The sequence below is a fragment of the Protopterus annectens genome, chromosome 1.part0 (assembly GCF_019279795.1).
Source record: "Protopterus annectens isolate FY-2018-M chromosome 1.part0, PAN1.0, whole genome shotgun sequence".
NCBI classification, from domain to species: Eukaryota; Metazoa; Chordata; order Ceratodontiformes; family Protopteridae; genus Protopterus; species Protopterus annectens.
In genome coordinates this window covers 1,086,754,765-1,086,826,853 of record NC_056725.1, presented here as the reverse complement: position 1 = coordinate 1,086,826,853, position 72,089 = coordinate 1,086,754,765, and positions in this window count along the sequence as shown.

Genomic DNA, 72,089 nt, shown 5'->3' with positions numbered 1-72,089 from the left:
TCAGTTTTGTGGAGTTTTAAGTTTCTGCCTGTCTTTCCATGCATTCTCTTTATTTTGCATAAGACTTCCACTGTGATTAGTAAGCCAAGGGGCAGCGGAAGATTTTAGCCTTTTCCCATGTAGTGGGAGAAGGTGATTTCAAATGTTTAAAAAAGTTGAAGCGTACCATTCTACTTCTTCATCTAGTGGCAAAGATTTTAGGAGAGCTTGGTCAGCTGATTTTAGAGCAGCTAAAAAATGATTCATGGGTAAGTTTTGAGAGATTGTGAGTATTTTTGTATACTTGCTGGTTGACATGGTGAGTAATATATCTGACAGTATATGTAGGACGGTAATCACTAAGGGTTTCAGGAAGTGCTCCTGATGCAGTGTCGTTACTAGAATCAGAGACCGGAATCCAGTCAACAATGGGACTAGTGTCCACAAATTTGCTATACCGAATAGAAATAATACTCTGTTTCAAGCCATGAAGATTTATGCTAGAAGAAGGATAGTTATGAGTAAAAGAATTCCAGTTGATGATTGCATCACCTGGAATGATTGTTTCATTGGTAATATTGTGTGAAATCCAGTAAAGGATGTCTTCAAGGGTGGATAAATTGTTTTGGAGGGGGTATATAGAACAATTATACAAAGGGATTTGTGGTCATTTAACTGTATGTAGGAGATACGTAGCTCTGTACTATTGAATATGGGCAGATGTTTGGAAAGTTGAGAAACTTCATATGTGTTAGGAGAGAGGATAGCTATGCCTCCAGCTTTTTGCTAAGGTTGTCAGGTCTAACAATGCTGTATCCTGAGGGAAGAATTTCTGAGTCCTTTTTATGAGATTTTAGCCATGTCTTAGTAAGGGCAACACTGTCTGGTACATAATGTGAAACTTGGGCATGCAGTTCAATGATTTTATTACAAATGCTACATATATTTATTGAGGTAAAGCATAGTTCTTTCAAGTTATTAGAAGTAACAGAGGGGATGTGGGTGATGGGGGGGGTAGAAATAGAAGGAGGGCCTGTGGTTAGGGTGTATGTCACCACATGGTTTAATTCTTGAAGAATGTTGGACGGACTAATGTGGTTTTATAAGGTATTTTTTATTTTTTACTTTGTTCTGGGGTATGAGTGAGGAGAAGTAAAAAAAATTGTATTTAAAATAAACAGCTGGTGATCTGCTAAACAGAACTGGAGCTGTTTCTAGTGAAGAATTTTGGAGAGAATGGTTTAAATGGAGCCTTCTGGTAGGTGAGAAAATTTGGTGTGTAAGAGTGATTTGATAGTCTGTGAGGAAAGAAAGTAGCAGAAGAAGTAGAGCAGTAAAGTTAGTGATGAGACAGGGAGGCAATAAGTTATAATCTTGTCATGAGATGGCGATGCAATCAAGTTATTAAGTTATACACAATGATCTATAGAAGTTAGAGTGATGTTGGGGAAAGTTAAAAGTGAAAAGAGTAGTGAGTACTTCGAATAAAAAAGTGCAATAGACAAAGCTGAGAATCTTAATGAGTAGTGAATGAGTTGGTTAAGTGTTGGATAGACAGAATTTGCAATACTGAGTATGAATAAGAATAAGGCGGTCAGTTAGAAAAAGGAGGAGTGGTGTAGTCAGGAGTAAAAATTAATGCGATTTAGTAAGGTTGTTTAAATGAGCTAATGGGTGGGTTGGTGAAGGAAGAGATGAGTTTTTAGATCACAAGGAAAGCTTGAGCAGTAGTGCAAAGGGAAGGAAGCGTGGATATTTACTGGGCAGTCACAGAGTGGAAAGACAATGTCAGTAGTACTGTGGTACATTCTGTAGTAACAGAATAGACACTAACTCAGAGAATGATTAAGTAAGGAAGAGAATATTAATACTATTGTGATGGATGGTATAGGATGGGTGAAGGTGTGGCTAATATATCCAATACTGAGCATTGTTCTGATGTGTAGCTGTGTCTTTAAGTAGGTTTGTGATGTCATTAAAAGGGGGAGGAGAGCAGTGAGATTATATGCATGGGTTTGGGTGGTGGCTGTTGAATTGGTGCTGGAAAGGGAGTGAAGCAGGCCACACCTCTTACTTTAGTGGGAGACGATCAGTCTGGGTCTTCTCATGCCCAGTGCTTGTGCACACCCAGCCTAATAAAGGTAAAACAAATGGCTTCTTGCAGAATTTTTCTGTGGCTATTAAAAGCAGAAACTAAAACCACAGCAATGCAATATCACAAACTAGAAACATTACTGAACATGTGTTTGGTCTACTGGTGGCATGCTTTTGCTGCCTTATTCAAACGGTGTTGCCCTCAGCATATGTATTTAGTAGAGCACTGATCTACATGGACCTTTTTCAGAGTCAGCTCAGAGTCACACAGTTAAGCAATGGAAGCTGAAGGAATCAAACCTTGCACCAATGGGCCAGGAAATAGCTTGTATAACCCTGACACATGCCAAAATACTGTGCGTGTAATGTTACACAATGTTACACTTATAAACCAGTGTTATACTTATAGCAGGATGGGATCTTGCCAGGTCTACAGTCCCCAGTACAGCAGGCAGCAGAGGCAGAGTCACAGAAGGAACCAGCTGTGAGGATTACCATGCCAGACAGAAGAGGGTACAGTATGCTGTGGCACTATCAAAGAGGCAGTTGATTGCACATAGCTTCACACCCACAGTAAACAAGACCTAAGCAGATATACTAAAGTAAAAATAATATATGGCCACACTGTGCATCAGACATAGGCAACCCAAATAACAATGTACAAAGAGCAGGGCACAGTTATCACTATTTGTAGAGGTGGATAAAGGAATACAGGAGTGCATGTTTTTCATAGTGAGGTGCGAGTGTGAGTCTTGAGGAGTATAAAAATAAAAAGGGCTTGTATGTGAACTGTCAGTATTTAGATGATGAGAAGGTCCTGGTTCAGTAGATGTGTGTTACATTCTTGGGGTTGCTGTGGTGTGAGTGTGGGTTTGTAGGGACATAGCCTCAGCAGCCGGTGCAGCACTGTGGTTCAGCCTGCTGGCCCTGTCCAGGGCATACATGACAGAGGGGTCATCGTCCCATGCATGATCCTGGCCATAAGAGCTTTCTGTACTAGGAGTTGCACTGAATGTACTGTGACTGTGGCTAGATGCTGCTGTGCTGCATAACCTCCAGCAACATCTGCAAGGACCTCTGCCAACATAACAACAGCCACAACCACGAGGATGGCCTCTCCTGGGACTAGACACCTCTGCAGTAGATTTTTGCTGTAGAAGTGCCAGCACAGCAGGTGTAGGATTTCAATATCTGTGCCCACATTGCCTAACATCTGTAGACCCAAGGATAGCCCCTCACTTCTGGAAGGTGAACCAGAGAAGACATTGCTCATTCTTGTATATAATTCAGTCTAACCAAGGAATCTTACTTAGTCTAACCAAGGAATCATACATACGAGACGTGCACTCCAGTAAAACAGTCTAACCAAGGAAGCACACATACAAGACATGCACTCCAGTAAGGCAGACTAACCAAGGGATCATACATAAGAAATGTGCACTCCTATAAGGCAGCATGAACACCCTGGATCACCCTCATTATCTTTGCCATGGCTGTGGTGGAATTAGACTGTGCTTCTACGATGGCCCTGCAGATTTGTTGTGTTGCAGCTAATGACACACCAACCATGGGGGTAGGCAGTAACCATGTCTCCAGTGAGCACCATAATCATCCCATGTGCACCTTTCTGCCCATGAGAGCTTGGGGCAGATTCAGAGATCTGTTTACTGGGGACAAGCACACTTCCAGGATAAATAGTGTCACCAGCAACCTGTCCTGCCTCTTATGTTTGTGTAGCCTAGGTATCCGCCAGCACAGAGACTGTGTCCATGGCCTGTGCTGGAGACTTGGTTTTCAAACTCCCCTGACTTTACCAGGTCATCCTCACCATCATTATTAGAGGCTATATGCCCTCCAACATCAGACAGGGGCAGTTCCACAGTGCTGGTGCCAGAAAATAAATCACTTGCAAATACATTAAAGCATAAAATATCATGTATAAGTTTGACCCAGCAACACAACATGACATGCAATTGAGATTTTTGCAACTATAGACATGATAAAAGCTAATGCCCCCACACATACCTTGTGAAGATGGTTGTGACTATGAATCCTCAATGTACCTGTATACAATAAGTCAGACAGATGTAATGAAGTCTAAGACAAAGAGATAAATAGGGCTTGTAGGTATTAATACACTGAAACAGGTCAACATACCTGGTGCACCTATAGTGGATACACTCTGGTGTCTGTCCAGCACTATACTATGGAGATGGTACTGTCTTTAAAGAAGGCCAAGAACTCCCCCATCTCCATAAGAGGTGGTTCACTTGATGGCCTACTATCTGTTGCTCCAAGTTCTTGACCATGGCTCCTGCAAATATGTGTGGCACCATGGATCATTTCTGTGGCCCAGCAGCAGACCATTTCATACCTGTGGTCCTGCCCACCCACTGTATTCACAGCGGTGACAATCTCAGCTGGGCAGAGATATGGCTGGGTCTGTAAGCTGTGTAGATCTCAAACAGCTATAGGCATGGAGATGGAGAGCCTGATGTATTACTTTATTCTCAACACTGGAAAATTTGGGCTGCCAGGTGGCTATCAATTGCCAAGCAGATGCAGTATTTTTTTTTTTGGGGTGCCCTGATTTTTTTCAGGTATAGCCCTGTTGGTATGGGCAGCAGTGGAATTAACAGCCTTGCTCCTGCATGGGCCTGACAAATCATTACAATACTACTGCTACCTCTACAGATGATATAGTATTCTGTATCTTGACCTGACAGTTAATTAACTTTATCTATTCTCTTTAAGCAAATCCCAGGCATCTAGGTTTACTGATAATACATCTCCCAAGAAAACAATCATAAAAGTACGTCTGATCAAGGACACATGACCATTAAACTAGCACTGTTAAAATATTGTGGCTAATCACACAGATTCAAGACATACAACACCAAAATAATATTGAACAGTATCTAAATGTAAGCTCAGAAATGTGTTTCACATCCAGTTTAAAACTCCTGCAGGCTACTAATTGCTGTAAGCTTGCAATCACCCCCTCAATACACTTTGACTAATACATTTCAAAGTACTGACAAACTGACATCCCTTACAGGCAGAGGGTCCAAGAGCAGGTAAAAACAACCATAATGCAAATGAATGGATTTATAAGAAGTAGCACTTACTTTATACAAGCAGATAAAATAGGCTAAAAAAAATTCCTGCAAAAATCACCCTTGGCAGGAATGAAACTCTTAGCTGAATTTTTTTTTTCCCATAACACAAGGCTCTGTGCTTCTTATGGTACTTATATTGTGCAGATCTAACTGGCCAGGCATGATGATAATGTTAAATCAGGTATCAGCTCATTATTGTTTCTGAATCACTCAATTTACTCAACAAGCACACATGATATACATCCTTACAAGTTGGTCTAACACAATATTTCTGTGAGCCCCTACTGTAGTCGCAATATTGAGCCATTGTTAATACACACTTGCAAGGCTACATGCAAGCAATAATGCCTGACAGGGTGTGCGTTAATGTGTAATTAATGCCCACCCAGGGGAGTTATGAGGCCCGACGCTGCAGGTGGAGGGCCTCTACACCCCTGGAAGGTCATTAATTGCACATTAACAGACACCCTGGAGGGAATTATTGTGTTTAGACAATGGGCTCTTTGTAAAATGGTAGTGTTTTACTTGCTAATTAATTTTTTTGCAAACTATATTATTTTTTTTATATATTTTTAATGTAAAATAGTTCCTCTGCCTACTGTTTCAAACTTGCTATAGTGTATAAAACACTTGTAATCTCCAAACGAATAAAAAAAGAATTTCATGGCCGGACTGCAAAACACCGTAATTGGATACTTTATTACTTCTTTAAATGCTTAACAATAGAAATACGTTTTTCGTCCCGTTTAAGTACTGGACTTCCTCAGAAACCCATACAATCTAAAAAATTCTAAGACTGGTTTTTATACATGGTTTCAAAAAAGCACGCCAAGTCTCACAATTGCTTTACTTCTTAAAGACATATACATCCTAAAATAAGAGACCATGTATAAAAAACAGTCTTAGAATTTTTTAGATTGTATGAGTTTCTGAGGAAGTCCCATACTTAAACGGGACGAAAAACGTATTTCTATTGTTAAGCGTTTAAAGAAGTAATAAAGTATCCAATTACGGTGTTTTGCAGTCCGGCCGTGAAATTCTTTTTTCATTGCTATAGTGTATGTTAATGGTGTTGGAGGAAGCATTTTACATTATATATATATATATATATATATATATATATATATATATATATAAAATAATATAGTGCTTAAAAAATAATAAGCAAGTGAAACAGAACAATTTTACATATAGCCCATTCTCTTTCCCATACACACATACACTGTCTCTTGTGCTTTCACACACATACATATACACACACAATCTCTTCTGCTTTCATACAAGCATTCACACACACAAGATCTGTCTCACCCTCTTTCTCAATCTCTAACAGTCTCCAGCTGCTTTCATACATACATTCAGTCTCACTCTCTCTCGAGCTCTCTCACAGGCAATCTCCTCTGATTACATACATGCATTCACTTACACATCACTCTTGCTTTCTCTCTCACTCTCTCCATCTCTCTCTCTCTCATGCACACACACACACACACACACACACACACACACACACACACACACACACACACACACACACACACACACACACACATGTACTCTGTTTGCTTTCATGCACGCATTCATGCGCACATGCAAACAGAAACATAAACAGACTCTTCTGTTTCACTCGACCGATCACGCTCCCTCTCTATTACATTTTCTGTTAGTAATATAGGGACCACAGTCAATGGTTGCATGCTCCAGGAATTTTTTTAAGGTTTTTCCTCTCCTAAAGACTATCTGAGGTCTATTCCTTGCTATACTGGCCATGTCTTTAAAAAGGGAAAAAAATGTTCCAATATTCAAATAAAATATCCTTAATGAGAGATGCCTCATTGCAAAATGGGGTAATGAAGCCCCCCCCCCCGCAAATCCATATTACCATCGGTCTTATTCTTTCTAAATTCATCTCCTTTTCCCTTTTTAAAGACATGGCCAGTATAGCAGGGAATAGACCCCAGATAGTTTTTAGGAGAGGAAAAACCTTAAAAAAAATTCCTGGAGCATGCAACCATTGACTGTGGTCCCCATATTACTAACAAAAAATGGGGAACATACAGATGTGGGAGTTGCCCACAATGTAAGGTGGTGTTGGAAGGGGACCAGATTGAGGTGAATCATTGTGTCATTCGGTCCAAAGCTTGCAGCAGTTGTAATACCACTGGGGTCATTTACCTAGCCAAGTGTTTAAAATGTGAACATTTTTATGTGGGAAAGACAAAGTGAAAGTTTAGAGAATGTTTGTATGAACATGAGTTGGACATAAAGAAAGGAGATATGATAAATGACCTGGCCAAACATATTAATGACAATAGTGATCATTGTTTTGGCTTTTTTGTTCTAGAATGTGTGCAGAAGGATCTTGGGGGGGGGGGGGCATGGGAGGATATATTGGAGGCCAGAGACCTAAGTTGGCAACTTAGACTCAATGTCACTATCCCCCTGGCCTGAATGAAAGTTTGTCTATTACATGTGTTCTAAAATTAAAATCATACATTGTGTAGAGGGGGCTTTTAGATGTCCATAGGTAGTGCAAGTTCATACAATTATATATTTTCAGTAATGTTTATCATATGGTTTGGTTTAAATGCATTTTTTGGCTTTTGATATACTTTTTTATATTGTGGTTTGATATTAGAACATGTATCACATGACACTCCTATATATTTTTATGCTTTGATATATTCATTTGTGTGAATCCAAGTGTTTGACTGGGAAATTTCATTGGATATGTGATTTTGGGCAGAGTATTTATATGTGGCATTTTGTAGTGTATGATGATTCTGATGAAGTTTTTTATGAAAGAGCTAAAACCTTTGTTCATGGTCATTAAATTTTAACTTTGCTTTCTAACATGGTTTGGTTGTTTTTCCTGAACTATACAGCTGCCTTTTTGGGTTATTTTGTGACTTTCAAACATATGCTGTCTATTTTGGCCTACTTAAGTGCTAGACAAATAATGCAGAAGATAGCTCATGACAGGACCATCACGTATCAAACATTTATGCATCATTTTGATAATGAATACAGTTCAGAACAGATGACTCCAGTAACAGAAAATTGCTGTGAGGCATTCCAGCTTATGGTTAAAGGCGGGAGGACTGGTGACAGAAGAACTGAGCACTAAAATGTTGTGCTTGAGGAAGGGGCTAAGGGTAGGACAATGCTCTAAGTAAAGAAAGGTATGTGCCAATATAAGGTCTATGTGCTATGTGTAAGATTTTAGGTTTAATAAGCGCAAAACAGTGTTCTAAATAAAAGGATTTTATCATAAACCTACAAGCCTTAACAGAAGAGTTCTTCAAGACTTCTGTAGTTAGGATGACAGACAGAAGTGGCAAATGAAATGTCATAGTCCATATTACTTTGCATCAGTGCTTCTGGCTTTTCAAGTCAGTAGATGTGCAGTTTTCTGATATATTGCAATCACAAGTGCTTTAAGAATGGTTGGGTGAACTGGTCACCTGCCTCAGGCTTCAACTTGGTGTGGCTCCCAAGTAAACGTTTTACAGCTTACAAGCCATGATTGCTTACATACAGCTTATAAACTGTCTTAACTCTTAAATCTATCTGTTGTTAAAGGCAATTAAAATACTTTAAGATAACAGAATGTTGGCAGGCAGTTTAGAAGCTGTCTGTTAATGGCAATCACAATAACTTACAGACAGCTTCTAAACTGCCTGACAACTTCTTTCTTTTTAAGTAGTTTCTACATGAAGAAAAAGATTTGACAGAATGTTTACATGCCATGTATAATTAACAAAAATCACTTATTAATGTGTGTACACCATCAATCTGTTCTTTAGAAAGATTTAACAGTTTAGAAGCTGTCATTTAGAAATTGTTATTGCTTATGGTTATAGGCAGCAGGAGGTGGGGTATTGAATTGGCATGTTGTCCAAGTCATCAAATTTTCTTGTTGCATATCTGACCAACATACTCTTAACTTCGATAGCCATTGTGTTTACTATGGGCTGTAAAGGTAAGTTAAATTTTAAACAAGAAGGTAAAATATTTAAAATATAGGATAGTACAGAAATCCACCTTGAAGGGAAATTATAGACCAAGTTTTAGGGATAGATAGAAGGGCACTTCAATGTAATAAAGGTGAAGGCTTTGGTTTTCTTGTCGCTAAGAGAATCTTCCATGTAACTAAGCCACCTCTGAATTGCTTTGAGATGGCATTAAAAGATGACCTGTGTTTTCTGGTGATGTATTAGAAACCTGTTTCACCAACTCATCTGAGCAGAAATGGAAACTTATGCTGTAAAGGGCAGTGTTAAAGGCATTTCCAAGAATGGTGGAAACCAACATAGCTAATGTGGACCTGTTTATAGCAACTATTTTAACTTGCTAATATCATAGTAAGAGCCAGGGCTGCATGCCTTACTTTTAAAGGATTGTTTAGTCAGATCATTTTATTTCAATATGTGCAGCAAAAGTTTAGTATTTAAGCAACAAATTCTTGGAGAAGCTGAGTGTGATGGATACTGCCAAAGATCTTTGTAAGGACAATGAAAACTGTCCTAAATTTGCTGTTGTGTATAGCATGAGACATGTGACTAAAGAGTCACACAGTAACCGATAATGTAGTAGTGTCTCTTTTTATTGGGCCATATTGCCCAGACTTTAGGATACTTATGTGTTTAGATAAGACTACAGCGATAAAGCAGCTTTGCTTAGAATTGTATTCAGTGGGAAGGGCAGAATGACTTGGCAGTGGAAGGATAGCAGAACTGGATCAACCTGCTTGGGGAGAGGTTATTGGGAATAAGAGTAATAGGATTCTAAGGTGATAATGAGTAGTGATAGGTGCAATAGATACATAAGAAGCACAATAATGAGCGCTTCACAGAATTTTAGGAACTTTGGTATCAGGTTGTCAGATGTGGTTCCACCACAGTTAGGTAATAGTTTAAATAGTTATTTATTCATTTACTTCCTGGATTACCTAACTCTGGTGATGCCAGATCTGACAATCTGATATCGAAGTTCCTAAAATCCTGTGAAACTCTCATTATTGTGCCATTATTGAGAGAAAGAGATGTAATTTTTGTATATAAGCTTTCATTTGAGTAATGCTGATATTTGTGTAAAATATAAGGGTGTGGAGTGGCAGTGCGAAGTAACCATAGTATAATTCAAATTAAATATATAAAAACTCTCAGATTGCATATAAGAAATTACTTATAGACTATAGGCCTATGCAGTCCCTAGCACTTATTTTTTACCACTAGTAAATTTCTATAGTAGTTGGGCAGTTGGTGCAATGATTAAGGCTGTGAGCTATATTTCCTGTAGTACAAGGTTTGATTCCCACATACCTCATTTGCGTAACATGCGATCCTGAGCAAGTCACTTAAGCAGACAGTGTTTGGCAGCTGCTGGGAGTTTTGTCTAAGCTACTCAGTAATCCCTTGGATTCCAAGTTAATAACTAACTATGATGCATTTCTAGTCCACTTGCATGTTTTGATTCATGTGTTTATTTCGATTTCTGTCATTCCTTACATGAGATCTGTTTTAGTCTGGAAACAAGCTTTATAGTTACACTTCATTTTTATAGCATGTGACTCTGCTTCTTTGTAGATGATTTTGCCATAGCTTAACCATCCATGCTTACCTATTTAATGGTATGATAATATATACATACACATGTATAGTAAAGTATGTGCTGACAGATCCTTTTTGGCAGTGTAATTTTAGATTTTTTTGCAATTCTTTTTACTTCCTCACAGCTGGCCTTCAGCTGTTTCAGGTCCTTTCATTGCTATCGGTTCTACCAGGTTCACTTTAGCCTCCTCCAGTTAAGTGCAATCCCTGTCTGTGACCAGTGAGGAGATGGAAAAACTGGGCCAGCATCACTTTGTTGCAGAGGAATGTTTTCTCATAAAAACCCTCCCATACTATGCATACTCTGTAACACCCAAAGACTGTGAGCATTGAACCATCTCTCACACCAACAAGGCGCTAATGTCAGCATGACTCTCCTACCCACCTCAAAGATGTTTTTCTCACCTCAGCAAAGGAAATCAGACCAGCCAATTGTGCCTTGAGTACATGAATCTTCCTCATCGACTTAGGATGGGTACTCATATTTCCTTTACCTGCATCTTCAATTCACTGTGCCAATATCCAAACTTGCATCAACTGGGCTATAGTTAGGGCTTTATCCCTCTAAGTCACTGGTGCAGACTGCAATTTTAGATTCTTCTTTTACTGAAGTATGGCATTAGTATGGTATAAAATATTGCGGTATAAAATATTAATCTTTAGAAGGAGCACATCACTGAAGCTTTATTATGCTTTCTCAGATATCAGAATCAGCATAGAGTACTATGTTCTTATTACAATACCAGAAGTTACCTTTTAGAATATGAAGTGATAAAATAATGCTGTTATTGATTACAAAGTTGCATAATACTATGATTTAATTGCAAGCAGGCCATGCACTGGAATGCTCAATTCTTATTAGTTAAGGCTTTGTGAAGGCTATGAATAGGGTACTGCAGCTTATAAGCACGATGAAACCTCTGAGAGCATTATTACATTGAAATAATTCTACAGTGTGCTGTGTCTCAATCTATATGGCAAAGTGTGAAGATTTCATTATCCTTCCCTAATGATATTCATAAAGTAGGAATTTATTGACACGTCAATGGCAAAGGTGCTGAACTCATCTGAAAATATAAATTTGGAGTCAAGGTAGCAAATTACCAAACTGATTCCTAGTAAATTTTAGACAAATTTAGTTTTTATTTCTTAAGTGAATCTTGTAATGTGATTATGTGGAACCGATGTCAAAGTTGATTTGCAGCACAGATTTAGTACACCGTGGGCCTTACTTGAATACACATTAAAAACTGTGCAAGACCAAGCAACTCATCTTGCATAGTGTGCAATGCTGTGACAATTCAGAATGCAAAGCTAAAGATAAAGCTGTACTGTTATGCATGTGGTCTTTAAGGTAGGCTATCCCTTGTAATACCATACATAAATGAGGCCTAAAATAAGAGACGCGCATGGTCAAAATGATGCAGACACAATTCTGGTAGCATGGTAACCGCGATGGTGCACAATATGGTGGTCATTTCTGGTATGCAACATTTTAGTCAGTTAAGGAAATTTCAAAAATAGACCACGGATATTAATGCAGTGTCTATACTGCTCTGTGCTGTTCTCATTGGTGTCCACAGCTACAGTTTTACCTTTTGAATAATGAGATGAACTGGAGTTCTCAGTTCAGACATTCTATATATGAGGCTAAATTTGCAAGGTTCGAATGTACTGTGATATGCAAATTACGTGCGGCTATGAATTCTAGCACATCTAAACCACACAGTTAGACCACCTTTGTACAGAGCAGCTTGTATGTGTATAGATTTGTCCCTGAATTTTGTCTGGTGTTTACCATTTTGTTCTTATTTGGTCATAGTCATATCACTTGCACCCATCATTGCAAAAGGACACATTTTTTTTTTTTTGCTGGTGGTCTCTCCAGCTGCTGCATGTGCTTTGTGCAGTACATGCCAAAAGGGGCATTGTACTCTATAACTGGCCTTATAAGGGAAGAAGACAGGGATGTTATGACCTCCTTGTCCCTGGATGAGATACCCTTAATCATGAGGTGGGCCATGTAGAACGCTTTCCGTACAACAGAAGCAACATGGTTGTCAAAAGTCAGATCACTATCATCCTGGGTACCCAAATTCCTCATGACTGATTGTGTGCTTAGGACATTGTTATTAATGTGATCATGTGTGGGGACATTACTCTTCCCAAGGGGATGATGATGCATTTTTTGGCATTCAGCTTGAGGCCATTTTTCTGGCACCAGTCATTTATTTGGGTGACACCCTCTTGCAGGACATCTCCATTACTTGGGGAATTGATGACTGTGCCCAGCTTGCAGTCATCTGCAAAATTGGTCTGCCATAGCCCACTGGTTTTGGCCTGCACCTCAGATAAGTATATCCTAAATAACAGAGGCCCCAAGACTGATGCCTGGGGTATGCCATTCATTACGGGTCTACTGCTTGAGGTGGCTTCCCCTATTTTGATTTGGTGAGTTCTATCAGTAGGGCCTATATTATGAGATCGAACTAGCCATAAAAAAACCTTTGAAACCCACACCCCCTAACGAAATATACCAATTCTAAGATCATTGGACAAAAGGGCAAAATCCGCATAACATCCAAGGGAATTCTTTCTTAACTTTAAATCTGTCGTTTGCAGTTTTTTTGCTTTTGATATTACCAGTTCGATGTTTAAGTATTCAATAACCTAAACCTTCGATCTGGTAATATAGACCCCTATCAGTGAGCCAGTTTGCTACCCATCTGATAACATATGGATTGATGCCTAGTTGTGAGAGTTTATCTATTATGCCCGAGTGGGGAATAGTTTTGAAGACTTTGGCCAGGTCAAGATGGGTGGTGTGCACTGTCTTCTCCTCGTCCATGCCTTTGGTGACTGTCTCAAAGAAGTCAACCAGATTTAGCAGACATGACCTCCCCTTGACAAAGCCAAACTCTGTGGGATCAAGAATTTGAAGGTTACCAATATCCCTGTTAATGACATCCATGTTAATCCATTCCATGGCCTTGCAGATCAGGCTAGTTAGGCTGATGAGTCTATAATTTCCCAGATCGGTGGATGGTCCACCTTTGTGTAAAGGGATGACAGTGGCTGTCCTCCACTCAACTGGGACAAAGCTAGCACTCAGGCTTTGGTTAAATAGTGTGCCTAATGGTGCTGCAAGTTCACGCCTGAGTTCATGTAGGATGTAGCCTGGAATGTTATCGGGTCCCACGGAGGCTGTAATTTTTGCCTTTGAGAGAGCAGTTATGACCTGTTCCCTAGTGATAAGGGGAGGGAGGCAGGTACTGGGGATGTCCTGATTAACTGATGGGGGGGTACAGAGGGGTGAAGTTTTCACTAAATCTGTCAGCCAGTAGGTTGGCTATATCTAGACCATTTGTGTATGTGGTGTCCTTGACCACCAGTTCTGAACTAATCTGGGTGCTTCCTTTCAGATTGCATTCATATGCAAAGAAGGCCTTATGATTGTCTCTAGCAGATGTGGCCACTTTGGAATCAAATTTGGCTTTAGAGGACTTCACTACTTCTCTTATTTGCTTGTTCAGGCTAAGGACAGATTACTTCCAATTTGGGCACCTGCTCTTTCTTGGTCCTGGACAGCAATTTTTTTCTTTTTGTTATATAGTTTATTTATTGCAGATGTCCACCAGACAGGTTTACTCTTCCTTACGGAGGATGATTTTTGTCCTATCAGATATTCCTGATTCCATGCATCTATATAAGTACTTGTATAGTACTTTGGTGCAGATTTGGACATTGGTTCCAACAGAAGGGGAGGGGGCTGTGAAGCTGTTTATACCATCGCTCAGAAGGTTGTAATCAGCTTTGGAGAAGTTTTTTTTGTTTGACCCTATCTAGAGGGCAGTCATGGGAGATGCTGACTTTGAAAGTGACCATTTTATGGTCAGATCTTACCAGAAGGATGATACTGTAGGGGTGCTGCAGTGGTTACTCATGTTGGTTAATACCATGTCCAAGATATTATCACCTCTTGTGGGGGTATTGTCTAGCTGTTCCAAGGCATTTGCATTGATAACTTTGTGGAATCTCTGGGCATTTGTGTTGTGGCATGAGTAGTTTTTCCAGTCTATGGCTAGGCAGTTAATGTCACCCAGGATCAGGGTAAAGAGTATCTTGATAGATTCAAAGAGGTCCAGATGTGTGGAGTGGGCATCTTGAGTCAAATTTGGGGGCCTGTAGCTAGCTATGATTTGAATAGTGGTCTTCTCAATGGTTAACTGCACCTGGAGTGTCTCCTGTGCATCATACTGTTTGACGAGCTTGGAGGTGTGTGTGTCTTTAATATATATTGAAACTCCACTTCCTTTGGCTTTGCTGCCTACAGTTTGGGGTCTGAATGTATAATAAGATCAGTAGGCTGGTAGGGCTGAGGTGCTCTCTGTAGCTTTGAACCAGGTTTCTGTGGCTGCACAAATGTCAGCATCTTCCAGGGTTACGAATGCTTGCAATGAGTGCAATTTCATGTTTAGACTCCTAGTGTTTAGCAGCATGACCTTTAATTTGCATTTTGTTGAACTTTTTATGTTTGTTTTATCGACCTCAGGATTTTTCCTAAAACAGCCACTATGGGGGAGGCAAGGGCCTTTGCCAGAAGCCTGAAGATCAAGTTAGACAGATACAGGCCATCTCTAGCAAAGCACCATGATCTGTCAATCATATCTTCCCAGGCTGTCAGGTACTGGATCCCCCTGGAATGACACCAGAAACTAAGCCAATTGTTAAAGTCAATCATTTTCTGTTTGTATTGAGGCATCATTCTGGGTGATGGTAGAATGCTGCTTAAGGCTAGCGACATATCTGCCTGGGCCACATATTCAGCAAGCTCAATCATGTCTCTTTTCATATAGTCCAGGGAAGTACATCTCAAGTCATTCACCCTAACATAGACTATGACAGAGTCATAACAGCACCTGTTGTTGAGAGACTTGAATGCATCTGTGATTTTTCAGATTCTGGTACCTGAGAGACAACTAACCGTGACTTTCTCCTTATCCAGTGTAGTGACAGGCACATCTACATGTCTCATAATGGAGTCTCCTATGACTAATATGTTGGGTTTATGGTTAGGTCTTTGTGGTTGCAAGACACTGGTGTGTGGTCTATGCGTGGTATGTGTTGTGGAGGATTGTGGCGTTCGCATGTGTTTTTGCCAATGAGGTCTTCTTTGTTGGGTATGTTTTTGTTGAGATCCTCCATATATGTGAGTATATGTTGTGTAGTTGTGGGTTGTGTTTGAGGTGTAGTGATTGTACTGATAACCTTCTCAGTGCCAGATATACTGACTTGTGAGGGAGAGAGCATAGACTCTAGGTTCTCAATGTAATTGCATCTCTCACAAATTGTGTTCCTAGGTGGTAATAGTAGATGGTTGTCCATGTACATGAGGCAGTTGCTACACTGCCTTAGGATACCCATATCAACCAGGCTGGCAGGAAAAACCGTAGGAAATTGTCCATCCATATTTGTCAGAATCGGAGGGAGAGAGGCCAGGAAGAGCTAAGTGGTAGGCTTAAAGCCCAAATGCTTAAACCAAAACTAAGAGGCTTAGAATAACACTTACAATTTAAACAGACTAAAAACAAGCAGTAATAAATGCAACAGAAAAGATGCAACTGAACACATTAGAGAATAAGTAGCTGAAAAAGCAAGATGAAGTAATAGAGTAGAAAACACAAATATTTTAAATGCAGATGAGATTTTTTGTAGCGTGGGAAGGGAGAAAGGAGGAACAGAACAGAAGATAATTCAAGGCTAAGAAACTAAGGGGGTTGGCCTTCCTAAATGTTCTTGCTTTATTAAGTAGAATGAGCTAATGCAACTGGACTGGGAGGAGTGTCCCAGATCAAATTTACAATAGGGACGAGCAACTGCAAAGCCACAAAGTTTAAGAAAAAGACAGTAATAGGGTGGGAGGGTGGAGAACTATGCTACAGATACTGGCTACACTACTTTAGGCAGAAGACACTACAGAAATGTTTATCACAGCAGAAAAAAGCAGTGAGACTCTAAATGTAAGTTTTAAACAGAAAAAGGAGCAAGGAGACTCTAGAGAATGCGTTTAACTGCAAACAAATCAGTTATATGATACACTCCTTTGCAGGAAAATCAGAACAACAGATGCTTAACAAATGGAGAAAATTTCCAATTAATATCTTTCACACAGTGAAATGTAGCTAAAAAGCTTTACAAAAAGTGAGGCAGACAATTGCAGTACACCATTGCAGATTAGTTTATAGCAATAAAATAAAGTAAAAGGTAGGCATCAGACAATAAAAAATGCAATAAAAAATTGGAAGCAGACAATAAAAAGTGCAATAAATGGCAATAATAAGCAATAACTAGTACAAATAAGCAAGGGAACAGGATTTATTCTTATGCATCACACATTAGAGTTGTGGCCAGTGCCCCTCTTCTGTTCAGCTCAGCTACAGAAAATCGTTTTTAAAGTCAGTTATAAAAAATAAAAAAAATAAAATAAAGGATCTGCAGACAAATGCCTTTCAAACAAGGTTTTATAACACCACCTGCAAACTAATATCTATCACACTTAAATACATAAATGTGATTTCAAAAGTATATATAGAAAACTCCACATTTTGCTATAGAAAACAAAAAAAGTGGCCACCTTCATCATTTATTAAAATGTAATAGTGTGAAATTCAAAAGCAGATATTCTGTGTAAAGAGGATGTAGTGATTTTTTTGACATTTGAGTATGTGCTCAATAAATGTTCTTTTTAATTTTTCTGACACATGATTTTGCTTTCAATCAGTTTTCTCAGAAACAGTGGAGTTTTAAGGGATTTCAGCATGCTTCAGAATGCACATTATGAAGGACTTCCATGGAAGGGACTCACTCAATACTTTATCAAGTGGTATGGACCATCATTCCTGTTCACAGTCACAGATGTAGGTGTCAAAATCACTTGCAGTATTCTTCCTTCAGATTTTCTAGGCTGGCTAAGAGGTACTCAGTAACAAATCAGTCCACTAGATTGTCTAATGTTTGCAGCTGTTAGCACAACAATAGATCTAGCACAGAGACTCAAGAGTTTTTTTTTGTGTGTGTAAATGTTACTTGACTTTACTGGTAGTGACAAAACTACCCCATGTATACTTCTCTTAATTTTGTTTGTAAAAGTTATTAGATTTGTGAAGAGTTCATAGACGACAATCAGTATCAGCAGCATGAGAACTCCTTACAGAGTAGTAGTATTAGTGGATATGTGTCAACACTGGCCAGCCAACATCCCTCACTCAATTTTATATTACCAAAATGTTTTATTCCTCTTCCCCTTTTCCTTAGAGTTGTATAGAGATCATCTATGGCAGCAGAAACCTTCTGTAAGTAGTACAATTTGGAACTTTTTGAAAACAAAACATGCCTCTACTATTCATTTTATTATTGCAACTCCCTGTAGAAAGATTCAGTTACCTGTCATTTCAGTATGTTAATAATTTGCTGACTGAACATAAACACAAGGATTCTGAAATATCATGTCCATGATCACAGCATTGACAACAATGTTTTCTATGGATGTGAGATGAGCCCTGAGGTTCATTAGCAATGCATGCAGCCAGGGAGGTATGTGCCCAAGCTTACCCTCATCACAGGCAGAATAGGGACCAAGAGGAGGATAGTATTGGACCAAGTTGCAACTTGAGTGAAGTACGAGCAACCATAGTACTCATTCAATGAGCATGACACACAATAGTAAATGTCACAACTGGACATAATACATTTGTCCTGACCTAATTTTTTAACCCATAGAGATACAATATATCAAAGTAGAAATAAATCAAAAGACCCAAATATCACTGCCACCAACCACTACTTATCAGCTATTCTAAGGCCCTTACAATGGGTGCCCAATCCTACAGTGTAATGTTACTATTATCTAAATGGTAAGACTATTTAGGAGTGGCCTGTACAGTGTCACCAAATACATATGCAAGTACTCTAATTGCTTAAATATCTCTAAATAAACCAGCTGCAATTAAAAGGTTTAAATATATTTAATAATAAATAGTAAAAGAGCAAGACAGTACTCAAATAACGCAGTAACTACAGAGTTAAGAATCACCGGAAATATTTTAAAACAACATTGCAGGGCAGTCTCAAATAAATCAAGAAAACTTCTAAACTAATCTTTACTATATTCCTATCTATATCTAAAAGATACTATGCCCTAAATAACTTACTTACAGAGCAAGGCAAATGCAGATGATGGATGTTTCTAGGTCCAAGACAAGATACAAAATCCTTCTTTCTACGAGAGAGTTCTTAAATTAATAATCAACATTACTGTTGGGTTAGCTCAGAGGACATCACTCTTTATCACCTGACATCAATTCCCAGGCTAAACAGATACTTAGAATTTAACATCTCTGTGTCAAAATATATATCTAATAGAACTCTGCAACTGCTAGGAAGTCATAGAGCAATAAAAAAGTTTACATTTGAAATCTAGTAATTATTTTTGTTTCAAGACAAAAGGAAAACTTCTAGCTCTAGACGGTGTGTCTGCTTACTGAGAGATAGCATAGTCATAAAACACTTTATGTTTCAACTTATTTTCTTGAAGTTTTGCAAGTTAACTTTGTATGTTCCAGCTTCTACTATTAAAACATACATTTGCACAGGTATATAATTATTTTCCAGTAGGGTACACTGTGGTTACACTCTTCAAGCTCAGTAAATAACATACAGTTCAACACACACTTCTGCACCAGTAGTTTAATATACACATAACATATAGTTCCCTTACATTTGTAAGGCAAGCATATGAATCGTATTAATATTCACAAATGACATAGAATTATTTACAAAATTCCATATAGCTGGGCTGGCAGTGTCAAAGTTACTCATTTGCAGAATGGAAGCATAAAAGACAGAAAAAGCATACAAGGGGATTTTTACCATCAAACCCCCTGTAGATATGCTGCTAAGCACTTACTTTACAAGCTGCACCATATCAGCAGTCACAATGAATCTGTCAGTAAAGCACATCAGGTGATTGTTACACATTTGCAGAATGAAAGCATACAAGTCGCAAACGCAGTTAATTCTGAGGGTTTTGAACCCTCGACCCTCTTCATTTGACTTCACAGATCACTTAATTTACAATAAGAGCCATGGAAGCAGTCAGAGTAAAGCTCTGAGCTTTACCCTATTTCATATTTGAACACTGCCTCTCAACAAGCTCATTTGTACAACTCATGGAAGTAGATGCCAGTTTACACAATAGATGACAGTGACTGAACTGAATCATTCCTATTTGATGAACAGTGCCATTCCTCACTGGTTGTACATGAACATTGGCAGTGATCTTCACAACCTGTCACACAGAGTGCAATCACAAAAAGTTAAGCAATTTAGAAGCCCTATATGGGCATGTGTGTGGAGCATTTATTTTTTAACAGATTAAACAATATAGAAAAGAAACAAAAGAGGAAAGGAAGCAGAGGGTAAAAAATGTGTGGAAATGTAAGGAGATAAGGAATGATTGAGGTGGGGAAGGAAGGAATTAACTTTTTGTAGGACAGATGCCCATTTTATATCTATGAAGAGAAGGGTAAGTTGGGGAAGGAAGTAAGAAGAAAATAAGAGGGTTAACTTAGGTGGCAGGAAAACACAGACATGACTGATAGGGAGGTGATCATTCAGTGAGGGAGTGGAAATACAATTCTGAAGGAGACTGCAGACAAAAAGAGGGAGTACAATGGTGAGGGGTGACGGGATGACTGAACAACTAACAGGAATGGGCATGGGTACAAAATGAAGGGGGCATCAGATTAGGGATAAGATGAAGTGCTCTGCCAGCTGAGACCCAGTAGGAGATTATCTGCCAACCTGTTGTAGTATCACCACTGAGCTTTGTCCCGAATGGAGGCGTTACTACAGGATAAGAATGCTTCTTAATGAGCTGCCAGAGAAATTTTCCATTTGGCCGAGATGAGGATTCATTCTCCTGCCTATAATATCCTTCACAATATCTGCAAACCACTGATAGTTTACAAAGGTGCAACCTCCACTCACACTGCTACTGGCAGGTACAACTGTACCTGCATCAGCTACAGGCCTATGTAAAGTGGGTGATACAGGTAGGGCAAGAGGTGTGAAGATAGCTGTGGCAGGTTGGGACCCAGTTGTACTGAATGCTTCTGGTCATGGTAGTGGTTGTGATACTTCTGTTGTCACTTGTTGGGGACCAACAGGATTTTCCAGTGGAATGAGTGCAGGTCATTTTGCTTCTGCATACAGTAGTAAAAGAAATGGACAGAAAAAAATTGTACACATATGCAAGAAAGAGGTTAGTGACAAAGAGAGGAGAGATAAGTACAAATACAATAAAAATTAAAGCTGTATGTTGAAGGTGATGCAGTTAAACTGTAATATATATCTCCATGACATGTACTGCTGGTTTAAATATGTTGATAATGTAAGAGGTCAACTGACAGTACATAATGATGCCTTCTTTTTAACTTCATCCTCCCCTTGGCCAAGGATATCAGGATTGTGGCATGTCATGGTGATGGCACTAATTCACCAAGTGTGGAATGTCAGTCGCATGGATTACAGCTTCAGCTAAACAATTTTAGGCTTCAGTCTAATACTGACGCCCCTCATAGCTCTCATGCAGGAGCCTCCACCTGTTACCCGTATGAAGGAGATGGAGTAATACTTTTGTCTCTTCCACACATCACTTCTGCACTTTAAAAGGAGCACTACCCTTTCCTTCTGCAACCATTATGGCATCTTGAAGAATCTGAGAGAAAAATGTCAGCAAATTGGTGTTTAAATCATGTGTCATGCATCGACAAACACTTATTTGCATGATGCATAACAAAAACAGAAAATATAGACACTTTATGATGTGAGGCATGCCAATTATCCATCTCTGAATATAATGTGAAGTAATTATTCACTACAGTGATTCTGTGCATAGATGGTTATATATGGAATTGCAGTTTTCCCCAAAGCATATCCTAGACTACACACATGTGCGGTGCTTGCTGCCTGCAGGGACCCAGACATGAATGGCATCAATGAAAAGTCTGCAAGATGTTTAGCATGTTTTCTCTTTGCACAAGTTGACCAGTTCAGAAACAATAATGAACTGATCCCTAATTTGTTATAATCATCATACCCACCAAGGTAAATCTACCCAATATATGATGAGAAACAGACAGCCTCATTATGCTACAGAAGAAAGCACTGGAGCTTAGAGTCCAACTCCTACATAATATGACTTTGGACAAAAAACAAACCTTTATCCAAAATATATCTGTTGTATAAGGTACATGCTATTTCTTACTATGCCTTTCATTTGTTCTACAGATGCTTTTAACTGCTATTCAACCTGTTCACTATAATGGATGTAAGTTTCTATGTACTTTTAAAAGTGTTAACCAAGGTGTATTGAGAGGAGGATTGCAGGATCGCCAGCCTATGCATGGGTTAGTCTAATGTAGTGTTGGTTTTGCATGCATCATTTTTACTGTAGTCTATCTGCTTTACTCTTGTACACTACGTTCTGAAGGTAAGTCATTGCCTCTTTGCTAGTGCCACAGAATGCCATGCCAGCCTCTGTCTGGTATGGTCATCCCCTGCTGCTGGTTCCTCCTATAACTTCTCATCTGACTCAGACTCTGCTGCCATTACTGCTGAGAGCTGCTGGCACAGACATTTTCTACCCTGCTGTAATTGCTTCTTAAGTATAATATTCTGTACTAATGCATTCACAGGCACTATTTTTGCACATGTGTCAGGGTTATACTGCAGGGCATCACCAGATTAATCCAGACAGTGAAAGCATGCTTCAGCAGACTGAACACATGCTCTGTAATGTTCCTTCCTTGCAGTTGTGCATGGTAGTACTGATGGTATCTTTGATTTTATAAATTTCTTATGGGAGTTATGAGGAGGTTTCCTTGGCATATGCTGCCATATCAACAAGATTACGCTGTGGGAAGTCACGTTTAGCAAACCATTAGTGCAGTTCACAGGTGTGTCACATTTGGGAGTCATGATAACTGCCCGGGTAGCCTGCACAGACATCTGTAGATAATACCCTGTGCATAACAGTCCACCTGGCAGTTGATGGAATGATACCCCTTGCAGTTCACATACTTCCTTGCAGTTCCACAGGTTGTGCCTTTCTTTCAAATTGAGTACACTCAATAGCCCCCAGTAGCTCAAGAAAATTAGTTATATCATAGAAATCCTGCATTGTGTTGGGTCTCTTCTCTGGTTACATAGAAACCACATATGCCCCTTCCAGAAACTGAAACATGGCATTGAGAAACTAATGTTTTATTCTCAAGGCAGATGCATAAAATACCTATATGTGTCCCCAGTAGATTTCTTTTTTTTTTAAACATTTTTTATTGATTTTCATGAAATAAAATAATACAAGAAATATGATATATAAATATACAGAATATATGTCTTAAAAACATCGTAACATGGAACAGTAACTATTTACAATGTGCATAACAGATATAATGTCATTGTTGTGATTACATTTTATCTAGTAATTTTTCAAGCTTTAAACAAGTTAATTTCTTATGTGTTATCTTAGTAGTTCTTTCTGAAATAGTTTGCAACTCCCTATTACATACACGTTTAGTTAATAGTAAAAAATCTGTAAATGATAGTATTTTTTTATACTTCCAGTTTGACGTAATGATTTTTCATGCAATTGCAAGCAAGGACCAAAGAAGGTGCACCTGTATTTTGGGGATATGTGTTGGTATCGGTGCAATGAACAGTAATAATGAATCAGATATTTTGCACTTGTCCGACCACAATGCTTTTATGAAATCTGAACTCTATCCAGAATGGATTTACTATTTTACATGTAAGAAACATGTGCACCCAATCTGCACAAAGTATTTCCTCACATCTCCAACAATTATTAAGATTATTTTTTTATATCAAGTCCATCTTATGTGGGGTAACAAAGCTCCTATAGATGTATTTACAAGTGAAGATTTTCCAAGAAGGGGATGACGTTGTGCTGCTAATTGATTTAAGTACTAATTCTTTATCACTATCTGAAAAAATGGATTTGTTTATTCTTTCTGTGAAATTCCTTAAGGAGTCCTGTGGGATTTGCATATTGGTTCTTTAAGCAATAACCGATGACATGGTGTGGTATATTGAAGATTTACCCATGGTTGGTGTGGTTTAATCACGAGGGCGAAGCCTGAGTGATTAAACAAAGCCAACCGTGGGTAAATCTTCAATATACTACAACCACGGAGTTGGTTATTGCTATTATACAATGACATTATTTAAGAAAAAAAATATTTACTTTTCTTAAATAATATCTTTGTATAATGGTGGACTACTGTTCTTCTGCCGGTTGCGGTATACGGATTCTGCTTTTTGATGTACTGCGCATGCATATGGAACTTGCGTTCCCATACATACCCAGTACATCAAGGCTTTGAAACTGAAGCAACGGAGAAAAGAAAGTCTGCATTGCTCCGTTTTCTCTCTCTCTCTCTCTCTCTCTTTTTTTTTTTTTATTGTACAAAAAAAAGATTTGGGGCAGTTTATACCAATGGAAAAAAGTCCGGGCGACTGGACCTTTTTCCATTGGTATATTGTGGGATTTACAACGGCCATGCTGATTGGGCTGGCCAATCACCGTGCACATTTTAAAATATTAATAAGGAGGAATTGTATAATAAAGATTTATATATACCTGACAATAATAGAATATTATCAACGTGCAATGTGTTTATTTCACAAAGAAGAGAAAGTATTTTAGGTATAGGTGTTGTGCTGGTGATATGACATATTTTGAATTCATTAACTATGTATTCTCTAAATATTTGTATGTTCAACCAGGTCTATATTATAAACACAAAAGCTTACCTTATTCAATCTCTAAACATTGACCCCTCCTCATCGAACTGCAAAAACACCAAATGCCCTAAACCGTGAAATTCAAAACATCGAGCTATCATACTTGTTCCACCCCACTGCCCAATACATACTACCTACACAAACAAACTAAATAAACTACATACATACACTAACCAGATCCCTACATCTAACCCTAAACTAAACCCTACTTCTTATCCTACACTAAATCCTACATATACCACCAAGTATGCACTTAACTTAACCCGCACCCTAACCCTAAGGTCTGTAACTATCGCACACTTACCTTAAAAAGCTAAACCCAAACAAACTAAATAATCGACACACATACACTTAACAAAACCCTACACTAAATCTAACATACATTACCATCCATGCACTTACCTTAACCCGCACCCTAACCCTAAGGTCCGTAACTATCGCACACTTACCTTATGGAGCAATACCGCAGAAGGCCAACCATGACGATTCAACATTCCTGGTTTTGTTCTTCTGGACATTCAATGTTTTCATACTTCAATATGGATGGGTCGATGTTTAGGGATTCAATAAGGTAAGCGTTCGACTTACTTATAGGGAACCGTTCAACCAGTTGTTATGCTTTATGTTATACCTGGCCTTAAGAGAACATGGTTCGTGGATATTATTATTGCATAGAAACTGGTGCCAGAAAACTAAACCATTTTCTTCCATTACTTTTATTTTAGATATGTTGAAAGAGTCCAGACCTGTCTTCGTGTATGCTATGGGAAATATTAAAAATATTAAGCTTGTTATCATATGATTTTTGTTTATTATCTTTTTAAAATTATCTAATATATAATTAGTGAAAAAAGATTTTTTTTTATTCTTATTGGTATTGTAGAAATGGTCTTTGACAACAAGGAAGATTTTTTTATTTTCTGAGAACGTATTATTGTCAATATTTGTGTCTATGTCGGATAATAAGATACTTACGTGGAAATTTTTCCAATTAGAACTATATTTGGAGTTTAACCATTGGCTCATCACATTAATTATGGTCGATTCCGCATAAAGTTTTAAATTTGGGAATGCTATTTCTCCCATCTTTCTAGCTTCTGTAATGCCAAGCATGGCTGATTCTTGACTTTTGAGGAAACTCTAGGAAATTTATTAACATATAATTTAGTTGCTTCATTAACTTTTTGGATGGGGAAGCAATTAAAGTTAGGAAGTAGAACAAAATTTTGGGTAATATGATCATTTTCATTAGTGACAGTCTTTCTTCTATCGTGAAATACATTTTATTCCATCTATTTAAAAATTCCTTAACTGTGGATAATAGGTATTTATAATTTGTTTTTAAAGTATTATTCCAGTTTGACTTTATGTATATTCCTAAGTACTTAATGGTGTCATTTGCCCAGTTAAAATTTTTGTGTTTTCTTAGTAAAGTGTTTACTTTTTTATTTATTAATAATGTTTCTGTTTTGGTGTGATTAAAGCTTAGGCCTGAAACCTCTTCAAAAGCTTGCAGAGATTTTGTTATATGATCTATATAGGAATCTATATTTCCAATTGTTGGCATGACATCTTCCACAAAAAGTTGCATTTTAGAATTGTAGCTTGGACTAACAGAAAATCCCCTTATATTAGAATTTGCACTTATGAAGTTAGCTAGGGGTTCTACTGATAGGGCAAATAATAAGGGGGAGAATGGGCAGCCTTGTTTAGTACCTTTTAGGATGTTGAGTGGACCTGATAAAAAAGCACCAATTTTGATGTATGATATTGAGTTAACATAGTCTGTTAATTATATTGATTGTTAATTTACACAATACTTTGAAAATGAAGACAAATACAGTTCTTTCTCTCTTTCAGTGTTTTTTATTATCTACAGTACACACGTGCGGGAGCCTCATGGAAAGCATCAGGGAGACTCCCAGAACAAAGCAATAAACAAGCTTATATACTGGTGATATTGCTGACAGTACAAAAATATAAAAATGAACCAATTAGATCATTATACAGGGCAATTAACCAATCAAAGGTTTACCCATAAACATAAGACAATTCACATCATCATATCTCTGGGCAGAGAAAGAAAATCGGAGGCACTTCCATAAAAGGAACATTTCCTGCTTTCAGGCAGACTCTTGTTTTTCAGCATTTTCTCGTTGCTCAGAGTTCATTCAAAGTTCACAGTACACAGTACATTTTAATACATTCAAACTGTCACATACTCAATTTCCTCAAACACATGCTTTGGCTGTTCATATTCTACACAATGAAGTCAGGGGAGAAGTTATATACTTCTAATACTTTAAATAAATAAGACCAATTTATAGAGTCAAAAGCCTTGTTTATGCCTAGGCTAATAATTGATAGTTCTTTTTTTCCTATTAGCATGATCTACTAAGGAAAGAAGCTTGATAATATTGTCTTGTACTCTTCTATTTAGGATGAAGCCTGTTTGATCGTCACCTATTATGTTAGGCATCAGTTGGTTTAATCTGTTAGCTAATATTGATGTCAAAATTTTCTAATTCGCATTTAATAGTGAAATGGGATGATACAAAGTTACTATTTTGGGGTCTTTGTCCTGTTTTAGGATAGGGGAATTCATGGCATATTTCCAGGAAGGAAATGAGCTGGTCTTTTTTCTAAATTCCTCAAAAGCTTCTAAAAGTATCTTTAATGTTTCATCTGCGAGTACTTTATAAATTTCTCCTATTAATCCATCTAATCTTGGGGCTTTATTGTTCTTAAGGCTTTGAATCCTCTCTTTTAGTTCACTTAATGTTATTGGTTTGAGAAGTTTGGTATTCTGTTCTATTGATAGTTTGCTGCCTATGTTCTCATTTAAGAAGTTATTTTTAGGGACGTTGTTATTAATATTTGGATTTGTGTTATTTATTATTTTGTGATGTTTTCTGAAAGTCTGAAGAATTTCTTCTAAATCTGTTACAATTTTAGTTTTATTTTTAGTTTCATCAACAATTTCCCTTATATACAGTAAAGTAAACCGTAATCCACAGGATGCACAAGTCAGATATAAACAGTAATAATATCAAATAAATAATCACAGCAGAGCGACCATGGAACACAGAGTCTCTGAATCCTTTTGACATATACTATATATTTATTATAAAATGCATGGACAATTAAAACGGTGAGCGCTTTCACATTTAAGCTTCATCAAACCTTAAAACAAACCAGGAAGAACACTTCATTTATAAAGAATCAAAAACACAACATCCAATCAATTTTTTGATTGGATGTTGTGTTTTTGAATCTTTATAAATGAAGTGTTCTTCCTGGTTTGTTTTAAGGTTTGATGAAGCATAAATGCGAAAGCGCTCACCATTTTAATTGTCCATGCGTTTTGTAATAAATATATAATATATGTCAATTTCCCTTATATGTTTAACATCGGTTAAGTTTTTTTGATTTCACAGCTAATCTATGCATGTTTTTTGGGTTAACAGAGTAAGACTGTAATTTGATTCCTTCTAAATTTATTGCCACTTTGTGATTAAGTATGTCCATGTAACCAAGGTTTAATTGTTTCCATTCTGTATTTGTGTTTATGTCTTTATTATTTAGATTTCTTTTTAGTTCATCAATTTTTGATTGCATTCTTGATAGTGTACTATCCCATTTCTTTTGTTTGTTTAGGTACCAGGTTTTGATTTTACCAAAAATGTAAGATTTCAGCATATCTCAGACAATAACTTTAGAAGTACTATCATTGTTATTTATGTCTAGAAATATTTTGTTTCTTTCAGTAACCATTTCTTAAACCCGGATGTCTTAACAATGTATGCCGGTATTCTTTGCCAGTATACTAGGTTATTAGATTTCATGTTGATTTTAAAGAGAATAGCATTGTGGTCGGACATTGTACAGGAGCTAATAAAAACTTCCTGAATTTTTGAGAATAAATAATCTGTAACCAATAACTTATTGATGGTAGTTTGTGTACTGAATCTGTATAAGTAATGTGTGTATTTTAGGGATTTGAGTTCTATTTTTTCATAAATATCGCTTATATTTGAATTATTGATGAAGTTGTTCAATCTTTTAGCAGGTGCAGATATCTTAAACTTATTACATTTAGTAGTGCACTTCTGGAGAGAATACAGTTAAAATCACCTGCATATATGATTTCTCCTTTAGATTTGATTGCAAGTAAGTCAAGATATTTATTCGCTGTTGCAGCACCGATACCAGGTATCCAATAACTGTTGGCTAATGTGATTAGTTTTTTATTTATTTCTAGAATAATTAAGCAGAATGTGCAATTTTTGTCTGAATATGTGTCAATTATTTTAGGAAATGGTAGTATTTTCCTCCACAATATCATGATGCCTCTTCGTTTGGTCCGAAAATGAGATTCTGCAAGTATAGAGTAGCCATTAAAAGACATCCTATTCAAATCTTCTGCTATTATATGAGTTTCTTGCAAGAATGCAATATCTACTTTCTTAGTTTTCAAATATTTGGTTAAGCTTCCTCTCTTTATAGGATTTTTGAGTCCATTTACATTTAAGGACAGACATTTATATGAAAACATTCCTATAGATTGTGTTAGATAGTAAATATTCTGTTATGAACATAACATGAACACTGAGTATAACTGTAAAACATTTAAAACTATTTACAAGTCTAAACAGGGAATATTTAATTTCTGGTTTAATGAGAAGTTCCTCAAAACCACCTTTGTCCATCCTAGAAACAGTAATCTACGTCTGTTCTGTGCTACTGCCATTACAATAGCTGTATAGAATGTAATAAGAATTGAGAAAAATAAAATGCTACTCCTTAGAATTGTTACTGATATGAGTAGTGAAATATCAAAGTGTGTGAAATTAAAGTTAATAAATTATTTGTGGTAATTATGTATATTAGATGTAATTATCTTTGTACAACCAAATCAGAGTAATTTTAAAACAAAAGACCTAGTGTATTGTTACAGGAGTAGGAAAATAGTAATGCCTTTAGGTAGCATATGTTTAGCTATGAGTCTAAAACATTGTTCAGATAGATTTAATAATAAAAAAACATGGAACTATCAACAATTTTAAGTAAAAGCTATTACGATTTAAACTAGAGAACACAATAGCTATCCAAAAAACTAGCAAGTAACTATCTCTATAAATTAATAAGAACAGGTATTGCAAGTCCTGGCAATAACAAATTAAGAAATTACTAATATCTGACTTCTGTACATATTATGTTAGGGGCAACTATAAACATGCACATGTATGAATGGCACAGACAACACAGTAATATGCAATAGTTGAACAGCAAATGCTATAGATACACAGGCAAAGTAGGTTTGAATACCTCAGGTCCCTATATACTGTTATGCAAACATACTGTAACAGGTTACAAAATTGTTATCAGCAATAGAAATGTCTCAATACATGTGCAAGGGTGATCACTACAAAATGGAAAGAGTTCACACATCTAGGTACATATTATAAGGGTGGTTGTGTGTTAGTCATATAGAACTATACCTATGTATACCTAGATAAAACAATGCATATGAACTACAAATGTATACCAAAGTTCATGATTACTGACCTGTGCATATATATCTTAGAATAAGCTATGTTCAAAAAGGTTAGTTATTAAAGCTAGATAACAAAACAGGTATCTAGAAACTGTTAAGTAACTCTCTCTGTAAATTTATGAGAGCTGGTACTTTTTACAGACTGTAGTTAAATAAGAACCTTGGTGTTTTCAAAGCATACATATCTTACTTTCATCAAACTGGGGATATAGATAAGTCAGTTAAACTGAGGAAAGTACAATAATTATCATAAAAAGAAAAAGGAGAGAACCAGACAAATAAAAAAAAACTAAAAATTATTTACGTATGCTAAATTTTTTCATTAACTGAACACATAGAAGCCTTTCTGCAAACCTATCTGTGAACTTCAGTTAAAAGCTTGTTTAAATATCTGCATTGTTACAAGTAATTAAAACACAGAATATGTATTGTAACAAAGTCAAAATATCATTTACCTTTAAAAAATGTTTCTATAACAGTGTGCAGCATTTAGCACTTACATAAAGCAAACCCTTTCATTTCTTAATAGTCCTTTTGTTCTCGGCGATTTTGTGACATTAACTTCCTTATTGTCCTCAGATATCATCTGAGCATACTGAGAGGTCAAAGATCACCTTGCACATCTATTTGCACTGTTACAGTGATGTAATCAGTTTACAAACAAGCAGGAAGTGTTCTAGGCTTGAGAAAGAGTTCTTTTGAAGCTTTTTGATTTTTCAGCGGCAAAATACAGCACAAAGGTAATTTAAACAAGTAAATTGTGCTCAAAATGTTGTATGGCTCTTGTGCATAGCAAAAAAAAAAAAAAAAACCAGGCAGAGAGAGTTAAGTAAGTCATACAGTAAAATGCTTAAAATACTTATTTTTGAGCAGTAAATTTGTACATTGCAAAAGCTCTCTTTCCCCTTCCACCTCCCTCAGCTTTAACATACTGTTTTAAAATATAAAATTAGCACTATTTACATATTAAATAAAAACTTGCTGCTATCTATCTCATATTAATTTATAAAGCCAAAAGTCGGTGCAGAATGTTTGTATGGTCACAACAGATGTATACTTTGTGTAGAAATCTTATTATAACTTTATATGATGGGTATACTGTGTTAATTGTAATAAGTTTAAATGGAAGTAGTGTGTATCATTTGCATACAGTGTGAAGCTGTTGTTTGAAGGCTATTGTCATTTTCTGACTGTGTCTGTGAGATTAATAGAACAGTGTGAATGGATAGGAAAGAGAGGAGAAAAATAGAATCAATAAGTGCTGGGTAGCAATATTATGTTACCATTGATGTAATGCATAGCCTGCATAATAAATATTTGCTGTAAGGTGTTTATATTACTACAGCTTATTTTTAAGTAAATATTTAAACAAGTTTGTTTATACTGAAGTGCTTAGCAACTGTATAACTTATTATGCAAAATAAAAGGAAAAGAATGAAAAGCAAAAGAAAGTAAGAAAAAGGAGAGCAGTGTTGAGAAATAAAAAGGTAATATAGAAGAAAGCAGGCTTAAGTATATATATATATATATATATATATATATATATATATATATATATATATATAATTAGTAAATAAGTAGACAGTTTGTACCTTATGATTCCATTTGTATCCTGTGTTTTCAGATGTATTGTTTGTTAATACGTTTTGAGAGTGATTTTTTTTATTCTATTTCCTCTTAAGCTTCTTACTAGATTTGTCAGCTGTAGTTATTTTACCATTAGCAGCTTGTCTTTTCATACTGGGCAAAGAAAGGTCAGTTTCCTCTACTTTCTCAAGTAAGTTTTTTTCCTCACGAAGGCTGATGCTTCTTCAAGAGAATTGAATATTTTTTGACCATCAAAAAGGGTAATTTTGATTCTGGCTGGAAACATTATCTGGGCTTTAATGTTGGCTTTTTTTTAAGTCATTAATAAGTGGGACACACACTTTTCTTTTTGTGATCACAGTGGAAGTGTAATCATTGTAAAATCTTATATTTTTCCCATCGACTTGGACTGGATTTCCTGACCATGCAGCTCTTAGTATTAAGTCTTTGTCTTGTGTAGGTAGGAATTTTACAATGATGGAGCTCACAGCTGTTGAATTTTTTGATGCAGAAGTATATGACAGGGACCTGTGGGCTCTCTCGATTCTGAAAGATAAAGCTTCAGGGAGGTTTAATATTTTTGGAAGCCAATCATTTAGGAAGAGAATCATATTATTTCCTTTCATTTTCTCTGTAACTCCATAGATCCTTATGTTGTTTCTTTTGGATCTACACTCTAGGTCTTCCACCTTTTCTAGTAACTGGTTATTTTGTTTTAGTAAAAAGTTTATCTGGTTATAATTTTCCATTTGCCTGCCATCTATTTCATTTACTGATGTTTCTATAGCTGCTATTTGGCCAGAGTGAGTAGTAATAATTTCCTTTAAGTCATCAATTTGTATTTTTGCTTTCTTTCTTCATATTTTCCATAATCTTCTAAATTATCCATCTTAATAGAAAGATCTTGAATGCTGGTGATTATTGTTTGAAGTTGCTTTTTCATAGCGCTGTCTTGTAGAAATGTCTTCGAGTGACTCATAGCTGTTTCAGTCTGTAACTAGTGACAGAACTTCTGACAGGGAATATGTTGGTAAATAATTGAAAAAATTAAGTTTTCTTGTGATAAAGTTGTTCACAATATCAAGATAAGTAGTTGTGGAAAAATTCTTCAATGTTTGTTGAGATAAAATTGAAAAATCCTGTCAGAAAAAATTATTTCAGGCAGAGCATCAAGAAAGTGCAGCTAACTCCTTGGCATCTTTGCCACGCCCCCAGTAGATTTCTGAAAGATCCCTGTAGCTAATATATATGTAAAGCCATACATACGTTACTACCTTCTGAGCTATCTCATAAGAGGATGCAAATTAGCCCATGTTCACAATGTTTTCAATAGCACGGTCCACAATGTCGGTGTCATGAACTCCATAAAATGTTAAACACAGTGGGATGACTCTGTAACTCTGTGGGAAAAGTTGTGCACCATCATCTATAGTAGCAGCAATAAAAGCATTTTGACGATACACATTTACTAAATCTGTGGCAACCCCTAGCATTACTTTGTGATTTACTTAGTCTGAATATGAGCATTCAGCCAGGTTCAGTTGTACAGCTGGTGCCCATCCCTGTTTAGAAACTTTATCAAGCCATCTAAATACATTTTGGCAGTCTGCTTATATTTCAAATAAAGAATTTACTAGCAGTATTGGTTTCTTCCTTGATTTTGTAAAGAAATAGTATATAGGTTCATAGGTTCATAGGTTGGTACTAGGCTATCAGCCCTAGGGCCTATACAAGCCTAGCCATAACAATTCTCTGGCTACTTCTTCCCACATTATTTACTTTCCTGGACCCCTGTCTAGCAGGGCGACTGACGTGATCCCTGGGGTGAATTTCCTTTCTCCCATCCAATCGTCAAGGTTCCTCTTGAAGAGGTCCAAAGAGGCACTCTGCTTTACATGTATGGGCAATCTATTCCAGAGTCTGGGGAGTCTCTGGGTCAGGAACCTATCCCTCCAGCATGTTTTGTTTATTGTGATGACAAGGTTTAGATCCCTGGAGCGTGTAGCTCTGAGGGATTGGGATTTCTTTAAGTGTAGCATGTCCAACACCTCTGGGTTTGACATGGCCTTGCATGTTAAGCAGAGATCGCCCCTGAGTAGACGATATGTGACAGAGTATAGCTGGAGTTTTTTAAGGCGGTCAGCGTAGGGCATCTGCTTTAGGCCTGTGATTCTTTTAGTGAGGTATTTCTGAGGCCTTTCCAGTTGTTGCAGATGTCTTGAGAGGTACATACCAAATGGGGCGTTGTATTCTACAATGGGTCTAATGAGGGATGAGTACAGTGGGACAATGACCTCCTTTTTTCTGGATGAAAAGTCCTTGGTGATGAGGTGTGCCACATAGAAGGATTTCCTGACTGTTGTGGCAATATGGTTATCGAAGGTGAGACCACTGTCCACCTGTGTCCCTAAGTCTCTTATCACACTTTCTGTGTTTAGTGTACTGCCACCTATATGGTAATTCATGGATACATGTTTTTTCCCAAAGGGGATAACAATACATTTCTTGGCATTGAGCTTGAGCCCATGGCTCTGGCACCAAGCATCTGCTTCTGTAAGGCCCTTTTGTAGAGTATCCACATCATTTGGGGATTCAATAATGGCTCCCAGTTTGCAGTCATCTGCAAACTTTGTTAGCCAGAGTCCCTTAGTGTTGACCTGTACTTCAGAGAAGTAGATGCCAAACAAGAGCGGCCCCAGGACTGAACCCTGAGGTACTCCACTTGTCACTTGTCTGGAGCTGGATTTGGAGTCGGCTACTTTTACAGTGTGGGGTCTATCAGTAAGCCATTTAGCAAACCATTGGGTGACATAGGGATTAATGCCCAACTTAGTAAGTTTATCTATGATTCCAGAGTGGGGGATGGTGTCAAAGGCCTTGGCAAGGTCTAGATAGGCTGTGTGGACCACCTTACCCTTGTCCATGGCTCTGGAGACTGATTCAAAGAAGTCAATCAGGTTCAGGAGACAAGATCGGCCCTTCACAAACCCAAACTGGGTGGGGTCCAGTGTTTGAAGGTTGCCAATGTCTTTGTTTATAAGTTCCATGATAATATGCTCCATGGCCTTGCAGATAAGGCTTGTCAGACTGATGGGACGGTAGTTTCTGGGATCCAAGGTGGATCCCCCCTTGTGGATTGGGATAACTGTAGCTCTGCGCCACTCAGTGGGCATGAAACCTGAGGTGAGGCTATGATTAAACATGACACTTAGGTGAGGTGCCAGTTCATGTTGTAGTTCATGTAGTACACAGCCCGGGATGTCATCTGGTCCCATGGATGCTGTATTCTTGGCTTTAGAGAGTGCGTTTTGTACCTGTGTGGCCGTTATTACTGGAATTTGGCAATCTTCCGGTATTGAGATGGGCCATTTAGGGGGTGTGAGGGGGATGAAGTTGGCACTGAATCGATCTGCCAGGATATTGGCAATATCCTTCGGATCAGTATATTTAATGCCATTCTGTTTTAGCTCAGAGCAGATCTGAGCATTGCCATTTAGATTCTTGACATAGTTATAGAATGCTTTGTGGTTGTCTTTGGAATCTTTGGCAATTTTATTTTCGTAACTAGCTTTGGAGGATTTTATGAGGCATCTCAGTTTCTTACTGAGGCTAGTAAGGGAGTTTTTTGTATCCTGGGATTTTCCTCTTTTCTGCAAAAGTTTCTTCCTTTTGTTGTAAAGTTTGTTTATGGCAGGGGACCACCAGATTGGCTTCCTTTTTTTGGATGAGAGCATTTTGGTTCTATTTGGGATGACACGATTCATGCATGAGTGGATGTGCTTGTACAGTGCCATAGTGTAGGATTCAGCAGTTGAACTTTCAGTTCCCGTCTGCATGGGTGTCATGAAGTTTGTCACTTCTGACTTGAGTAGCATGAAGTTGGCTTTGGAGAAGTTTTTTATGGTGGTTTCTTTACTGGGAGGGTGGGGGTGGGATGTGGATGTTAAGGGTGATTAGCTTATGGTCAGACCTGACTAACGAGGGGGTGACCATAGGTATGGAGCATTGATTTCCCATGTTGGTAATGACCAGGTCTAGGATATTGGAGCCCCTGGTGGGACTATGGATTAGTTGATCCAGGGCATTGGAATTTATGAATTCCAAGAACCGTTGTGCAAAGGTGTTGGGACATGAGTAGTTTTCCCAGTTAATGGCAGGGTAGTTAAAATCACCCAGTATTAGGGTGTTTGGTTCTATCTTAATATTTTCCAGTATGTTTAGAAAGGTGTAGTGAGAATCTTGGGGTATGGTGGGGATCTGTAGCAAGCTACAATTTGGATTGCAGTCTTACCTAGTGTTAGTTGCACTTGGAGAATTTCAGACACATTGTGTTGGCCAACTAGCCTGGTGGTGTGAATATCCTTGGTGAATATTGACACTCCTCCACCTTTAGTGTTTCGGTCCTGGTTTGGTGGCCGAAAAGTGTGGTAAGAGTTGTAGCCTGGTATTGCAGGGGTGCTCTCTGGAGCCTTGAACCAGGTCTCAGTTACTGCACAGATATCGATGTTCTCCATTTTTAGGAGTGCCTCGAGAGAGTGCATTTTGAGGTTTAGACTTCTAGCATTGAGTAGCATTACCTTCAGATTTTGCATGCTTGTACCTGTTACAGTGGTGGTTTTGTCCTTTGAAGTTTGCCTAAAAAGGGCACTATAGGGGTGGCAAGAGCCTTAGCCAGTAACCTGAATCCCAGGGGCGACAGGTGCAGACCATCTCTGGCAAAGCATCGTGGTCTGTCAATCATGTCATCCCAGGCAGACAGATACTGGATCCCCTTTGAATGACACCATAAGCTTAGCCAATTGTTGAAGTCAATCATTTTATCCTTATATTGTGGTATCATTCTGGGCGAAGGCAGGATGCTACTCAGGGCTAGGGTCATACCTGCCTGGGCCACATGATCCAAGAGCTCTTCCATGTTTCTTTTCATGTAGTCCAGGGAGGTACGTCTCAAGTCATTCACTCTAACATGGACAATGACAGAGTCATATTTGTACTTGTTGTGGAGTGACTTGAGTGCATGCATTATGTGGCGGATCCTGGCACCCGACAGGCAGCTGACTGTAATTTTCTCCTTATTCAACCTGGTGAGAGGGACATCAGTGTGCTGGACTATAGAGTCACCTATGACTAAAGTGTTAGGTACATTGTCTTGCCTTAGGGGCTGTTGCTGGGTGGCACACTGGTGTTGTGAACTATGTGACACACTGGTTGTGACTGGTGTTTGTTTGCGTTTCAGCTTCAGAAGTCTTTGTTGCTTGGGCAGGTTACAGTTACATTTTTATATTTAACATGATGGGACAAAGTCTGCACTGGTCCTAAAGTCAGACTACCATTGGGAAGTATGAAGAACTGTACATAAAATGCACAAATCACTCATGGTGATCATTTGGGAGTGCATAAAACACAGTCAATGTAGTGTGCATCATTAAAACTATAAAATAACTGAAGTATGTAGAGAATTAAAAAAAAGCAAGACGTTTTCTAATATCACATTGACATTACAAAGGCAAAGGCAATGATTTACTATCAAAATAAAGAAAGCAGTAACCACGAATATTCACATCCCTGAACCAGAACTATGAATACCATCAAGCCAACTGCTCAGAATGTCGATTTTTTGACAGGAACAAATCAACATTCAACACATAATGGACCACTCACCATCTGGAAATAAAGACATACATATGTCTACTGACCTCCACACCCCCTGCTAATTATATAGTCTAGCTCCAAGATCACACTGCAGTGAGGAAAAGGGTAATTTTCCCTATCAATGAAAAACACTGATGCTCAAAATTGTGACCACAAACTACGTCAATGTTTCAGTCAACAGCATTTGTGTTCACAGATTTACCTTTTTGCACCCTTACCTTTAACCTTATGACAAATGGTAAAGTGTGTTTCATTATTTTGATAGTAAACCAAAGGCAAGTTCACTGATGTTGCTTTGAATTAAAGAATATTGACTGCAGTATAGAAAGGCGTTTCTTTTTAAGGGAACCTGACAAAGGACTTGGGATTGGTAAGTGAATGCTTTAAAAAAAAGCTGCATTCATAGTGCTAAATTCTCCATAAGTAAAAATCAGAAATATACAGCAGTTGTGTACATTTAAAAACCTGCATTTGACAATAGAAAAGGACAATTCTTATATCCACATACACATTTGAAATATACTTTTTAAATAAAGGCCAAATAAAGATAGAGAAAAAAATATATCCACCGTTAGATATTGCAAAACACTTTTATATCATACAGCATATAAGGTGTACCACCATATATAGCTAAAGAACTATCATAAAAGTGGCTCTTGCAATGCATACAGTTGTAGAATTGAGCAGCATGATCATATTAAATCTAATACTCCACGGAAGACAGTATTCTTGTATTCTGGTGTTAAGTCATAAAACATAGCACTTATAAAAATTCTAAATTTACCCAAGTGTCAATGTCTGCAACACAGCTATCAGTTTGTGTAACTGCATTAGTTTTATAATACATTCCAATAGAGCCAAGCTAAAAATGACTTCTGTCTGTTGCCATAATCCAAGTTTGTATAAAATAGAGGCTATTGATTCTCTTTAAAACATCTGGCTTTATTTATCTGAGATAAGCAAGTTCGTTTGAAGATTTCATCACATCGATATTGTCATTATTTTGGTATGGAACTATGTAACGTAGATTAGTTCCTTAGTTCTTCTGCATTTTCTTAGTTTTGGCCTGCTGAGATCTGTATTTACAGGCAGTGCACCTGTGCATTGAAAAAGGGATTATTTCCCAACATTATGGCCCTAAAGAGTTCAAGATCAAGGTTAACACCAACATGGAAATAAAACTGAGAAATTAATTGACTTTGCTTAGTGCTTTTATCCAATATAAAAAACTAACTTCATCAGAGTAAACAGAATTATTAAATACACATCATTATATATGAACATAAATGATTAGCTGACTAAAATACCACCATTAAGTTAAAAATATTTTGTAAACAATTAATAAATTTTAAACAACACAATTCATATATATTTTTATAATCCTAGAATTTATAACAATGTTTAACCTTCTATTAAAAAAATTATATTAACTTCTATTTAACCTAGGGTATTTATCAGCTTGTAATTTTAGCTCCCACACCATTTCTCTCTGGTCAACTATATTTTTAAAATCACCACCATGAATATTTTAACATACTTACTCCAGTCAAAACAACAAAAAAAAAAGAAAATCTACCAAATGCCTGTACAATGCATTACTGACATTGTGGATTTTGATGTCATAAAAATGTTCTAAAACACATTTTTGAAACTTTCTTGTTGTCATTCCAGTACAATATGAACAGCCTTGACATAAAGCAAAATAAACAAACCTTTCTGACTTACATGTAAACCTAGTGTTAGCATAAAATATAAAATTTAAATTACTAACAATTATAAACTTGCTATTTAAAGTGTCACACTTTACACATACCATATACAAAAGTACAATTTCACTTAATATTTTGCTTTTATCCACTTTAACATGATTGCTATTTAACATTTTTTAATGTATACCCTTTTTGAAAACTGTCATTTTCCCCACTAATTGAAAATGGTCTACATTTCCTTTAAATTTGGTAGGTACAGAAGTTAAATTTTAAGATGCAAATATTAAAATCAATGATTCATTCATTGCTTTTCACAGTACTTTATTTAGAAAGCACACAGCAGTCAATACATTTTTATTTTATAACAGTAGTCATCCCAATTTGTCAAAAATAATATTCCTACAAGCCAATTTATTAGGGCCTCCAAGCTTATCACTGATGATGAGTTGCTTCTTAAAGAGATTTTGTTTATTAAATAGATGATGGGTTATAATCTGCATAATTTAGATGATATGGCACAGGAGTTTATTGCAAATAGACAAAATGATCGTCCGCCTATTTTGAGAAAAGGTTCTGTAGTTGAATAGAAAGACGTTTGGGGAAGGACTATATCTAAAAAAGTGTTTTGTGATATAGATATGATGGTTGATAGTGCATTCATATCTTTAGTCTTATATAATAACTGGAATAATTTGAAGGGTAATTTAGACCTTTTTCAGTTAGTGGGGGAAAACCCATTTTAAAAAAGGATGTAAATTAAAAATATTTAAAAAAAAGATTTATGTTAAAGAGAACCAAAAGGATATTATTATGGAAAATTGTATTTTTGCATTAAGTATGTATAAAGCATGCCACTTTAAGCTAAATAGCAAGTTTATCATTGTCAATACTTTAAATTATGCATTTTATGCTAAAACTAGGGTTTACATATGAGACACATGTCAAGGCTGTTTATATTATATTGGAATGACAACAAGAAAGTTTTGAAAACATGTTTTAGAACATTTTTATGATATCAAAATCCATAATGATAATAATACATTGTATAGGCATTTGGTAGAGTTTCCTGAACACAGCAGCAAGTATGTAACAATATTTGAGACAGTGATTTTAAAATATAGTTGAACAGAGAGAAACAATGTGGCAGCTAAAACTGCAAGCCAATCAATATCCTGGGTTAAATGGAACAATTAATACTAAATGCTTTTAAAAAAGTAGAAAGTTAAAACATTGTTATACATTCTAGGATTTTAAATACATACATTGTCTGTTAAGGTGTTTAAAATTGATTTATTTGTTTAGTATATGCTTCTTTAACTCACTGGTGATATTTTAGTCAGCTGATAAACTATGTTCATATATAATAATGTGTATTTAGTGATTATGTCTATTCTGAAGTGGGTATTTAATGCTGGATGAAAGCATTATGTAAAGTCAATTGATTCTGCAGATTTTTCTGTTTTTATTGAGGTGGTTCATGTTAGAATACACGGTGAGTTCATTGCTGTTTCATTTTTTTTTTCATTTACCATCTTGGAGGTTCCCCTTTTGTTGATGTTTTATGGTTACTCCTGATTAACAGCACTATCATTGTGTATGGTAAGTGGGTAGGTATACACAGGAGTTACCTGATGTGGACCCCTTGGCTTGTGATGTCAGCAAACTTTTATTTGCATGCCACAGATATTTTTTTATCTCTTACATCCCATAAATGAATAGATGCAGTTAAGGTCAGTCCTAGATCAAGTGTCCCTAGTGGATCTACATGGAGAATGACATTAGAAGTTGTTGCAGCAATGTTTGGTGACAAGACTTAATCCGACTACACATATACAGTTTTTCATATGGTAAAATGATGCATTTCAAGTATATCAAAGCCATTATCCCATTTGCTGAAAATTGAAAGTACAAATGACAATGAAGTAACCATGATATAGTAAATGATTGTTAAAATGAAGCAAATAAAGAAGTGAAACAAGCAACCAAATGAAAAAATATTCTGCTTTTTTCACTCAAGTGCTGCTAAACATTTTGAGACAACAATAAAAGCAGAACATGTGAGAAAAATACAAAAGACATATTTTTATAGAATAAAACAATGGAATCATTTTCATGGCAGATATCCCATGGTTTAACTCGCCAACTTCTTTAATTCTCTAGCTGAAGATAGCTGAAAGTTGGAATCAGTGGCTGCAATCATTTGACCATTTCTGTGTTATACATGGCATATCTGAAATAGGCATTTACAAGCAGCCACATTTCTTCACAAGAGAATGCAGTAAAGACACAACTCTAATAACATTACTTACTACTGAAAGAGTATAACACTGCATTGTTGTGTATAGCTTAGTTTCATGGCATTGACACCATGAAATAGTGTGGTATGTTCTCTTAATTAGAAAGATATAGCAAAATGTCAGCTTCTAACAAATGTATATTCTCAAATAATTCTTTCATTGTCAAATCCATTGCAAATTCTCATATAACTGCACCAGGCAAATATTCTGTCTTTAAATTCTATGTCCACTTCTTATTATAATGATAGTTTTAAAGCCTAGCCTCATCCAACAAAACATGTTTCAGGCTTTTTGGTATTCATGTGATCAGTACCAGAAACTACATATAAAACTTAAATAAAAAATGTAGTTCCACATTACCAGATATGTTTCCAATTATTTTAATTCTTTTTAGGATTGGTACTAAATAAAAAAAAAATAGTTGAAAGACGTTATGCAATAATGTAAAATCTTATGTGAAATAATTACAATCAAATGAAGACTGCTTCAAGCTCTATATTTCCTTCATCTTTTCATGTTTTATTTTTCACTTTTTTATTTGTCCTTTTTTGGCTGGGTTAGTTCCACAAGGCTGGTAGTCTCTTTTCAGGGGATACCTTAGATAGTATTTATACTGTCTGTGAAATTTGGACAGGGCATCAGGGAACTTTACCTACTCTTTACATTGTGAGGGGGAACATTTTTGGGGTTGCATTCCCTACTTCTGTTTCTGGTACAAAGGCTGCTCAGAGAAGTAGGGAGTTACAGCACTGTAGTCAAGAGATTTGTTTGGTGGTGATTTGAAGCAGAAGAAGGTAGTTGAGTATTCAAATCAGCTTAAAAATGTTTTGAGAGATAAGAGGAGAGAAGAGAAGGTATCTGAGCCTTCTATATCTGTGTTTGAAGTTGAAGAATTGAAAGAGAAGACATATATGCCTTCTAGTGGAGTTCCAGTGGTTGGAGATGATGGTAGAAATACAGTTAAATCTTCTCTGGATACTTTTAAAACAGCAGAAAGCTGCATAATCAGCGAAAAGGCAGTTGAACCTTTTCCAGCTTAAGATGAGATTTTCCAACAGCAGCTATTCCTGGAAAAGAACCAGCGTGATGAGAAATGTATTATTACAACTCTCTAGTTGGGAAGGTCACAGGATGTTTTATTAGAGAAACTATGTGAAGAAAGTGAACCTGCGAGTGGTTAGATGTGGCTTGGGGAGATATAATGAACAGAATTTAAAACAAAGAGGCACTTCTGATACATAAAACAGGAGGTGGTAAGACAAAAAATCTATATTGATATGGTTAAGAAAAAAGAAAACAAAGGAACATCAGGCAAAGAAACTGTTATGAAACAAAGTATACTGTTAGGATTTTCCCCAAGGAAGAAAGAGAAATAGAAATATATGAGGTGTGGAACAATGTTATTTCACTTCTCTGGTAGAGGTAAGAGTTTTCATTCATATAAGCAAAGACATTTTTTGTGATATAACTTTTGAAAATGGTCAGGCAATGGAAAAAATGTAAAGATGTGTTGGTCATTTCTAATTTTTTTGACAATAGAGGATTTTGGACTGTCAGTTTGGATTGTAATCTTGTACTAAAAATGGAAAAAAAAAGATAAAATCATTCATATCCCTAGTATTATAAACATGGATGGTCAAAAAAGCTCTGTTAAATATGGGTCAACCCAAAACTTGCTTTTACTGTGAAAAATCAGCTCATTTCATTGTTGATTGTACAATTAGGAGATGCTTTATATGTGTCACTATAGGCAATGATGCAAAAAATGTGAGTTCAAATGTTATAAATGAAAAAAGGTAGGTCATATGTGAATGGAAATACATGAAGCTACTGTGTCAGAACACATTCAGTGGGGTTATGGAAGTAGTAAGTAAAGAAGAACAGGGACAAAATCATGCAGAAACAATATAGAAGAAACAGTCAAAAAATGATCATAAAAGTATGACACATAAAAAACAAGAGTTAAACATAGAAGAATGAACTAAAGCTACTGATGAAAAAGATATTACTTGGAATATAGTAAAAAAAGAAAAAAGATCTATAGGTAAAATAGTGTGTGTGTGTGTGTGTGTGTGTGTGTGTGTGTGTGTGTGTGTGTGTGTGTGTGTGTGTGTGTGTGTGTGTGTGTGTGTGAGAGAGAGAGAGAGAGAGAGAGAGAGTGTACTGGATTAAGCACAAAGGAAAACAAGAAAGAAAAAGGTGAAAGTTTTATTGTTTTTCCTTAGAACATTTTCCTAAATAGAAATAATGGCAATTGAAGATAATAGCAATGTAATGTTAACAGTTTTGAGAGCATAGTTAGAAAACTAGCTATTATAGACTTGTTGTTGTTGTGTCTTTTGGCTTTTCCAAGTTAGGGGTCGCCAGAGCAGAACTCCAGTCCGCTAATGATTGGCAGTAGATTTTTACGTGCCGAGTTGCCAGCTCTGACGCACAACCTTCAACAAAGGTACACCCATTCACATATGTCTCCACACAGAAGACACTCTAGCTGAGAATTGAACAGGACAACGTCTTACTGTGAGGCGACAACACTACTGCAGCACCACCACAACTACCTATTATAGACCGATGTAAAAAATGTGAAAGTGATATAATTATACTAGAAGATACAAGATTTTTAATTAAAGAAGAAAGATTTCAAACAGAATGTTTGAGGGGTAATGAGATAGATTGGAATAATTTGGGACAAGATTTATGTTCAGGAATAGGAATACTTAAGAAAACAACAGTTAAAGTGCTTGATATTACTAAAATTTTAATGGGGAGGATTATGGTTATTGATGTTAGATTGAAAAATAAAGTCTATAGAATAATTGCATTATATGCATATGTAACTAGTAAATAAAGTGAATATATGTTTACCTTAATATTGAATTATATTGCTATCAGTATGGAAGTTATTATAGTAGCAGACTTTGTAACTTAAGAAACAAAAAGAAAGGGAACAATGTGAAAAAAAGTTATAAAACTTATGAGATGTGGGAAGTTAAGAATATGGAAGAACAATTCATGGACATATAGCAGAGGAATACATAGAATATAGATAGACTATTTTCTGCTTTCAGAAGGATGTAAAATAAAAAATGAAGGTACATTAGACACATGTCAGGTACATACAGGTAACATACAGGTTTTTCAGACCATTTAGCTACCTGGATAGAATTCATAGACAAAGTTAGTAATGTTAAGACAGAAAAAGGTCTAAAAACAATTAATGAAGTAGAATGGGTAGGTGAGGATGAATAAAAAACATTAGAATTATGGGAAGATCAGAAGTATGCAACAGTTCTATAAAAGTTGGTCTGAATGGTGAATGTCTTTTAAAAAGAAACATAAAAGGATGGCAAGTTAAAAAGGAAAGGAATTATAAAAGAGTTGCAGTAAGTTACGTGAAGAACTTTTTAAAAATTTAGAAAGGAATGAAAATGAATATTTAAAGAAAGAACAATAGTTATATGTAATGAATCAAGAAAAAAAATGCTGTTGTATAAACAAATATATCTTCTACTATCTAAAAAGAAGAGATAGCTCCTTATTTAAATAAAATAGTTAAGGAAGATAGGATTATGAGAGAATGAATAGACAAAAAGGGGTAATACAGAAATACCAATGAGATATAATGTGTATTGTTATAGAATATATATAAAAGATTCACTTAAATATATTATTAAAGAACAGAGGATATCATGGAAAGTAAGAACTTTCTCTGAGCAAGAAAATATAGATTTGGTAAAATATATAAGATTAGCAGAACTGGATATAGTATTAAGACAAGTAAATATACATACAGCAGTGGGTCTGGATGTCTTAGAATATCTACTGTATAAGAACAGGATAGTAAGTCAAAAGGTGTATTTCACAGAAGTATTAAAAGAGTAGTCTAATGAAGGATTTGAATGTAAGGAAGTCCTTACATCACCCAATGGGTTGCTAACTGGCTTACTGATAGAATCCACACTATAAAAGTAGCCGACTCCAAATCCACTTCCAGACAAGTGACAAGTGGAGTACCTCAGGGTTCAGTCCTGGCACCGCTCTTGTTTGGCATTTACTTCTCTGAAGTACAGGTCAACACAAAGGGACTCTGGCTAACAAAGTTCGCAGATGACTGCAAACTGGGAGCCATTACTGAATCCCCAAATTATGTGAATACTCTACAAAAGGGCATTACAGAAACAGATGCTTGGTGCCAGAGCCATGGGCTCAAGCTCAATGCAAAGAAATGTGTAATTATCCCCTTTGGGAAAAAGCATGTACCTGTGAATTACCATATAGGTGGTAGTACACTAAACACCGAAAGTGTGATAAGAGACTTAGGGACACAGGTGGACAGTGGTCTCACCTTCGATAACCACATCGCCACAACAGTCAGGAAATCCTTCTATGTGGCACACCTCATCACTAAGGGCTTTTCATCCAGAAAAAAGGTGGTCATTGTCCCACTGTACTCATCCCTCATTAGACCCATTATAGAATACAATGCCCCGTTTGGTATGTACCTCTCGAGACATCTGCAACAACTGGAAATGCCACAGAAATACCTCACTAAAAGAATCACAGGCCTAAAGCAGATGCCCTACGCTGACCACCTTAAAAAACTCCAGCTATACTCTGTCGCATATCGTCTACACAGAGGCGATCTCTGCTTAACATACAAGGCCATGCCAAACCCAGAGCTGTTGGATATGCTACACTTAAAGAAATCCCAGTCCCTCAGAGCCGCATGCTCCAGGGATCTAAACCTTGTCATCACAATAAACAAAACATGCTGGAGGGATAGGTTCCTGACCCAGAGACTCTCCAGACTCTGGAATAGATTGCCCATACATGTCAAGCAGAGTGCCTCTTTGGCCCTCTTCAAAAGGAACCTTGATGATTGGATGGAAGAAAGGAAATTCACCCCGGGGATCACGTCAGTTGCCCTGCTTGACAGGGGTCCAGGGAAGTAAATAGTGTGGGAAGAAATAGCCAGGGAATTGTTATGGCTAGGCTTGTATAGGCCCTAGGGTTGATAGCCTAGTACCAACCTATGAACCTTTGAACCTATGAATTATGTAGTGGAATTTTTAAATTTGTATTGAAAAAAGGTGAGAAGAAGATATGAAATTGGAAACCTATTGTTTTGAATAATACTGATTATAAAATGTTTATGAAAATATTACAGAAAAGAATGGAATCAAAACTTGAGAATATTCTATTAGATTTTATCTTTTTCTTCTCCTTCTTCTTCTTTCGACTGCTCCCGTTAGGGGTCACCACAGTGGATCATCTGTTTCCATTTCTTCCTGTCCTCTGCATCTTGCTCTGTCACACCAAACACCTGCATGTCCTCTCTCTCCACATCCATAAACCTTATCTTAGGCCTTCCTCTTTTCCTGTTACCTGGCAGCTTCATCCTTAGCATTTTTTCCCAATATACTCTGCATCCATCCTCAGCACATGTCCAAACCAATGTAATCTTGCCTCTCTGGCTTTGTCTCCAAACCTTCCAACCTGGGCTGACCCTCTAATACACTTATTCCTAATCCTATCCTACCTCGTCACACCTAGTGCAAATCTTAACATCTTTAACTCTGCCATGTCCAGCTCTGACTCCTGCCTTTTTGTCAATGCCACTGTCTCCAACCCATATAACATAGCTGGCCTCATTACCCTCTTGTAGGCCTTCCCTTTCACTCTTACCGGTACTCGTCTGTTACAAATCACTCCTGACACTTTTATCCACCTATTCCATCCTGCCTGTACTCTCTTCTTCACCTCTCTTCTACACTCACCATTACTCTGAACTGTCGATCCCAAGTATTTAAACTCATCCTCCTTTGCCACCTCTACTCCCCACATCCTCACCATTCCTCTACCCTCCCTCTCATTCACACACATATATTCTGTCTTAGTCCTGCTGACCTTCATTTCTCTTCTCTCTATTAGATTCAATATATAGTGTTAAAAGAAGAAGATGTTAAGAATTGTTAATGATTTTTAGAGAAATTGTAGATGACATACTAAACAGACAAGAAAAGACTAATTATGATAGGAGAGATAAACAAAGCTTTTGACACTATTCAATATAATATGCTGTGGGATATACTTAAAGCTTGTAATTTAAGTATGAAAATACAAAATGTATCTGTTATGCATACACACTTAACATTAAAGTTTTGATTAATGGGTTTCTGATTGAAGAAATAAGTATTAAAAGAGGTATAAGGCAAGGATGTCCTTTTAGTACCATTATACTTTCACTAGTTATGATTGCAATAACTAATTATATTAATTCAGTAGATGGTAATGTTAGATATAGAACAAAGGAGGGTATTGATATACCTGTAATGTTATTATATACAGATGACAGTATTCTAGTTATCAAGCATTTGAATCAAATGAAATAAGTTAGAAGCAAGTTGAATTTGTGTTTAGATAAAATTGGCATGTGTTTGAACATAGAAAAAAGTAAAGGTTAAAGATTCGAAGGTAGGATTAAAGGCATTGAATTCAGCTCTCAAGAAATAAAGTTTTTAGGTATTACATTTGGAAAACAAGATGTTAAGGGATATTCAATAAAGCCTAAATGGTCATTTTTTCACTGTGTGCCCATTGCATGTATATATATATATATATATATATATATATATATATATTGCAGGCATATCATCTAAAAATCAGTACTCCTCTGTGCAGATATATCCCAAAGTAATATCCTCTCTTCTGTGTTCAACACATAAACAATTTGGCTCTCCTTCATTTTCCTTAGCTACCTGTTTGCCATCTGGTGTAGACTCAGGGCTGTCAGCACAGTGAAGATGCAAATGAGGTCAGAACTCATTAGAATTGCTGAATCCCAAAAAATGGAATCCATGTAGAGATGTAAACATAGTGCAGGTGCTCCCTCATTGTTTGTGTTTAATGGATGGCAACTGTGAATGCTTACATCAGTTGGGTGTTTCAGGTCAGGCTTACAAAGTGTTACATATATGTCTGTCATGTTGGAAATGCAAATAAGCAGCACATAATTCACAGGTTCTATTTCATTAACATACAACCTCCTCTTCATTTGTTGACAAACTGTGTTTTCTCTGTCAGTTTTTTTATTACTATTTCATTATTCTTTGACCTTTGTGTGATGCAGTGTTTAGTACAACCACAGGAAATGGAGGATGAATGGAAGGTTTGGCTGTGCTTATATTGTTTTCTCAGCATTGCGCGACAGGTAAAAGGGAGACCTTCAGAATGATTAGTAAATAAGGGAATGTCATGTGGCTATTCTAGTGGCAGCATTGTTAAAGTATGACAGTTAGTACTGAGTCTATGGAATACACTAACTACATAACTGACTCTGTAGCAGCAGGTGTTAATGCAGTGACACATTCCTTTTTTGGGGCAAGATGGTACTGGGTGCGAATACAGGTGTATGCCATACTTTAAAATATTTTTCATTACAGAGTGATAATGTAATGACATGAATTGTTTATACGAGATGTGTTGCTGTGTGTTGGCATACCACAGTACTGTTAAGCAGCATTGCACAGGGGTAACCACACCTGTTTGCTTCAGCTCACCATTAGCGCGCAATGTGCACCTACACACAAACATGGAGCCCTAAAAGTGATGAATCCAGTGTTTTTCCAGCATTGCTAAAGTCTGTCAGTTAATGTTGAGTCTCTGGAATACACTTGCTACTTAACTGACTCTGTGGCAGCACATGTTAATACAGTTAATGCAGTGATACATTCGTTTTTGGGACCATATGGTACAATGTTCGAATACAACTGTATCTAATAGATTTAATTACTTTTATATTATCATTGCTGAGCATTGGTCCATGATGTGCAAGATCAGGCAATAATGCATTAAAGAAATGGGGAAGATAGGACAGTGATGAAATGGGGAACAAGCAGAGGGAAGAATAAATGGAAAGCAATACAGGAATGTGCAGAATGGAGATAAAAAAGAACTATAGCTATCAGTTAGTTCAACAGTAAAAACTGATAATATATGCAGAATATTAGCTGAATTTGGACTGTCCCCTCCAGAGAGAGGGATCACCACAACACAATCATTTTGTATAGCCAAATTGACTAAATTAATTGTGTACAGAAGATATGTGTGTGAAATGGAGAGCTATGTATAATATGATTTTTTTTGGGGGGTGCCCATTTTTTTTGACAGAGAGAGGAAAGTTGGGGAAGGGACTTAGGTATGTTTGAGTCAGGTAAGGTGGGTAGGTAAGGAAACAATTGCAGACAAATAAGATAAACAAGCCAAGAGACAGGGATGGTGATGGATACATGAGGTTAGTGGACACCATGGATGAGTTGAGGGTGAGGATATCCAGCACCCATGGTCATCAAGCTAGGTGACAGTGAGTATTAAGTTCTCACCCACAGAAATGTCATCACTGCCAGCTTACTCTGCCACTGGCTGGAGCACTTGATATCGCCTTCTCCTCCTCCTGATACTATGTAAAATGAGAGAGAGCAGCTTCTCCAGCTGGCATAGGCGTGCACCAACAGTGTGTCACACAATCCTATTGTATATTTGGGAAGTGTGGTATTTGAACCCACAACCTCTGAATAAAGTATAAAATTGTACTCTTGGTTTGTGATGCAGACTAATGCGGGCATGCTTACTTTTACAGTTGAGATATGCATGCTCAGTTTGATACAACTCTATAAAATACCAAAAAAGCTATCTTTAACTTTTAATGCTACAATAACACAACTCTTCTGTTGCATACATACCATATGCCTCCCTCATCCTCGCCAATCTAGTGCCATGGGTCCTAACATTCAACTCCTTTCCATGGCAGCTGTGGAAAAGACAGAACAGAATACCAATATGAATACTAGCCTTGCCTATATTCAGCATTTAAGCCTTAAAAGTAGTCTCTGTAGTTGATACTTACACATTTGTGGGATGTCCTCTGTCCTATATTCCCTAATCCAAGCATTGAGGGTATCCCTCTTCCTATGATGCAGGTCACTAAAGTGGTGCCTACATTAGTCACCAGTGCAGGGGATACCAGTGACACTGGTTACAGCCTGGGCCAAACTATCCTAAGCCTCTGACTTATACTGGGACCCAGAATAGCCGCTGTGCTGTAGCCTGGCATGATGATGTTTCACTAGGAGTCCAACAAAAATCTTGGACTCCTGGATACCCCATCTCTGAGTCCTAAATCTTGCACCCTCAATACAAATCCCTGCCATATCTGCATGGATCAATAGCAATGGAGAATGATGGTCTTCCACCAATTCCAGTTGTCACATTTACTGGGAGTGCACGCACTGTTTGAAAATGTTATGCACCGCTTACGATCATGAAGACATGATGCTTAGCAGTGCGCACCACTGAGCCCTGCATTTGCACAATTATAAGCAGTGCACAACAGTGGCAATTAGTGAAATATTACACAGGCAGTTGTTTATGTGTGTTAGGCAAATGTGTAGGCCATGCCAGTCCAGATAGCACAAATATACTTACAGGAACTTAGTACACAGTATATCCACAGTCATACATTTGATAATAAATGTGATAATACATATATGAATAAATAAATAAATAAATGACACAATATTAGTGTCTCAGCCCCTATACATATAATTAATATAAGCTACACTATATCAAAAGTTATAAGTGTGACTATAATGAGAAGTGGAACAACAGCAAAAGTATATGGAATATGCTGTATTTTAACCCACAGCCATATGTATGGCAGGCCTACACTTATATCTGCTGCCACAAGAGAGTTGAAATAACAGTTGTTCAATTTCAGTTCATTGCTATTAACTGCAGTGTCACAACAGTGAAAAAAAATGTTGCACACACTGTACTAGAACCCAGGACCATCTGTGCTTCAGCCCTACACTTAGACTTGCTGCCACAGGACTAGTTACATGACATCCCCTATTGTAAGGGCTTGCTGTATGCTCAATGCTGCTTACTGGGTTTGTGCGATGCCTAACAGCATTAATTGAATGTATCCAGATTCTATTTTTGGCTGTCTACTTTTTGGGTGATCCACTTGTCCAGTTTACACACTGCTTCACTTGGTGCAAATAAGATAAGTACAACCAAACCCAACATTTTTTTCTCCAGTTCAAGTGTTTGTGCTAAGCAATGCATCACACAAACAGTGGCCAAAAACAACAACAGCAACAACAAAAATAGAAAAAAAAAGAAAAGAAAAAGGAGAATAGTTGAAATGAGGAAGAACAATCTATGACATGCAGAGTAAAAAATATTAGTACACATCAGATATTTCTACATAGGTCTGGATTTCAACTCTCACTCTAGTACTCCTTCAGAAAACATAATGAGTGCCTTATCCTTCTTTACCACACAAACAGCTTTGCAGCAAAAAACTGAATCTATTTTTCACACAACCAACTGCAATAGAATGTACATTGATATCAAACCATAAACTGTTATTTGTACATTTATTATATTTGGACATAGTGCACTTAGTGATCACACAACCTGTTATGATTATTGCTTGCAAATATAGAGCTCTGTCTTCCCTTTCAGTGTTTCTTGTTTCATTCATCAGTTATCTGACCAGTACTATGAGACATGCAGTATGTAAGCCTTTCTATATCATTGGTCTTAAAATGTGCGAGGATATTAACTGAGAATACTATGATAATCAGTTGCCAACAACTGAAGGGCAGGTTGGATGGCACAAACAAGCCTAGAGTGCTCTTTTGTGGGGGAGCAAAGGTGAGTTACTGTTATGGCACAAATAAGCATAGACTGCTCTTTTGAGGTGGAACAAAGCTGAGTTACTGTTATGGCACAAATAAGCATAGACTGCTCTTTTTGGGTGAGCAAAGCTGAGTTACTGATATGGCACAAACAAGAATGGACTGTTCTTTGGAGGAGCAAAGGTGTGTTACTGCTATGGCACATACAAGGATATGTTGCTCTTGTAACTCTCCTTGTTTTGTATCCTGCCTGTTTGATATTGTGAGGATTGAAGTCAGAAACTGCAATGTATATCATTACTTTCTAACTTCTGTCTTTAATGATTTTCCAGTACAAACATATGGTGGTATACTGAGGGCATGCAGAGGTATGACTGTGTGAATTTTGATGCTTGATGCCTACTACTTACTAATGGACATGTATACATTAAATAAGGCTCTGCTGTCATATGTTAAGGTAATTTATGAACAAATCTCCCACCTTTTACATGTTTACTGTACCAACTGATGAAATACAAGGATATACCATAATCTTATTAAACAATACACTCCAGGTTCAAGACTTACCTTGTAAATGCAGCAGTTGCCACAGTGTTAGTTCAGGGCTGACTCAGTCTGAAGCAATTAGTACACAGCCAATACATTGGGAGGTAAAGGTTGTGTGAGTTGCCTGGCATTAATGTTACTATATCTATGGGAGTAGGAGGAAGGTTTTAGGCTCCTAGGTGGTGAGTGAATTTGCTATAACTTGTCTCTCAGCCAATGAAAGGTCATACTGAGTATGCCTATGTCTGCCTTCATCCACAGCAGCTGATTGATCCCCCGCAGTTTCTTCATCTGCCTGTGGCTGTGGCAACCTTGTTATTGGTGGTGAGTGGTGTGCCCCTTCCCCTTGCTGATGCTGCTGCAGCTGTTTCCTCAGGATACTGTTTTGTAGCATGGCACATACTGTGAAGATTTCTGTACGTGTCTGTGGATTGTACTGCAGGGATCCCCCAGATGTGACTAGACACTAGAACTGTGACTTCAGTAGCCCAAACACACAGTCTATGACGTTTCTGTTTTGAAAGTGTGCCTCATTATGGCATTCTTTGTGGGTGTGTGTGCATTTCTGATGGGTATCATTGGCCATGGTTCCAGTGCATAGCCTGCATCCCCCAGTAAATGACCCTGTGGGAAATTCCCCCTAGCAAACATCTGATACAGTTGGGAGGTATGCCATATATGTGAGTCATTGTAACTGCCAGGGTTGCCAGCACACATTTAAGATGATTCCGTTTGCATTACGCATGAGTTGGCAGTTGATAGAGTGGTTGCCTTTTCTTTTAATGTAGAGCCTACCCTGTTCCCCAGCTGGTGCCTTTATTTCTACATGAGTGTAATCTATGGCACCCAGTACTTCAGGATAGCATACCTCCCAAGTGTACAGTTTTTCGCAGAATGCCCAGATTTTTGCCTCATATTTTTGGTCCATTTTTCATAAAATTGTGGTTTTCTGGCAAATTTGTGGAACTCATTAAAGATTAAAGTCAGAAAATAAAGACAGCCATTTGAGTTTCAGACTTCATACCCTTCAGAAGATTCATGCTAATGTAAAACCTGTTATTCTACCAACTTTCTAAGTTTTTTAAGAGCAATATTTAAAAATTGTCCCTATTTTTGAGCCTTTGTCTCACTTTTACTTATGGCTTTGTTCAGACTTCTTACTCTAAGAGGATGGGAGGTATGCAGTAGTGAGCTACCCAGTAGAACTGTTGCATATTTCTGCCCCTCTGCTCAGAACTAAGGGGAATATATATGTGCTCTGTGGCATGTTGGAGCATAGCATCCAGGAATTGGTGGAGGATCCTGGACGCTGATGCCTGTGACCCCCCCCCCCCCCGGTATGTCCCCTGCTGGTCTCTGAAAGGTACCTCTAGCTAAGATTGTAATGGCTACACATACCTTAGTTTCCACTGGGATGGGTTCCCCTCGATTGGCTCAGGCTCTGAGTTGAGGCCGGCAGAGGTTGCACAGCTCCTGTAGTGTGTCCATGTCCACCCTGTAGCACTGTACAATTTCCATGTTATGTAGGCTGTGAAAAGTTAAATGGGGCCTGAACCTGTTCTCTTTCTCAGCCTAGGCCTCCTAGCAGCAGCAGCAGCAGCATTGGCTTCAGCCCGTAGTATCGACAAATGGATTAAAGCAGCAGCAGCCCATAACATTTTGTCTGCATAGACTTTCCATGTCTGTATTCTAAAAGTTTTGAAATCTGCAGGAAAATCAGGTGTGGAGTCTATAGGGATGCTTTCTAGCTTGTTGAATACCTCCATCATGTTGGATTGGTTGATTAGCATGCAATTCAGCTGCTTATGCTGTAATTAGCATCTATGAAACACAAAGACAAATGCAATCCATTAATAATCTGCATCATATAAAAAGGCAACTGTGCAGCTAGCCAAACTGAAGGTGAGAAGAGTTGTATATGTCTGGAAGACTGCAAAAAACATTTTTTTCTTCAGTATATATCTGTACAGAACAGTACTGAACTTCAGCAGGTGTGCTCCCATTTTGTCATCTACAGACTGCATATGCTGGAATGTATTTAAGAATAATGTGAAGCAAAGGCTTTTACACTTTTACCTGTATGCATTAGTTAGATGTGTACTGATGGCATGGGCATGTTTGTAAAGCCATTTCAGATGTACACATGATTGCCAATACATGAAAATGGAATGCTGTGTGATAAATATGTACAAATGTTTCAGGGACAGGTTCTTTGATAGCACTTGTAGCATTTCAAAGATGTATTATCAAAATAGGTCATTTGCCTTTCTTTTATTGGTGGGGAAGCAAAGGTGAGTTACTGTTATGGCATAATCAAGAAAGGACTGTTCATTTGCGGGGGGGGGCAAAAGTGAGTTACTGTTATGGGATAAACAAGGATATGTCGTTCTTGTTCCTCTCCTTGTTTTGCATCCTGCTTGTTGTTAGTATTTCACATCTGTAGACTGTTTTATGTTTCTGCAGTAGGTAATACTGACTGGCTATCTTTTCTATTTTACCTGGAAACAGTTATTTTGTAGTTATGTGATACTTATGTGTATTATACTTCTTGGGTCTTTTAAGATACCTACGAGTATGCCACTCAGGCATGTCAATTCACAGAGACATCCCTTCACCAATGCCAAAAAACAAGTAATAGTTGATGGGTTTAGGCAATATAGTGCAATTTCCCTAGAAAGGGAACAGGGAGATATGTCACGTAGGATGGGAATATGGCAGCAGATTGTCCAGGATGTCAGTGCCTTCAGCAGCTACAGCAGAACATATGAACAGGTGTGTCACAGGGCCACTGACATGATCACATCTGCATGAAGGTGTGCAACTGCAGTAAGCCATGACCAAATGGTTACCAAGTGATGGCCTGCTAAGGAACCATCCCTGACCCGCAATGAATAGTTCTTGGCCAATATTAGATATCCAGACAGCTTCCAGAAGAGTGCAGTATAGCATGTCCTGGATGTAGGTGCAACACCTTTTGAGACAGCAAGCACATCCCAGGAGAAGCTTCCAGGTAAGCTTTGTTATCTCAACAGTTGAATACTATTGTATAGTAAAACAATTGAAATGAATAAGTTAATTCTGTCACGTCATTTTTTGGAGCGAGAATTAAAGATCGCTACAGTTATAAGTTTAAGTTTTAGCTGTCAGCCATGTTTTGATGAAAGTAGAGTTCATGCACATATAAAGAGGTAAATGTATTACCCCTTGTGTTACTGTTAATTGTGATGATGTTACCCTTACCACTTGCTTACCTTCCTCCAGCACCATGTGGACTACAGTGCAGTATGTCTTCTGCAGGTGGTAAGACAGACACTTTTATGTTAGTACTGTTGAGCAATTTAAAGAAATATTGTGGTGCATGATTTTAATCTCAGGCCTGTTGTGTGTATTGATGTACTTTCTGTAATAGTGGCAGCACTGTTAGTTTGTTAGCATATATTGCACTATAGTAGTGCAGGTATTAATGTAGTCCTGTGTTTCTTACTTTTTATCACAGGTGATCATGACAATAGGAGTGTGGACCCTGTGCCACCTTATCAGCAGACTCTGATGATGGTGGTGTCCAAACTGATGCTTAGTCAGGGGGTGAGGTTGAATCAGACACAGAGGGTGACATACAGCCATCCCTTGCATTTCCATTGGACACAGCCATAGGCCTATGCCTACCCAGTTCACTCAGCCCACAGATACTGGACAGGTGGAGGGCAAGGACATGAATCAGGAAAGTGTGGCTAATGCAGCTATAGTGCCTGTTGAGTCTAGCTGTAGCAAAAGTGTGGGTGAGATGCAACAAAGGAAGATTTATAGGGGTGCTTAGAAGGGGCCTGCTATCTATCCTCCACTTGGTGCAGGTGTCACTTTCTGTGCCACTCAACATATGTTTGGGGCCATCATGGAGGAACAGGCATGTTTCCAAAGGTGCTCCAGACAAATGCCCAGGTCTGTGGATGTAGTACATTCTGAAATGCATGACTGCCTCCACTGTGTTACTGATTCACTGAATCAGATGGATAACATGTTGGAACGAGGGGTGTCTATGATGGACCAAGGGATGTCTGTCATGAAACAAGCAGTATCAGTGATGGAATGTCTGCTGGGAGAGGAATGGCATCCTCATGGGCATAGTTCAGCCACATCATCTGCTGTCAACCAATGTGGCCGTGCCCAATCACACTCCCTTAGTGGCAGTACTTCCACTGCTCCATCAGTGAGTGTGCTCCCTACACCCAGACATGACAGGCCATGGGGTTGTGGTCTTGGCCATCCTCATAAAGGGAGCTTATCTAGCAGACATCAGTTACATTCAGGTAGCAGCACTGCATCTCACCTTGGGTGTGGAGGTGCCACTGCAACTCCTGGCAGAGCCAGTTCTCATGGTATGGTTGGGGTGACAATGATGAACTGCAACCTCTAACCATGCATGGCTCACACCTGTCCAATTGACCAAGAGGTAGAGCTAGCACAGAGCCTGGCTGTGTTCATGCAGACACTCACCCACCAATTTCACCTGAAAGACCCCTATGGACACATACACACAACAGTTACTCATTTTGTCTCACTGGCCATTTACTGTTTTATCCCAATGTCTGCTTTCTTGCCTTCTTACTCACACACATCACTGACCTTTTTTTTCAGCCAAGGCTTCCTGCCTCCTCCCCACAATAACCTGTGCAAGTGATGATAACTGTGCCATATCACTGTTTTCTATCTTTTGGATTCAAGGATACAAAAGTTGCATCTGATCCTCATGGTGTGTAGCTAACTTAGTGCTTAGTATATCTGAATTTGTATTGTTCAACTGGCAATTGTACCTTTGAATTATATTGGCCTTGGAGAGTTAGACAGTTGATAGCATCAACATTTCACAACTTTATAATAAATGTTCTTGTAAGGGTTGTGAAGTCAGAAACTGCATTGTGTATCATTACTTTCTAACTTCTCTCTGAAATGCCCCCCACACAATGCTCTGTGCAATGATGATAACTGTGCCATATCCTTGCTTTCTATCTTTTGGATTGAGGGATACAAAAGCTGTGTCTGATGCTCAGGGTGCATAGCTAACTTCAACTAGCCATTGCACCTTTGATTTATATTGGCCTTGGAAAGTTAGACAGTTGATAGCAACAACATTTCTCAAATTTATAGTGAATGCTCTTGTAAGGGTTGTGAAGTCAGAACCTGGAATGTGCATCATTACTTTCTAACTACTCTCGTTAATGTTTTTTCAAGACAAATGTATGGTACACATCATAAGGCCCACCATCATATTCAGAGCGTAGTACTGTATGACAGCACTGTAGTCAAACCTCTCAAAGCAGTAATATAGTATAATGCTGTCTTTTGCATGCCTTGTACCTCATCAGACACATGCAGCAGCTGGAGACCACAGAGCTTTCTCAGCAAGATAACACTGGGCCTACAAACCATGCCATGATGTATGTGGATGGATTAAAAGCCATGTCACTGTAAACTTTATTGTATAAGATGAGGTGACTTCTGCCTGGCCCTCAGGCGAACCTGCCCTGATAGGAGTACTGCACATCCAACAATCTTATATAACTGATGACATCAGCAGCATATGCCTTCCTCAGTGAACACAGCACACAAGTATTTCATGGTATAAATACACATCAGATTTACATAATTCCTTAAAGTTGCTCATTGAGACCAGGTCTAAACAATCCTCCTAGTCTGATGATTCAGTTATGCTCCTTACCATTTAAAATAGAGTGCCAACCCATTTTGCCCTGTCTGTTCCATTTTATTATGTCAATAATAGTAAAATTGAACTGTGCTGTAGTATGTTGTAGAGTATGTTTATATAATGAGCTGGAAGCTCCTTTGTTGCAGATATCACTGAGATGTTCAGAGACCCTCACCCACAAAGACCTAGATGTTTGTCCCACATAAAAAGCTGAGCAAGAACAACTGGCTAAATAAATCAGCCAGTATTTGCTACAATTGCCAAAAAATGAAATGTCATAAGACCTGGAAGTATTTGCACTGGTAAAAACTCTTAGATTTACAGACATGTTGACAAGCTGAACAATGACCACAGGGAAAACAACCCTTCAGTAGATATCTAAATAGGGTAGTTTGTGAGGAAGTCATCTCTCTGTTGTGTTTATAATGACTAAAATGTGACCCCAAAGTGGGGTCCCTTCGGAAGGAAAACAAACATCTGGGTCCCAGAATTTCTGAGATTCTATCATCTGATTTAAGGATACCCCAATACCGATCAACAATGTTTCGAAGAACATTGATATTGCGCCCATAAGTAGTAACCAGCCTAAGATTGGTATTATCATCCGGAACTCTAGATTTATATGTTACAAAATCAGATCTGGTTTGTGTGGACACCCAATTACTGGCAGTCAAAATGGTATTGTGATTGTAACCTCTTTGATCAAACCTGTTAACAAGAACATTTTGGAATTCCGGATAAGATTTTTCAGAGGAACATATCCGTCTGATACGAAGAAATTGAGATTTGGGAATGTTATTAATTATATGTCTCAGATGAAAGCTGGAGGCATGGAGTACTGTATTGCACTGGGGATGTTTCCAAAACACCTTGGTACTAAGTATTTGGTCCCTCTCCCTAGTTACAGTCACATCCAGAAAATTAATTTCCATGGAATGATAATATACTGTGAATTCAATGCCCCACTTGTTCTCATTCAAATATTGCACGAATTCCTGTAAATAGGTCTCATCTGCTCTCCATACTATCCAGCAATCATCCAGATATCATCTCCAAATGTCAATTTTAGAAATGTATATATTATGACTGATGTTATAAATCAATTGTTCCTCGAGGAATCCCATGAACAAATCTGCATATAATGGAGCGAAAGACGCTCCCATAGCAATACCATTGACCCACCAGTAGCATTTGCTGTGAAAATAAAATACATTCTTATTAAGAACATGTTCAGTCATAAAATCAAAAGAGTATTAAAGCCTGGTGGATATATATTAGCCGCTTTTAAAGAGTATTCAATGGATTTTAAACCAGCCCAATGAGTAATACTGGTATACAATGTGCTAACATCCAAGGTGCACATAAGCCAATGTGGTTCCTATTGTGTGTCTGATACGATATGCAAAAATTGTGTGGTGTCCAGGATCCTGGACCTGATAAGTGGTAATAAAGGTTTGAGATATTTAGTTAAGAATGCTGATAGGGGTTCAGTCAAAGAGCCTTGGCCCAAAACATTGGGTCTACCCAGAGGCTTTTGCAGATTTGTGTGAATTTTGGGTAACAAATAAAGATACTGTGTCTGAGGATCAGCAACAGTGAGATGGAAACATACCATTTTGCTAATAATTCCCTCATCTAAAGCATTCTTAAGAACATCATCAATTTTCTTTTTAAATCTATCAGTGGGATCCAAAGGCTTATACATGTAGAATCGACCATCTGACAACTGTCTATTAGCCTCAGCTAAATACATGGCCCAGTCCAGAACCACCACAGCCCCACCCTTATCTGCAGGGAGAAAGACCGCATCTTTTCTATCTTTTAGATTTACAAGGGCTTGTTTTTGTTGGTTGGTAAGATTAGATCTCTGAAGCTGAATATCGTATATTTTATATATTTTGTAACTGCTATGTTAATAATTTTGTACTTGATTACTTTGTATTAATGGAGCTTTTCTCCCCAGGACTCCATTGAAAATGGGCTTCACGTGGCCCAATGGACCATCCTGTTAAACAAACAGCAATAAATAAATAAAATCAGACACAAAAAATGCAAATCCTTCAGCACACACTGTTGGAATGTAGCCACATGTATGTCCATCGGAGGCATAAATGAGGATTTACGAAACGTAAAATAAGTAGATCTTTGAGTATGTGATTGAGACTGAAAATACAATTTAAAATTAGTCAAACGGCAAAAAGTCATAATGTCATTAGCAAATGTATCATCATAAACCAGAAAACCAGGTATGAAATTCAAACCTTTATTAAGAAGATTAATTTCTCCATCTGACAGCTGTACTGATGAAATGTTATGCACATTATGAATAGGGCTTAAGAGGGTATCAAAACTTCCAAATGTTTTTCTATGTTTCCTGGATGTTGCATGTTTATGGCCCCCCTGTGTTTGTTCCTCCTAAAAAGTCAAAACCCACAAATTTCTTCACCACAGGTGAATCAGAACTGTGAACAGTCTCTGCCTTAGTGGCTGAGGATGACTTGTCTCCAGAAGTACCACTCAAACTAGTAGTGGTCTTCTTGAGAATGGAACGTGGTCTTTTCCTCTTGAAAGTGGGTTTGGTATTTTCATGTTTTGCAAACTTTACATTTTTGCCTGATCCTAATGGTTTACCTCTTTGATAATCATTTATGTCCATATTACATTTCTGTACTTTCTTGTCCTTGAGCTGTTTCTCAAGGGAAAACAATTCCTGAACCAATTTTTGAAAATGTTGTGTGTAAAAGACTCCCCCTTATAAACCTTAACTTGTTCATAAATCTGATTGACTTCAATAATATATTTGTCAATCATCCATTCATAATAAGAAAGCAAAACCTCCACAAAAGACATGGAGGCCTTTTGCTGAGCTTGAAACCAAGCTTCAGATAAAGAATCATCTATAACATTCACTAGGGGTTGCATACGTATTCTTAGACCACATGGGGTAATACCTTGAGTCTTGTAGGCAGCAAATAATTTTAAATGTCACACATTCATTCTTAGTGACTTCATGCTCTTCATTAGCTGATTGAAAAGGGTGTTGGAGATGTAGGAGGGATCATTATTGTCAATATTATTGCTGGCAGATTACGAAGATCCCAGCCCAAAGGCTTGTAAATCATGTTTATCTGCAGACAAACCCTGTAGAAGAGCATGAAGATCAATAATATAATGTTATTTATAAAACAAAAGACCCTAACTAGTTATAGAGGTGGCCCAATAGTTTGGCAAGCTGAAAAACACAACTTATGTGTCATAAACTACACCAAAAACAACTGAATGTTATATGCAATAGCAAATATAGTAAATAGTAGTCAAATTGGCCAACCATATACTCATATAGGCTATGGACCTAATAAATGACCAACAAGTTAACTGGAAACCCTAGGTTGTTATAACAATAGCCCAGTGATTTAGTTAGCTTAAAAACACAACTAATATATCATAAATGTACCTAGAATACCTAGAGTGCTGTATGCACTTACAAATACTGTAACTATTGGTCAAATTGATAACCGGACAGGCATACAATCCCTAAGCATATTAGTTACAATGCCTAAATTGTAAGGAGTCTTGATACCAGCCACATTTATAAAAAATCCCCGATCCATAGAAATTATAGACTGGTGAGAGTATAAGGTCACGTTGGAACAGTTCAAAACAATATCACAGTTGTATCCCAGATCATACATCCAAACGCACTAATATAGCATTCCTGACCACTGAAATATACCATTGAAAAGGCTAAATCCCAATATGTATATGAGCAAAATTGCCTAAAAAATTATACTACCCATCGAACAAAGCCCAAACACATGAACACATGCAATGGTAATATCCGAGCCAAAAATTCAGCCCCACACAAAATTATATGTTAAAAAATAAACACATTTGCAGTAGTCCTAGGAAAATGTCCAAATTCTCTAGAAATCATGGGTCAACAAATGCCTAAAGGCAACACTTGAACATATGCAGATGGTAATATCCAAGCCTAAACTTCAGCCCCACACAAAACATTATGTTAGAAAATAAACACATCTGCACAGTCCTAAAGAAATGTCCTAATTCGCCTGAAGTTATAGCTCAATGAATGCTGTAAGCATGCAAAACCTGTTCTGAAGTGATGACGCATTAATGTCCCAAATGTCCCATAAACACACTGCTGAATGAAGAGTTCAAATCATTAGCATTCTTCACTGTCCAAGTATATCAAAGTAAGGGCAAATGATCGAAACAGAATAGTCCACACACTAACACTGCCCATCAGCTAAATCAATTAATAAGAAATGCGATATACACATAACTTATGTTTTGAGATTGTAATAAGTCCTGATAGAATAGCACAGAAAGGGACACTAATAAGATATCCAGGTTCAATGAAATTGGCGGACCAAAATAAACCAATCATCCCTGTAGAACAGGTATTAAATTGTGTCCTGACGGCTCCACCAAAAAAAAAAGAAAGCCAGTAGTAAAACCCAAATGACTGACGTTCTCCCCCCACCCGATTTTTGTAAAAAACAGCAATGAGTCAAAACAAAAAGTCAATACAGAGGAATTTAACCTTGCTAAGGTCGTTCAGCTGTGTTCATGAATGTAAATGAAACAAAAGTCCTTAAACATCCATATGTTCTGAAGTTCCCAAAACAATGAATTTTTTTAAATGTCCAAACTTCCTCACAAACTACCCTATTTAGAGATCTACTGAAGGGTTATTTTCCCTGTGGTCATTGTTCAGCTTGTCAACATGTCTGTAAATCTAAGAGTTTTACCAGTGCAAATGCTTACAGGTTTTATGACGTTTCATTTTTTGGCAATTGTAGCACAGACTGGCTGATTTATTTAGCCAGTTGTTCTTGCTCAACTTTTTATGTGGGCCAAACAACTAGGTCTTTGCGGGTGAGGGTCTCTGAACATCTCAGTGATATTCCCAACAAAAGATCTTCCAGCTCATTATATAAACATACTCTACAACATACTACAGCACACTTCAATGTTATATTATTGACATAATAAAAGGGAACAGACAGGGCAAAATGGGTTGGCACTCTATTTTAAATGCTAAGGAACGTAATTGGATCATTAGACTAGGGGGATTATTTAGACCTGGTCTCAATGAGCAACTTTAATTAATTATGTAAATGTGATGTGTATTTATACCATGAAATACTTGTGTGCTAGGTTCACTGAGGAAGGCATATGGATGCCAAAACCGGTTTGACTGCTTTGTTATAACTATAGTTTAAATATAGCTTTTGGAGTTGCCACTATTAAATAGTTTTTGGTTTCACAAAGATGCTGGCCAGTTTTGAGATTGCTTTCAGTGTTGTGGGCCTTTGCATGAGCTGTACTTGCAGTTCCTTCATGTGTTACATTAGATTTATGGTGAGCATTGCTGAGGCTTGGGATCCCTTAGCAACTGTGGCCTTTGCTCTGCTCTTCTTCAAGTCATCCTTTCAGGTTGGTGATAGGGTCTCATTGCTTTGCTGTGCTTTATTTTAGTTTTCCCCTTCACTGCTTTTGTTGTGTTGCCTTTTCATTTTTATTTACTCATTTTTTTCCCTGGCTGTGCTCACCCACCAAGTCCAGATGCTGTGTTTTCTTGACGTTTCTTCCTACCTGATTTTAGCCACCAAGTCTGTGTTGACATCAGTGAGAACATGTCTACCTCTCAGATGCTGCCGCGTACAAGAATTAATTCTATGCTATCGACCGAAAGGTGCTAGGCTTTTAATGTCCTGAAAGTGCAGCGACCCTTCTAGGGTTGGGAGGGTGGCCTAATGGTTAAGGTGTTTGCCTTATAAACACAAGGTACAAGGTTTGAATCTCACAGGGGATAATTGGCTAGGCTTAAAATGGCTTGCAAGGGCAGTTAGCCTAGTACTAATCTATTCTATTCTATTCTATTCTTTAACAGGCATGATGTGCCCTTAATGAAGGCAAACTGGGTCAGGTGAAGAATAATTTAAAGGTCACCAATGTCCTTGTTGATAAGGTCCAAGATGATTCTGTCCTTGGTCTTACAGACAAGGCTGGCCAGGCTTAAGGGTATATAGTTTCCTGGGTTGGTTGAGGGATCCCCTCTGTGCAAGGGATTACAGTTGCTGTTTTTCACTCTGCCAGGACAGAGCCAGTATTTAGCCTGTGGTTGAAGAGGGTACCCAGTGGTTCTGCTAACTCTTGTTTTAGACCATCTAGTAAGCAGCCTTGGATGTTATCATGTCCCATAAAGGCTGTGTTTTTGGCCTTGATGAATGCAGTTATGACCTGTTCTTTAGAAATAGTAGGTAGAGAACTGTTAACAGGTAGGCTTTGGGGTTTGATTGGTGGAGACACGGGTGTGAAATTTTTCCCAAACCTGTCTGCTAACAGGTTGGCTATGTCCTCAAGTTCAGTATGAGTGGTACCGTCCACTCTAAATTTGGTGCAAAGCCAGGCCTTCCCTTTTACATTATAGGCATAACTAAAGAATCCCTTGTGATTATCCTTAGCTATGGATGCTAATTTAGTTTTGTAATTAGCTTTATATGACTTTACAAGATGTCTCATTTGCTTGTTCAAGCTAATGAGGGTGCTCTTTGTCTGAGACTGTTCCATATTATTCCTGGACATCAGTTTCTATCTCATGTTGTATAATCTATTTATGCTAGATGTCCACCAAGGTGGCTTGTTTCTTTCATGAGCGAGTTTTGATCCATTCTGGTACAGCTAAGTCTATACACTTGTAAAGCTGTTTATATATGGCAGTGAAGGCAGGAGACTTGAAACTATTTATGCCATCGCTTAGAAGGCAATAGTTTGCTTTGGAGACATTTTTCAACCTTTTGGATCTGTGTTGGGGGGGGGGGGCTGGTACAATTGTTACACTGAAAATGACCGATTTATGGTCAGAACTTACCAGGGAGAGTTTCCCACATGGGGTGGTGGAGCGATCTTCCATGTTGGTGAGTACTAGGTCAAAGACATTTGAGCCCCTTGTGGGGGTGGGAACTAACTGTTCCAGAGCATTCGTGTTTACAAAGTGCGGGACCTTAGGGTGAAGATGTTTGAGCTCATATATGTATCCCGATCGATGGAAGAATAGTTAAAGGTAACCATGCTTAGGGTGTTTGTCTGTATAATAAGTGACTCGAGTAGGTCCAGGAAGACACTGTGTGGTTTTTATGGATGGTTCATGTTGGTGGATCTGTAGCTAACAGTGATGTGGAGGGGGCTCTATTGTACAGTTAGTGGACTTGGACTAACTCTAGGGAGTCATACTGCTTAACCAGTCTTGAGGTGTAGTTGTCTTTTAGGAAGATGGATACAGCTCCTCCTTTAGTTCTTTCATGCTTATTTTGTGGTCTGAACGCTTGGAAGGTATTACAGCCTTTCATGACTTGAGTACTTTCTGTGGACCTAAACCATGTCTCTGTGAATGCACAAACATTGACATCTTCCCCCTCCCCACATCACCAGGGAGCAGGTCCTTAATGCCCTCTCAAAGGCAAAAAATACAGTCTCTATGGGACCCAATAACATCCCTGGCTGTATCCTACATAAACTCAGGCATGAGCTCTCAGCTCCATTAGACACCCTATTCAAACAAAGCCTGAGCACTGGCTTCATCCCAGCTGAATGGAGGACAGCCACTGTCATCCCTCTGCACAAAGGTGGAGCGTCCATGACCCAGGGAATTATAGGCCCATCACCCTAACTAGCCTAATCTGCAAGGCCATGGAACGCATTATCATGAACCTGATAAACAAGAATATTGTCAACCTCCAAATGCTTGACCCCACACAGTTTGGCTTTGTCAAAGGGAGATCATGCCTGTTAAACTTGGTCGACTTCTTTGAAATGGTCACCAAAGACATGGATGAGGTGAAGATGGTGTACATCGCCTACCTTGACCTAGCCAAAGGCTTTGACACTATTCTTCACTTGGGCATAATAGATAAACTCTCCCAGCTAGGCATCAACCCACATGTTACCAGATGAGTAGCTAACTAGCTCACTGATAGAACCCACTCAGTCAAAGTAGGGGAAGCCACCTCTAGTAGTAGACCCGTATGAGCAGTATACCCAAAGAATCAGTCTCAGGGTCTCTACTGTTAGGGACTTCTCTGAAGTGCAAGCCAAAACCAGTGGTCTGTGGCTGACCAAGTTTGCAGATGACTGCAAGCTGGGGCTGTCTTAAATTCCCCTAGTGATGTGAACATCCTTCAAAAGGGACTTACCCAAACTAATGACTGGTGCTAGAAGCATGGCCTCAAACTGAATCCCAAGAAATGCATCATTATCCCATTTGGAGAAAATATCATCCCCACTAATTATCACATTAATAACAATGTACTAAGCATGCAATCAGTCGTGAAGGACTTGGCCACCCAGGTTGATAGCAACCTGACTTTTAACTACCACATTGCCTCCATTGTATGGAAGGCTTTCTACATGGCCCACTTCTTAAGTAAGGGTATTTCATCCAGGAGCAAGGAGGTCATACCATCCCTGTACTCCTCCCTTATCAGACCTATTATTGAGTGCAATACCTCCTTCAGCATGTAACTTGCCAAGCACATGCAGCAGTTGGAGAGACCCAGGTGTTCCTGAACAGGAAAATCCAGGGTCTCAAACATTTATCATATACAGATAGGCTAAAAGCCCTGTCCCTCTACTCAGTCTTATACAGATTGCTCAGAGATGACCTGTGTCTGGCATACAAGGCCATTTTAGACCCAGCCTTGATGGAATTGCTGCATATCACTTGCGTAACCCGCACTCAAGGTCTTAACCTAGTCTGTGACATTAATAGAACTTGTTGGCGGGATAGATTTGTGTCCCAAAGACTCCCCCATCTGTGGAATAAACTCCCTATCCATGTCAAGCAGAGTACCTCTCTAGCCCTCTTTAAGAGGAACCTGGACGACTGGATGGGAAACAGCAAATATACCCCTGGGATCCCACCTGTGTCCCTGCTGGACAGGGGAAACAGATGCTGATCTTGAGGGAACATGGGTAAAATTCTTGGCTAGGCTGATAAGGGCCTATGGGCCAATAGCCTAGTATTATCCTATGAACCTATGACCCTAAGTAAGAAGTGCTTCCACTAAGTGTAGTTTCTGATTTAGACCTCTAGCATTAAGCAGCATAACAGTGAGTTTGTCTTTTGAAGATATTTTTACTTCAGGAATTTTGTTCTTATGACATTGCCTAAAAAAGTCATTAAGGGGAGGCAAGTACCTTGGCCAGTAACTGAAAGGCAAGAGGTAACAGATGAAGATATCCCTGGCAAAGCAGCATGGTCTGTTGACCATATCATCCCAACTAACAAATACTGGATCCCCCTGGACTGATACCAGTAGCTAAGCCAATTGTTGAAGTTGATAATTCTTTTGTTTGTATTGAGGCATCATCCTGGGTGAAGGTAGAATGCTGCTTAGGGCTATGTACATACCTGTCTGGGACACATAATCTGAAAGCTCAGTCATATCTCTCTTAATATAGTCCATTGGGGCATGTCTCAAGTTATTTACTCCAAAATGGAGTATGTCAGAGGTGTAACTGTGCTTGTTGTTGAGAGACTTGAGTGTGTGCGTGACTTTGCAGATCCTAGCACCTGACAGGCAGCTGACTGTAACTTTCTCCTTGTACAAACTGGTGAGGGAGATATCTGTATGTCTCAGTATGGCTTCACCTATGACAAAGACATTGGTTTTGAGGAGCTTTGCCTTAAGGGCTTAATGGGTGAGACACTGATATGCTTGTTTTTTATTTGGAGTGGGTTCCATTGGGACTGTAATGTGTGCAGAAGGTATGCATTTGTAAGGTCACTGTTCTTTCAGTAAGATTTTAATGAGTACCTCGGCATGTGTGTGTTTATGTATTGTGCACTTGATTTGTTGAGGAGGTAAAGTGTGTGTGGTGACAATCTGTTTGATATCTGGTTTGTTGTTACCTGAGAGAAAGACCATTTATTCTAGATTCATTGTATACCTGCCTCTCTCACATATTGTATTTGTAAGTTTTAGGAGTACATGGTTATCACTATACATGAGGCAATAGAATCCTAGCTGTGTAAAAACACAAGTAACCTTATTAAGCATATTTAGATGGTCATTGTTAACAGAGCAATTTTGTGAGCAGCAACAACTGGGCCTGTCTATGAGACACATAGGTGCCACCCCAGAGGTGACTTTACAATCACCCAACCAGTAGTGAAGGTTGTGTTTGAACAGGGTCATTGAGGAACACTGCTTCACATGCAGTGGGAGCCTATTACAGAGGAGTGTAAGTTGCTGGGGGATGTATCTTTTTCTCCAGCATGTTCTGTTTATGTCACGGGCTAGGCTGAGAACCCTGGGGCAAGTTATTCCTGTCCCATTTGGTTTGCAGATGTCCAGCATTTCCAGCAGAGCAGGGTCTGAGACTTATCTGTAGGTCAGGCATAGGCCACCTCTCATCAGCTTGCAGGATACTGAGTACAGTGACAGGTCTTGTAGTCTTTCCATGTATGTGATGTTTGGAGAACCTGCCTTCTCCCAGTCACAGACCTCTATTTTTTCTCAAATTGCTGCAGTTGTCTGGTGAGGTACAGACAGAAGGAAGCCTTGCACTCAATTAGTGGTCAGATAAGGGTGAAATACAACAGAGCCATGACCTCCCTGGTCTTGGATGTGATGTCCATATGTATGAGGTGCACGATGCAGAATGTGTGTCTCAACACTACTGACACATTGTTATGAAAGTGTAGATTGCTATGAACATGTGTTCACAAGTCTCACTGTGTTTGAACTGAGAGGGGTGTTATTTACAGTATATCATAATTAGCAGGGGTATTTCATTTTTAAAAGGGACAATGAGGCATTGTTTGCTGCAAAGTTCAATCTGTGATTTTGGTACCAATCATTTGTCAGCCCCTTCTGTACTATGTTACCATCACTGCGGGAATCTATCTGAGTGTGTCCAGTTGATAGTCATCTGCAAACATGTCATTTACCATTGCGTCACTTCAGGGAAGTAGTTTCCACACAGCTGAGGGTCCAGCACAGATCTTTGGGGTGTTCCATTGGTAAGTGACTAGTGGGGAAGAGTGCAGTCCCCAACTTTGACAGTGTGTGCTCTGTTGGTGAGAAATTTTGCTATCCATCTAGTACTGTGTAGCTTAATTCTCAGGAAGGACATTTTCACTATGAGACAGGAATGGGGGATATTGTCAAAGGCCTTGGATAACTGAACATAGGCAGTATGCCCTGTTATCTGTCATCCAGGTCTTTGGGCTCAGTATCAAAGAAGTCCATGAGGTTCAATAGGCAAGATCTATTCTTGACAAACACAACACGGGTCAGCTCAAGTGTGCTGAAGGTCACCTATGTCCTTGTGGATAAGGTCCATGCTGATCCCTTTCCTAACCTTGCAGATAAACCTTGTTAGGCTTATGGGTCAATAGCTGTAGTTCTGCATGTTTATAGATTGATATACATTGCATATAATATGACATTTGATATTGCTTTCTGTAGTGTAGGTGATATATGTGTGGAAAAGATACTGAGACACCAGGGTTGCAGTGCTGGGGGGGGGGGGGCAACACATGGCTTGTATTGTAAGTATGTGACATAGTGTGAGATACAGCCTTCATTTTTTAATGCTTCCACATGTAATGTCATGTCATACACAAGAAATGGACAATAAACAGGAGTAATAATTAATAATATGTAGTTTTCTATAGTGCATCAAGTAGCGGGCTTGCTCAATGGTTAGCAAAGTGTATACGCATGCGAGGTACGCATGTTGGTGCATAGCTAAGCAGTGCACAAATGTGAGCCGCATTACTAAAATCTGACAGTTAGTTTTGGGTCTATGAAACACACCTGATATTTAACTGATTCTTTAGCAGCATGTGTTAATGCATTGATACATTCCTTTTTGGGACCAGATGGTACTGGGTTTAAATCCTTTTCTCCTGCCTTTTTTTTTGGGCCAGAGTTTGCAGGAAAGTGACCATACACATTCCCAGAGAACTAACAGAATTTATTTAAAACCAGATTATATTCCTTTACCTTGTAGTTGGATGCATTTTTATAAAAATAATATATTTAATATTGTGTATATTGCACTTCTTCACTATAAGTAAATAAATCCCCTTCCCCTTTTATGTGTACTGATGTCAAAGTGCACATGTAGATGATTTAGTATACGGTATGATAATAGAATGAGAGTGAGTAACTTTGTATACAAAATTTTAATATAGCACAGACTCAACTGTCAGAACTGTTTAGAAAGTATTTTTACTTCAGCTCTGTAGGAATCGCAAATGCAGTAACATCTTCACAAATGTTTCCTCTTGGGCATCTTAACTCAGAATAAAATAATACAGAGAACATCATGAAGCTGAGCTATTTACATCTAAACTTGTTAGTAGTTCCCTTCTGAACACACACACACACACACACACACACACACACACACACACACACACACACACACACACACACAGTATTAAGGGTTGAAGTTACAGGTTCTATAAATAATGAGATTTGTAGAGCAGGTTATGCCTTTTCAATGAATCCTGTATACTTCCTGCTTTACTTTTGCCATGGTTCATCTAGGTCAGCATCCCCCTTGCAAAGTTTCTGGCATTTTCCTTTTCTTTTCTTTTCTTTCTTTTTTTTGTATCTGACATGACACAGTGCTTTAACGTCAGTATGAGTTCCCTGTGGTTTCCTGTTTTGACTGAACTTGCCTTGCTACTTCATAGACTCTGCACACATCTCTTCCAAAAATATAACCTCACAGTGTTACCTTTTCTTAACAATGCTGAGCAGGGATGCTTTAAAATAACTACCTTAGTCCAATATCATTTCCTGTGAAGTGCTTACTAATTAAAGAATATTTGAATGGACTATGGGATCATTTCTAATGCTTAGCTATAGTTTTCTGTTATTGTTCAAGCAAATGTGGCAGGTGTGCTGATGTACGTCATTATATGCGCTCACTCAAGCTGTGAAAGCTGTAATGTCACTGGATATGCTTCATTGGTCAAACCAGATTCCAGGTACATTAGTGCTGCTGTTTTCTACAATTACTACAGTTAGTTAACATCACATCAGATTCACTGCGATGTGCATATACCCAGATGTTAGTTTCTAAGTGTCTGAGCTTTGCTTTCATTTTATTTTATTAAAATAGGTACAGAAAGTATGCGTGCTCATTAGAGGTATGACCGATTGAGCTAATTGTCCTAGGCTTGACAGGAAACTAAGATTCTGACAACACAGGGCATGGAAATCAGAGGTTCCAAAAAGATCAATAGCTCATTTAAGATGAACAGTGGCAGTGCATTCAATGACTATGCCCTTTTTACACAGACTCAAAGGAGTCATTCTTCTGGTAAATGATCAGAATGAGCAAGCACCACTGCAGACTAGTATGCAACAAAGGTGCATTGAGTTATACCAGGCTAATGACAACCAGGATCTTTACACCCTAGTCATGCAACCCAACCCAGTGTTGTCCCTGTGTACCTGGTGGGGTATGCTAGCAAGGAGGTAGCTAAGAGTTTTGTAGGAAGGCATGTCTGCTGGGGTTTGATTTACTTACTCTTGACCTCTGTCTGTCAGAAACATGGGGCTAGACTGGAGGTGAATCTGCAATTTCCTATCCAG